Source organism: Capra hircus, chromosome 9, assembly GCF_001704415.2.
Source record: "Capra hircus breed San Clemente chromosome 9, ASM170441v1, whole genome shotgun sequence".
Taxonomy (NCBI): domain Eukaryota; kingdom Metazoa; phylum Chordata; class Mammalia; order Artiodactyla; family Bovidae; genus Capra; species Capra hircus.
Genome location: NC_030816.1, coordinates 90,564,414 through 90,635,296, shown reverse-complemented (window position 1 = coordinate 90,635,296; position 70,883 = coordinate 90,564,414). Strand labels below are relative to the sequence as shown.

Here is a 70,883-nt window from a genome sequence, read left to right as displayed (position 1 = left end):
CAGCCGATGTCCCCGCTCCTGCAGAGTTCATGCCTCCCTGGTCCTAGGGAACACAGGCCCCAGAGAACTCTGTCAGACCTGGCAAGATAAATGCAGGCCCGAAGACGTGCAGCTTCCTGGAACCTGCAGCTGCCCCCTGATTTGGCAGAGTCGCTGCAGGTGACTGAGACAGAGATGACCCTGGACCGTTCACATGGGCCCCAGACACCCCTGCTGTGTCCTCAGGAGGGAGGTGGGGGGGGTGGTGATTACAGCCCAGAAGCAGAAGCGGAGTGACCTCTGGGCCAGACACTGGGTGCTGGGAAGTGGGGTGGGAGGGGCTGAAGGGAGGGAGGGGCTTCTGCAGCCCTGGAGCGAGGATGTGGTTTTGGTCTAGCACTTCTGAGTTTAGACTGCCAACCTCCAGAGCAGGATGAGAAGGAAGACGTGCCTTCTGAAGCCGCCAAGTCCATGGTCGGGAAGCTCGTTCGGCGGCCAAGTGTCGGCGGAGAGCGAGCGTGATGCTTCTGAGCTCCTTGGGCCACTTTGGTGGCTGTCGTGCTGGGTTCTGAGGGGGAAATGCCCCTGAGCACACGGCTCCGGCTTCTGGGATGTCTCCTGAAAGAAGGGGATGGCTGCGCCTCCGTTCTCCTTCCTGACAGCTTCTCTGGCGCGATCCCTGGGCACCGTCAGTCGTCTCCTCAAGGAGAAACCAGCAGCTTCTGCCTAAAGCGAGTGCCGCTGGGCCTGCCCGTCAGATACTCCGGTCACAGGCGGAACGAGAAGTGATGCAGACAAGCCATCTGCTGATCCATCTTCCCCAAAGGGCCCCTGGGTTGACGAGGCCCCTGTTTCTTGCCCACTAAAACTGTTAGCATCGTAGTACCATAAACTGATAAATAGGAAGAAAGTCTAATGAGATTAATTTCAATAAGGTCTGGCTAACAGCTTTCTCATTGTTTACCTTTGAAGAGGAAGCTTGTTTTGAATCAGAGGTCCCTCCCAGGCTGTGCATGGCACATTTGGGATAAACTCAGAGGAAAGAGCCAGGATGCCTCCCCTGTGACACTCCATCCTTGAAGTTTCTGCAGGGGCTGGACGTTTGGAGCCATGGACCAACAGCTCTTTTCTCTTTTTGTTTCCTTTGGATGTTCTCGGTCGCTGTTTGTTTTCATGTTCACTCTCATTTTCTTTTCTCTAACATCGGCAACAGGAGATTTTTTTTTTTTTAGGTCTGTGTCCACACATCTCAGCATGGCTCTCAGCATGATATTTTATGGAAACAAACGCAATGATTTGACTGTGCTTTACTTGAGCCTCTGAAAAGCATAACAGCAGCAAGATTCATAAAGTCTAAGATCACCAAGCGGGATTTTTCTTCTGTTTATAGAGCAGAGCTTTCAGTCGCTTTTATGAGTTGGTTTCCAAACACTCTCTCTTTGTGAAGCAGTGGGGATGGGCTTACAAATGTGGGCGCCTGGCCGGTGACCCAACACACGTCCTTCTTGCTTGGAGTGAAGGAAGATGAAAGCTGGCCCTTGGATGCTGCTGCGATGGAAAGTTTTTGAGAAATGCATCAGTAATAAAAGCAGCGTTTAATTATGTGTAGCTGATCATCGTATGTTGAATAGAGCTCTTGAGATGCTTGTGGAAGAAGATTCTGTGGCCTGGTTTTTTACCTTCCTGTCTTTAACTAGGCCAGGAAAAGACATGTCTTTCCCTTTTCTCAGCATCTTGGCAATGTCAGTTTCCATTCCAGCCAAAATTTGAAAGTGCAGAGAGCGGTGATTGAGAATAGCTATTTGAAAAAGGCTAGCATGTTTAATGCCGCACAGGGGTTGGCTTGCACACGGAAATGAATATTCAGCTCCAACCTTTGTATCAGGGTGGTTTCAACGGGCTTCATCGGCTGCCTTGCAGGAGGGTGACTGTACCGTCGTCCCATCAAAGTGTCCTGTGGTCCCATAGGGGACGTTTCCACGTTAATGGGACCCTACGAGCTGACCCAACTCAACCTTCAAAAGTATACTGAAGAGGGTCAACGTTTCCTAACCAAACTTGATATCTGCGCTTTCAATAGATTGAAGTTATTTAGGATTTTGAAATGAATACTATTCCTCTGAGATTCTATGTCTTTGAAAGAAATTTTGAACGTGTCTTTAGGGATGGCACAAGGTTATCGCTGGCGGTGTGTGCTCTAAACTGTTCATGAGAACACAGTGGAAGTCAGAGGTGCTTAGGAGGCTGGGCTGGATATTTTAACGAGAGGGTTAGGTTTTCACAAGTAGAATGTCGAACAAGGGCCTTCTCATTGTAAACCTCAAAAGGCTAAATTAGAAATACTCGTGTGGGGGTACGTGGGCGATGACGAAGCTGGCGTCCGTCGGGAGCTGCTGCTTTCTCTGTAGCCCTGGGGTTGGCGAGGATGCCAGTCACCGCTGGGGGGTCTGTGGTGGCTCACCATTGGTCATCCTGTCCTGGAGCTGCAAGCCCGCCCTTGCCCCCTCAGCCTGTGGGATTGCTTTGCGGGGATGAGCCATTTGGTGAGAGCCATTTGGAGGTTTCTGGGGCAGCGCCTGAGAGAGCTCATTGCTGCTGGGAATGTAACCGGCACATTCGTGCAAATCTGATTGGTGTCGTCAGCGACAGAGGCTCTATTCTCCTTTAGGAATCTGGAGGGACGGAGGAATCCCACAGCGACTTCAAGAATCATTTATGTGACTGAGCGATTCATTATTGTATTCAGTCACTGACGGCAAATGACGGCAGAGGCTGCTCTCAGAGGCTATTTTACATTGAAGTCTTTGACAGTGGGCCCAAGAGCATGATGGGAAATTCTCTGGCCTTGCATCACACCCTTAAGACTTCTACAGTGTGGCTCTGTGTCATTTCAAAAGACACTTAGTTTCCAATAATAAACAGAGTTTCTGACTTGATATACATTGAGAGCTTGTATTTACTTTGCAAAGGTTCTGAGACTTCCACTTTCATTTTAAATCAAGAAAATCCATCCAGGGATGTCAATTCTAATAAACTGGGGTAAACAGTTTGTCCTCCTGAGTGGGAACATGTGACTTCAAAACACAGAGAATGCTCAGTGTTCTCGTGTGTGAGTGCGTGAGGGAATGAGCTATTCTCACTTAGATGGGATGCGGAAGTGAGATTGTGACGTGATCCTGGCGCTGATCTTGGTGAGTGGGCATCCCCTCCTCAGTGCTGGAGGCTAACGCTTCTGCTCTGAGGTTGACGAGGGGGCCCTAAACCCACAGAAATCGCAGGAGGGAAGACAAGTGTCACCTGACTCCACCAGCGGACTGGACGTCAGCCAGGGCAGGGCTTTCTGGTTGGCTCGGGGCTGCCGTGAGTCCCCTTGTCCAAAGCCTAAAGGGGCATCTCTCTGTGGGTGTGGACCCCACATCCGCTTCCCACCTGCGGGATCTCACCACCTCCACTGGCCCACCTCTCAGGATGCCAGAGTGTGACCAGCCTGCCTGAAAGTTGTGGTGGAGGAGCGAGGTGGGAAGGGGGTCGGAGGTGAGGTGGACGTCAGCGAGCGTCCCACGGACGGAGGAGGAAGCCACACCCGGACATGGGATGCTCCATGTCTCAGCTCTCGGGGTCTTGCCTGGAGGTCATGATGGATTCAGAGTCCTGACTCTGACCCACCTGCCTTTCGAGAGGGGTAAGGACAGAGTCAAGGAGAAGAGTGTTCCCTCTCCACAGAGGGGTTGACAGGTGACTGGACTTCTAACCATGTTCACACTCTGCTTCTCTGTCCCCTGGCTCAGAGCCCCTCTGTCCTAGAACTTGGGGTCACACACAATGGGAAGTGGGGTAGCTGTCTTGTGTCTTGCCTGGGTCCATCCTTCAAGGATCAGTGGCAGGATAAGGGTAAGGTTGACGCAGAGCCAGCATTTGCTGTTAACTTTTGCTATTGGTTATTCCGTATTATTGAAATACCATTCTGCACAGGGGATCCAAATAATACACTTATTTTGGGCTGCACATGATATGCTTCTGACATCCTATTGAGAAGGGAGTGCCTGATGCTCCATCCTCGGTGGGCTGGACACAGCTGCACCCCACTTTCATCCTGGGTGTGACCAAGTTCTCCTTTCCCATATTTAGGGGCCCGTGGAGGATTCTAACACTCTAACTAAAAGAAACAAGAAAAGAAAACAAGCTCTCTCTTCTGATCACTGAATTCTTAACTTAACCAGTTTTCTGAACTACCCAGTCCCCATCCTTGTGTCTGTATCATGGACCTGGTTTTCCACGAGGTCATTTGACAGGAATTGATGAAGATCTTCTCATGGGTACAGATGGTGAAGAGAACAAGTCACAGGACTCAGCATGGCATTAACAAGAGAAACTCTGGTGGCTGATGAAGTCGTGGGAGATGCCGGTCCAGGAGGCCAGCCTCGTTTCCGTGAGCCAACAACTGTGTGCGCTTGTTCGGAGACTGTGTTCAAACTGCGTGCGACTGCACCACGTGCCGCCCAATCTACTTTAATATTGACTAAATATTATCATTAACTGAAAAACTGAGTATTAAACATTAACTGCCACTAATTGAAAAGTCTTATATACCAAGTGTCTTCAGTTTAATATGAATTATTTTATATAATCCTCAACTCCATTGGCTTGAGTTATTATTTTGTATGTATTAATTTATTTAAATGCAGCTGAGGTGGTGTAACTTGCCTGAGGTCACCCTGCTGGCACAGAGGTCTAGGTGAACCTGCCTTCAGGGCTGCAGAATCTTAAACTTCCCAATGACGCCACTCTTGTGTGTTAATTAAGAAATAAGGAAAGACGTTTTGTCATTTGCAGCAGCATGGGTGGGCTTGGAGGGTGTCATGCTAAGAGAAGAGAGTCAGAAAAGGACAAACACCGCATGACACCACTTACGTGTGGAATCTAACCAATAAGGCAACTGGTGAGCACAGCAGAGAAGGGGCGGACGTGAAGATACAGGAAAACCAGTGGTGCCAGTGGGGAGAGGGGAGGGCGGGAGCGGTAGAAGGGCAGGAGATTAAGACGCAGGCCATGCCGCGGCCAAAATCAGTAAGCTGCATGCATCTATCATGCAGCAAGGGGACATAGGCAGCATGTTGGACTAACTACAGATGGACGGTGGTTTTTTAAAATTGTGAATTACTGTACTGTACACCTGAACATTATATAATATTGTAAATCAGCTATGCCTCATTTGAAAAAAAAATTTTTTTTAAAGAAAAGGAAATACACAAAATAGAAATAAACTGTTGGGTACTTTTCTTGTTTATCAGGCACGAAAAATTTAGCAGGAAGCTGTATACCTACCATCAGGCTGCTGATTAGGAAAAGAAATGTCTCAAAACTCAGAGACTGGCACCGGGCCCCTCACCCACAACATGCATTTTGAGAGACCATTGGCACAAGGCGAGTCATCCCAGGCCCTAAAACGACTGACGCGAGTCTTGAAGAAGGCATGAGCGCAAAGGGCAACCAGCGCTGAGATGCCTCATGGGAAACGATTATGCTAAATGACGCCGTGGCTGGTGATCCAGTGCTGAGATGCCTCATGGGAAACGATTATGCGAAATGACGCCGTGGCTGGTGATCTGAATGTCTGGTGTGCACCTATTTCTGGAGGTCTGCCCCATTAGAATCGGTGAATCAGGGGGTGCAGTCACTGCGTTCTGATTTAGCGTGAAGTTCAAGGTCCCACATGGTGCTGAGCTGAGCTCTGTGTTTAGTCATGTCTGACCCTTTGTGACCCCATGAACTGTAGCCCACCAGGCTCCTCTGTCGTTGGGATTTTATAGGCATAAAACTAGAGTGGATTGCCGCTTCCTCCTCCAGGGGATCTTCCTGATTCAGAGATCGAACCCTTGTCTCTTGTGTCTCCTGCATTGGCAGGAGGGTTCTGTACCAGCTGTGCAACCTGGGAAGCCCCCTTGAGGGCACGTAGGAAGTTGCAAAAATAATCAGCTTAGAAAAAAGTCAGACCATATATTTTTATTGCCTCTTGAGTGAATGGAAGCCAGTGTGAGGGTAACAGGCAGGGCCCCCACACGGGGGAAGTAGGCTGCAAGGGTCAGATGGTTTTTCTCTCTCTCTTAAGCGGCAGGAGGAAGCAAGCCACGAGTGTCAGATTTCCCCTTCTCTATACAAAGTTAAAAGGAGGTTTCTTTTAAAATTCTGTGTTGCCGTGATGACACCTGGTTCCACCTGAACTTAACTTTCTCAGACCTTGAACTAACCAATGCATTTTTCTTATGGAAATGTTTTTCTTAAGCTATGTTAACGAGCTATGTATTTACCTTAGACTCTTTCTTCAAGTTGGTTCTGCCTAAGACTCAGAAACGATAATAGCTCAACAAACCAGTATGTTTTACCCATGGAAATATTTTTCTTAAGCTAGGTTAGTGAGACAATGTCTTTGCTTAGAAATCTGCCTTTCTTCAAGATTCATGTCAATTGTTTTATGGCCTGGGATGACTCACCTTGTGCCAACATTGAGGGTCCTGGCGCCAGTGTCTGAGTTCTGAGACATTTCCTTTCTCTAAGTAGCAGCCTGCTAGTAGCTATATACCTTCCTGCTAAAAAATAGCAGGGACACCCTTTCTGACCCCTTCTGATCTCTATGGCAGAAGCTTTTTCTATCTCTTTTATACTTTGATAAAACTTTATTACACAAAAGCTCTGAGCAATCAAGATGTATCACTGGCCCTGGATTGAACTCCTCCCCTCCAGAGGCCAAGAAACCCGGCATTGTTCACAGCTCAGCAATAACCTTTCACCAGGATGGTCTCACACTGAACTGGCTGGAGAACTAAGGGGTCAAGGTGCTGAGACCCTGGAAGGTGCCATTCACAGAAGAGTGCAGAGGTGAAAAGTCACAGAGGCAGTGTCACCTGGGGCTTTATAGATCAAAGCACTGGCTAAGGTGTACACACATAGTTAAATGTTGAGTAATGTGCTCCCCTTTTGCCATCTGCTAAGAACTTGAAGGACGGGACACACTCACCTTGCAGGATTGATGAGGCTGGCTACCCAGTGCCGGGGTTCCCACCCTGAGATGCAGAGTCGGTCTTTCCAAGCTCAGGCCTGTGGATGGACTGGATTCGGAGCCTCCCTACTGGAACCTTCAGAGCAGTGGGTGCAGCCCCTGGAAGCAGCAGGGTGAAGGAGGCCTGGAGGTCACGGCCTGCCTGTGGTCAGTTCGGCAAAGGGCGCCCGCCAGCACCTCTCAGGGGGTCTCCGAGGGCTGCTCTCTACTTCTGCCCGGACCAAGGGCGATGCCCTGACCCCAGAGAAGGGCAGTCCTGTGTCACTTGCCCCCGGCCTCTGCGTCCCAGCCTCCCGGCCACCTCTGCCCCACCTCTAGGAGGCTTCCACAGCCTCCCACCTGGATGGAGGCTGGGGACGTGGCCTCTGGGTTTCTCCCGACTTGTCAGTGCTCACACAGCAGCCTGTCTACATAAGAACTTCTCGGGGAGTCAGTCTGGTTAAAAACCACTGATGACTCTCACCCTTTGCTGGAAGAAGAATGAACTGGCCCACATTCTGCAAAGGAGAACTTGGCCAACTCTGCAAAGTCACAAATTCACCTACCCACTGAGCCAGTGTCCTGTGGCCGTCCTGTCACTCGTGTGCAAAGGCCACCACTGGGGACAACCAGTGGGGACGTACATAACCACAGGCCTGGAAATGCCCGACAGGCCCGCGGAGGGGCAGTGGCTAAAGGAGGAGTCCCCCAGGGGGTGGGGGTGTGGTCACTGCAGGGACCGCTTCCAGGCAGCCACTTCCAGGCAGGTTCAGGAAGGCCTCAGGGATACGCCCCCGCAGGCCCCGCCCAGAGCCCCTCGGTCCCCTGCTCTCCATTACCCACGCCCGTGGCCTCCCCCACCTGCCAACACCTGCTACTCCTGCTGGGGGTCCTCCCGGCCACTGGGCAGGACCAGCTGCAGGCAAAGGGCCAGGGTGCCAGGCAGGACATCCCCCAGGCTGGCCCTGGGTGGCCGATGGAGAGGTGGGCTGAGTGGGCAGCTCCTTGCCCAAGTTAAGACAGATTCCGAGGGACCACTTGCATCCCGGGGCTCCTGCAGAACCAGGCTTGGGCAGGCCCAGCTGCGGAGGCTGCATGCCCCGTGGTCAGGCAGGGCCCTCAGTCAGAGGCCTCATAGCTGGTAGAAAGCTCAGCCGTTCCTCTCGTGCTGATTTCCCCTTTTTATTTTGCATCGGGCTGTGCACTTTGTGCAGCCAAGCCTGACTCTGAGGGGCTCTGCGTGACGATGCACTCGGCTGGCCTGGGTTCTTTCCTGACCAGCCCCTCCCAGAGGCCTGCAGGGCCCACCCACATGTCATGATTCGAGCAACCTGACCAGCCCCATGTGCGCATTTGTGCTTGTGTGCTGTGCAAGTGTGTGACCGTGTGTGTGTGCGCTGTGTCACTCTGGGAGACATGCAGGACACGGGGAGCAGGGCCCTGTCCTGGAAGATGAGCCGGTGACAGGTGGGGGGCTTAGGAGGCAGACGGGGCGTGAAGAGAGAGGCTTCCTCTTCACAAAAGTGCGGTTTGGGATTTGCTTTTAATTTTGCACCACATGTATTTGTTATGCTTTTGAAACAAGTTGAAGACAATCATAGCTGACAAGCAGAACGCAGAACCCCGATGTTGACATAACTGTGGCTGAGCTCCTCGGAGCTCGAGGCCTTTGATGTCTGGAAGGGCTGAATCCTGCAGTCTGCTCACTCCCTCCTGTTCACCTGTCCTCTGCTGAGATGTGCCCTGTGTGTCCTGGTCTTTCTCTTTGCTCTTGCAATTTCTCTCTTGGATGGCTCTCTTCTCGTCAGTCACCTGGAGTCCTGAGCATCTTTTAAGGACTGTTCTGGTTGTGATGTCTTTGAAGCCATCCTGACCTAACCCTGCAAAAATTAGTTATTCTCCCTTGTCTAATTCCTTGTTTAAAAAATGTGTTACTTTTGTCATATAATTATTTTAAGTTGATATGTTGTCTTTTTATCGTTATTCAGTTCAAGAGACTTTTATTTTTTTGGCCATTGGCAGGCAGAATCTTATTAACAGTTCCTCGACCAGGGATTGAACCTGAACCCCCGCAATGGAAACATGGAGTCTTAACCACTGGGCTGCCAGGGACGTCCCACCCTTGTCTCGCCCTTCACCGCTTTCCCTCATAACTCTAGTACAAGAGGTTTTCAGTAATATACTTTAAAATGTAAATTTAAAAACAGTTGAAATTCTCAGTTTCTAACAGCATCTCCTGACCATGCTCTCCTTAGTCACTCAGTTGGGTCCGACTCTTTGCGACCCCAGGGACTGTAGCCCAACAGGCTGCTCTGTTCATGGGATTCTGCAGCAAGAACATGGAAGTGGGTTGCCATGCCCTCCTCCAGGGGCTCTCATGACCACAGTAGGTATTTATAGCCAGTAAATGAATGCAATCTTAGGTTTTTACCTTCAAGGACTTGAATATATGGACCAGAAGTGGGGAACCTCCAGACCCAAGTGATAGACGGAGATGCTGCTGCTCCTTGGAACCTGCGCTGGGAGGTTACACCAGCGCGCAGGGCACCGCGTGCAGGGCGCCGCGTGGAGGCCCAGCGTGGAGGGCGCCGCGAGGAGGGCGCCGCGTGGAGGCGCCGCGTGCAGGGCGCCGCGTGCAGGGCGCCGCGTGCAGGGCACCGAGTGGAGGCCCCGCATGGAGGCGCTGCGTGCAGGGCGCCACGTGGAGGCCCCGCGTGGAGGCGCCGCGTGGAGGTGCTGCGTGCAGGGCTGGTCTGGCTGTGCTGTTCCCAGTGTCAAGGTCATGGAGAAGGCTGTGAACATGTCGCCAAAGAGGCCGACGATCTGAAACGCCACTGACGGCTTCTCCTGCTTATTTTGTGCATCACCATTTTGTATGTTTGTATTTTCTTTTACAAAAAAAGCAGACTGTCTCTGCAAAGACCTGTGTTCAGAGATCAACTTTGGTCTTGAGAAAATTAGATCAGAATAAACAAATGTTAATCTGAACAACTTTCAGTCAGTGTTAACTATTAAAATCAGTTTTGAAATATGGTCAGAATTACATAGAAAAATATGAACAGCAAAATGACCAAAAAGAGATATTCTTAAATCTCTGGAATAAGGAGACAACAAGGATTATCTCTGAGTGGTGGGGAGGCGGTGACTTATCCATTTTAAATTATTTCTCCTATTTCCCCATTTTTCTATGGTGTCCATTATGCAATGGAAAAATTCTAAAACCAGATAATTGAGACATTGTTCTGGGGATTGCCTGTGGAAGCCCTAATCTTTTTAAAAAGGATGATTTTTAGCAGCTTTTGAATATCCAGGTGTCTTGCAATATTTAGCCAATTGTGCTAGTCATTTTTCTAAGGTTTTCATACCCGACAGATCTGATTGCTTTGTGTCATCTAACAATTCAGACCAATCTCCTTCATGCCTTTGCCCAGGGTCTGTGTGGGCTGACTAAGCAGTGGAGACAGAGGCCCTCTGGTCTATGGAGCCCCCACAGTGGAGTGGCTACTGTCCACCACTCTTCCCGTCCAGACTGGAAATGTGAACCTGGTTCTGCTCTGTGTGTCTGTAACGAAGTCTAGGAAGAGGGAGGGGTGCGTTTCCCACCCTGCTGGTACTGGCTTGGCTGTGGGACTTGCTTTGGCCCCAGAATAAGGGTGGAAGTGACCATGGCTAGTTCAGATGAGTTCAAGGGGATGGTGTGTCCCTGGCAGGTGTGGGTTCCAGGAGGTGCAAGAGAGAGGAGCAGATCCACACCCCAGCTCCTTCCTGGTTCCAAACCCAGCTGGGCCCACCTGAGACCCTGAGGAGGATCCGTGCTGCGGTTGGTAAGCCAGTAGGATTTTGAGGTTGACCAGCAGCCCCTTCCTCACATGCCCCACACCGCTAAAAATCATAGTTATTTAACCAGACCTATGTGTGTGTGTTAGTAGCTGAGTCGTGTCTGACACCTTGCGACCCCATGGATTGCAAAACATCAGGCTTCCCTGTCCTTCACCATCTCCTGGAGTTTGTTCAAACTCATGTCCATTGAGAGGGCTGGTTGCCATCCAACCACCTCATCCTCTGCCGTCCCCTTCTCCTCCTGCTCTCAATCTTTCCCAGCATCAGGGTCTTTTCCAATGAGTTGCCTCTTCACATCAGGTGGCCAAAGAATTGGAACTTCAACTTTAGTATCAATCCTTCCAATGAATGGGCTTCCCTGGTGGCTGAGATGGTAAAGAATCCACCTGCAATGTGGGAGACCTGTGTTCAATCCCTAAGTTGGGAAGATCCCCTGGAGAAGGGAATGACTACCCACTTCAGTAATTCCATGGACTGTGTAGTCCATGGGGTTGCAAAGAGTCAGATATGACTGAGTGACTCTCACTTTGTCCAGTGAATATTCAGGGTTGACTTCCTTCAGGATGGACAGGTTTGATCTTCTTGCAGTCCAAGGGACTGTCATGAGTTTTCTCCATTACCACAATTGGAAAGCATCAGTTCTTTGGCACTCAGCCTTTGTAGAGTTATGAATAACAATCCTATCTTGTAATGATTTTTTGGAGTAAAATTAAACAGGATATTAGAAGACAGCAATGCAGCTTCTTTGACAGGCCTTAAAGAACTCGCATTTCCCAGAGAAGCCGTGACTGTTCCACCGCGTGGTTTCCCTGGAGAGTCCTCTGAGGCAGGAAGTGTGGGGACGCACGCAGACCTCGCCCGCTAAAAGGCAGTGTTGATTCAAACACTGAAAGCGATATTGCACTTATACAAACGCAGTTAACATTCAAGCTCTTTTAATTGAGAAACAGGCACCACAGTGTACTTGAGTCTGGTGAATTCTGGCTAATGTTCATCACCTCCCACAGTGTTGGTGATATAAGGCCAGTATCAGCCAGACTGCCCACTGGTCGAATCTGTTGGTCGACACAGAGATGAGGCAGACCATGCTGGTACTCAGGGGAAAGTATCTGCTTCTGACCTGAAAACACTGAGAAGAAAGCGAGGCGTCAGTCTGGTAAGAGTGGAGGAAACACTGCCATGGTCTCCTTCTGCCGCCACGTGCTGTGTGTTATTGTAAACTTCTGGGTAAATGCACAGAGTTGAGAAATCTGGAACTAAAAGAGAAAGGGGAGCTCGCCTGCACTGGTGTCATTTCAGTGACGAGGACGTGAGCGCCGGGGTGCGAGTCACTTACGGGGCTATCCAGAGGCACTCGGGGTACCCCTCACCCCACTGTTTTCCCCCCCATGTCTGGCCCCACATCCATACATCTGCGCGGGTGTGATCACAGGCTAGCCTCAGCCGACGACGAGAGCCTGCATGACCAGATCTCAGAGAGAATCCTGGAAGGTAATGCGCTCGCAGCAGTGAGTCGGGAGGGTGTAATAACAGGTAAAGGGAAGATCAGAGGAAACCTTTATTCAACCAATGAGCCACGTTCACCCGACTGGTTGGAAAATGCACGTTGGGGAAACCACAAGCACACTCTAGATCGAGGTGTTGGATCACACTGGGTGCTGATGTAGACGTCTGCAGATCCCCTCTTCCCGCTCAGCGGCTCCCGTGACAACGCCGTGTGTGCCTTCCCTGCAGGACTTCACCTTTCAGACACAGGCGATCTTACAGAGACGGTAAAGTCCAAGACCATCACAGCAGTGATGCTTCCACTGGCCCCGACCAACAGCGAGAATCGCGCCCTCAGCACCGCGGTCGCCCCGTCGGGTGCTGGGGATCAGACTTCGCCCAGAATTTCGTGCTAGCTGTATTGTCTCATAATTCTCAGGATGAGCTGATGAGCCAGACACCGTGATTATGGCTGTTTATAGTGAGGGAGCAGAGCCTCTGCAAGGTTACAATCCCACCCAGCGACGTCGGTCTGAAAGCAGAGCACTCCCACTCATCCTCACTGGGCTAAGCCTCACCAGGCGGCAGTGGGGCAGGCAGGGCGTGTGGATTGAAGACGGCATGTCCTCACTGTGTTCATAATCCCCGTCAGTTTGTTAAATGTTTGCAGGCTTCACTCCACGCAGGCTGGATTGCCATGGTCAGGGAGATATCTGTGCTCTGTTTAAAGCTGAGAATGTATTTGTGGATTAAAAACTCTCTTACAAATCAGGCACACAGACTTGCTCTTTGGCAATGTACTTAGTGTATTAATGGGGTTCCCTGGTGGTTCAGCTGATAGAGAACCCACCTGCAATGCGGGAGACCTGGGTTCAATCCCTGGGTTGGGAAGATCCCCTGGAGAAGGGAAAGGCTGCCCCCTCGAGTATTTGGGCCTGGAGAATTCCACAGACTCTGTAGCCCATGGGGTCGCAAAGAGTCGGATGCGACTGAGCGACTTTGTTTCATTTTCACAGTGTATTAACATTTTACTGTTGGAAACTAAGTGTCTTGAACAGGTATCTCATCCCACTCAAATGTTTAGGAGCTTATTCATAACCAGGCTAACAGAGATGTCTAAATGTGCAGTATACTAATTTAGGGCATTAGATACTACTTAGGGACTTCCAGCGCATTATGCTGAGAGAAATAAGTCAGACAGAGAAAAACAAATCCCGCAGGATCTCATTTACATATGGAATCTCAAAAGAAAAAGAAAGAAAGAAAATGACATCAGATTACCTGTGGTCACAGAAGAGTCTCAGGGAGTGAGGGGTGGGGGGACCAGACGACGGTGGGCCAGAGGGACAGGTTCCATTTATACGAATAAGTACAGCATGGTGAGGAGAAGGCGATGGCCCCCCACTCCAGGACTCTTGCCTGGAAAATCCCATGGACGGAGGAGCCTGGAAGGCTGCAGTCCATGGGGTCGCTGAGGGTCGGACACAACTGAGTGACTTCACTTTCACTTTCCTGCATTGGAGAAGGAAATGGCACCCCACTCCAGTGTTCCTGCCTGGAGACTCCCAGGGGCGGGGGAGCCTGGTGGGCTGCCGCCTATGGGGTCTCGCAGAGTCGGACACGACTGACGCGACTCAGCAGCACAGCACGGTGACCGCAGCAACCCCACTGTCTTATGTACGTGAAAGTTCCTAAAGAAAGTGTGTCCTAAAATTTCTTATTACCGGGGAAGAAACATTTTGTTTTTAAATTTCCTTGAGATGATGGATACTGACTGAGCTTGCTGTGGTAATCATTTCCCAAAACATGTAAGTCAAGTCATTATGCTGGATGCTTGGGACTTATTCAGAGATGTATATCAACTATATCTCTACAAAATGGAAGATAAAAAGTAACTTGAAGCTTGAAGTATGCATGAGTATCTAATGAGGGTCGATTGTAATAAAAAGAAATAATAACAAAAACTATAACATTTAAAACACACCTACCGAGGAGGAACTGCATTAAAAATGAGCAGAAACACTGGGGATACCTCCTCTGACAAAATTTTAATATTGCACATTTGTGTATACTTTCCACTGTTGTTTCATAGAAAAGAATTCCTTTAAAACTGTGGAAAATGTGGTTTCTTTTACAAATGTTACTTGGCATTTTCAATCATTAACCTGCCATCAACTCAACAAATCACTTTTACTCAATGAATGTGCCACCAATGGTAACAAAAATAAATTTAAATACCAAAATTAAAAGCACTCTATCGGGAATCCTGCACATAGAAGTAGTTTTTTAAAAAATGGATCTTCTTACTTATTTCGGTTATGTAAGACAATAACAGAAGCTGTATTGCTATTGAGAATATTAACTTTTTATCATTACTTTCATAAGAAAGTAGTTTAGGTAGACAAATACTGAGATTCTTTTGAGGTCTTTCTATATAGAAAAATACATTTATATACTTAACATATAAGCAAGTTCTATGGTTTCTAAAAAAATTAAAAAGAATTCTATTTCTTCCTAAAGAGCTTAATGGGCTTCCCTTGGTGGCTTAGATGGTAAAGAGTCCCAGAGACTTTGGCTTAGGCCTTATCTTGGATGAATATTTTTTAAAAATTTAGTTTATTGAAATATACTTGACGTACAACGCTTTGTTATTTTCTGCAATACAGCAAAGCGATTCACTAACACATGCGTGTGCATCCTTTCTCACGCTCTTCTCCATTCTGTTTATCACAGGACGTTGAGCCTAGCTCCCTGTGCCATACGGTAAGGCCTTGCTGCTCCTCCATCATATCCATCACAGTTTCCACCGCCAGCCCCGCCCTCCCCTCGCCCCCCTGGGCGACCGCAGTCTAATCTCTAGCTCTGTTGAGTCCCTTTCTGTTTAAGAAGCAGAAAAGATCATTTGTGTCATGGTTTACATTTTGCATACAAGTGATATCATATGGTCTCTTCCATTAATATTTTACCAAATTCAATTTGGTAGAAGATGAGGAATTTAGTGAATTCAGTTCAGTCACTCAGTCGTGTCCGACGCTTTGCAACCCCATGGACTGCAGCATGCCAGGCCTCCCTGTCCATCACCAACTCCTGGAGTTTATTCAAACTCCTGTTCATCGAGTCGGTGATGCCATCCAACCATCTCATTCTCTGTCGTCCCATTCTCCTCCTGCCCTCAGTCTTTCCCAGCATCAGGGCCTTTTCCTGTGAGTCAGTTCTTCGCAACAGGTGACCAAAGTATTGAAGTTTTAGCTTCAACATCAGTCCTTCCAATGAATATTCAGGACTGATTTCCTTTAGGATGGACTGGTTGGATCTCCTTGCAGTCCAAGGAACACTCAACAGTCTCCTCCAACACCACAGTTCAAATGCATTAATTCTTCAGTGCTCAGCTTTCTTTATAGTCTCACATCCATACATGACCACTGGAAAAACCATAGCCTTGACTAGATGGACCTTTGTTGGCAAAGTAATGTCTCTGCTTTTGAATATGCTATTTTGGTTGGTCATAATTTTCCTTCCAAGGAGTAAGCGTCTTTTAATTTCATGGCTACAATCACCATCTGCAGTGATTTTGGAGGCCCCCAAAATAAAGTCTGACACTGTTTCCACTGTTTCCGCATCTATTTCCCATGAAGTGATGGGACCAGATGCCATGATCTTTGTTTTCTGAATGTTGAGCTTTAAGCCAACTTTTTCACTCTCCTCTTTCACTTTCATCAAGAGGCTTTTTAGCTCCTCTGCACTTTCTGCCATAAGGGTGGGGTCATCTGCATATCTGAGGTTACTGATATTTCTCCCAGCAATATTGATTCCAGCTTGTGTTTCTTCCAGTCCAGTGTTTCTCATGATGTACTCTGCACATAAGTTAAATAAGCAGGGTGACAATATACAACTTTGATGAACTCCTTTTCCTATTTGGAACCAGGCTGTTGCTCCATGTCCAGCTCTAACTGTTGCTTCTTGACCTGCATATAGGTTTCTCAAGAGGCAGGGCAGGTGGTCTGGTATTCCCATCTCTTTCAGAATTTTCCACACTTTATTGTGATCCACACAGTCAAAGGCTTTGGCATAGTCAATAAAGCAGAAATAGATGTTTCTCTGGAACTCTCTTGCTTTTTCCATGATCCAGCGGATGTTGGCAATTTGATCTCTGGTTCCTCTGCTTTTTCTAAACCCAGCTTGAACATCTGGAAGTTCACGGTTCACGTATTGCTGAAGCCTGGCTTGGAGAATTTTGAGCATTACTTTTCTAGCGTGTGAGAAGAGTGCAATTGTGCAGTAGTTGGAGCATTCTTTGTCATTGCCTTTCTTTGGGATTGGAATGAAAACTGACCTTTCCCAGTCCTGTGGCCACTGCTGAGTTTTCCAAATTTGCTGGCACATTGAGTGCAGCACTTTCACAGCATCATCTTTCGGGATTTCAAACAGCTCAACTGGGGTTCCATCAGCTCCACTAGCCTTGTTCGTAGTGATGCTTCCCAAGGCCCACCTGACTTCACATTTCAGGAAGTCTGGCCCTAGGTGAGTGATCACACCATCATGATTATCTGGGTTATGAAGATCTTTTCTGTACAGTTCTTCTGTGTATTCTTGCCACCTCTTCTTAATATCTTCTTCTGTTAGGTCCATACCATTTCGGTCCTTTATCGAGCCCATCTTTGCATGAAATGTTCCCTTAGTATCTCTAATTTTCTTGAAGAGATCTCTAGTCTTTCCCATTCTGTTGTTTGCCTCTATTTCTTTGCACTGATCGCTGAGGAAGGCTTTCTTCTCTCTCCCTGCTCTTCTCTGGACTCTGCATTCAGATGTTTATACCAGGCTTCCCTGTCCTTCACCATCTCCGGAACTTGCTCAGACTCATGTCCATTGAGTCGGTGATGCCATCCAGCCATCTCCTCTGGCGTCCCCTTCTCCTCCTGCCTCCGACCTCTCCTAGCATCAGGGTCTTTTCTAATCAGTCGGCTCTTCACATCAGTGGCCAAAGTGTTGGTGAGGATGTGGATGCGCAAGCCTTGTGCACTGTTGGTGGAAACATACAACGGTACAGCTACTACACAACCAGAGTGATGGTCCCTGGAAATTAAGAACAAAAGTACCGTATGATCCAGGAATATGGCTCAGTGGTAAAGAACTTGCCTGCCAATGCAGGAGACAGAGGTTCAGTCCCTGGGTCAGGGAGACCCCCTGGAGAAGGAAATGGCAACCCACTCCAGTCCTCTTGCCTGGGAAATCCCATGGACAGACAAGCTGGTGGGCTGCAGTCCATGGGGCCGCAGAGAGCCGGACACACGACTCAGTGACCGAGTGGGCATGCCGGCGTCCCACTCAGCATGGCTACGTCCTAGACAGAGCGATTTAGGCAAAAAGGAGAAACACAAGCCATCCGAATCAGAGAGGGAGGAGCCAAAGTGTCTCTGGAGATGGCACGATCCTACACGTGAAGAACCCTAAAGACTCCACATGTACACACAAAACGGTCGGAATTAATAAACAAATTTGGCATATTTCAGGCTGTAAAATCAACACACGTCAATCAACACACAAGTTAGTTGTGCTTTTATACACTAAATAAATTATTTGAAAAAGAAATTAAGAAAACAGTCTTAGTTGTAATAGACTCAAAAGTAAAAAGAATGAAAGTGAAACTGTATAGACAGGATTATGAGCATGTTTTGAAGATTCTGAGCGCTATCTTTAGATAAAAGCAGTAAATATCAGGAGGAATGCAAAGAAAACACTGAACTTTGAGTTAAATTGTGTCATCTTTATATGATGCTCTTATACCACAGAGCTGCTTTCCGTGTTGGAGAGCCCAAAATGTTGTTTTGTTTTTCTCATTTTTCCTTAGACTTCAGATCACCAGCTTCACTTCGAGTCAACAATTCCATTTAAAAGACGTGCATTTCTGACCTCAGGATCCTTCTCCCTATGCTAAGTGTTTTCTCAGATTTATAGAACCGTAAATTAATTAAGAACCTCTGCTGTGGACTTTGTTACTGCTCTTCTGAATGGAGAAAATAAGATACTTTATACAGATTTACAAGCAAAGAAAATTTCTATGTCTTTTTCTGTTTTCAATAGCTTCAAAAGTTGAACGTATGAAATTTACAAGATAAGACACAGTTTCAGGATGAAACATTTGAATGAAAAGGATTCCTTCTTACACTCCCTTAATAATACCAGGTCACTTGCTTCATTCTACTCACTGAAGGGTCAAGATGGTCCCTGAGGAGTCCATTCCAGACGTGTGCGTTTGTACCCAGCTCGTTACTAACCTGGACCTGTTGTGAAATTCCAAGGACTCCTTTGGCTTTCTCTCCTTTTGGTTTTTAATTTTTGTTCGTATTAGTTGTGACAGCTATTTTTTTGTGCCATCTGTCCATGGGGGAGCCCAGTCATTTGGCCCAACGTTGTTCTGTGAAGATGCTTTTGGCTGAGGGTAACATTCGAATCTGGAGGCTGAGTAAAGCAGGTTGCCCCCTCTAATGTGGTGGGCCCCACCCAATCAGCTGAAGGCCTGAATAGACCAAAAATGCTGACCCTCCCCTGGATATGAGGGAACTGTTCTTGCCTGACTGTCTTTGAACTGGGACACTGGCGTCCTGACCCCCCCTTTGGACTTGAGTGAAGCATCAGTTCTTCCAGGGCCCCCAGAAGGGAAATACACCCTCCCTTCTCCTGGCACCAGGCCTTTGGACAAGGACTGGACCTGAACGATCAGCTTTGTGGGGCCTCCAGTTGATGGCTGCAGAGCTTGCCAGCCTCCCTGATTGTGTGAGCCGGCTCCTTATAACCAATCTTTATACGTGTACAGCCTATTGGTTCTGTTTCTCCAGAGAGCTCTGACTAATACATGAGGTTTGCCAAAGACTTTTTGAAGTGACTCAAAGCTGAGTAGGAGATGAAGGCCCTGAGCCCTTCGTTCGAGGTCACACAGCTTAGGACGTCTTGTAAAATTTGTCCCTGTCATTCACTTGCAAGGGCATTGAAAAGAAAGAAGGCGCTGCTGACCTCTTTTCTGTGACTGCGCTTTGCAAAAGGCTGCCCTTGCCCAGTTCTGGGTGTCATGTTCGCATCTGCCACGCCAGCTGGGGTCTTTTATAACCACTGGATTCTTCCGCCCTTCCGGTCTGAATTCCACAGCGACAATGCAGACACGCACCGAGCGAGCGGCAGGCACAAGGCTGCGGGCCTGAAAATCTTCCTTTTTTGTCTCTCCGCTCCGATTCCTGCTCCTTAATTACAAAAGCATTGTGCAGACGTCAGTCAGATGAATCTGTTTGCGAAAACCCATGGCCACGTGTGCGCTCTCCCAGGATACCGCGCAGAGGGACTCAGCACGAAGTCTTTTCACCCAGAAAACATCTTGAGCAAAACGTCCCAGAGGTGAAGCAAATTCAGGGAAAACCCCGCAGAAACACCATGCCGACAGAATGCTCTCCGCTCACCACGGGTGTGGATGGCCCAGGGCGACTGCCACGGTTGCGTCCATCTGGGGCCCTACGGGCCGGGATACCCTGGTTTCCTGTGTATCGTGGATCAGAGCTCCGATGTGTTTAGGGCTTAAGAGAAACAAAAGCCCTAGCTGTCTGCGTGGAGTTGCTCGACTTCAGTGTGTGTGTGAGATCCTTATTGGGACAATCGAGGTGGATGCTTCCTCCTCGAGGCTCTACTGTGGGTGGAGGCTGGTCTTCGGCATTGAGATCCGGGGACCTGATGGGTGGGTTGGGCCCAGCTGGTGTTGGAGGTTCTGTGTGGAACAGAGCCAGCTGCAGCCACCTTCCAGGGGCCCCTCAGTAGATACCTGGTGTCCCGTGTGGAACCGGAGACGATGCTCCCTCCGGGCCCTGGAGTGGACCAGTTCCCACTGCCCTGGGGAAGAGGAGCCCCCTTACTGACGCCCAGTGTGCTTCCTGGCCCCGTTGTAGAGATGCCCCCAGACTGCCTTCTGTTCCTTACCCCTCCCTCTCTGCCTTCTGTTCCTTACCCCTCCTTCCCTGCTTTATCACAGTCCAAATATGCACCCGCCTGTCAGGGCGGCCGAACGTCCCGGGATCTTGCTGGAACTTTGGTTCCTCATTGAACACCTTCTGGTCCTGACCATGGACTGATCTGGAGCCTGGGCTGGGAACATGTTGCTGATGGAGGGTTTCTGAGGCAAAAGCAGCCTTCACATCACTTTAGATTCTTCCCATTGCCCAGCAGCACAGGCTGAGACTTGGTTTTCAGGCTGCGGTCGAGTCTCCGCAGGGCTGAGCAAGGAATTCTGTGGGAAGAGTTCCTTTGAAGGCCTCTGTCCCTTCAGGTCTCAGCTTCACACCTAGAATATTCCCAGAGACTGGTCTGGTCCAGGCACATGGCATTTATTGACGTTAACTGTCGACTTGGCAAACGAACAAGACGCTCATCAGTGAACTTCTGCGGGGTAATCGGAAGTCCCCTGAGGGATAAGGGGAGGAGCAGCGGAGTGTGGATGGAGCCGCCAGGGGAGCTCCCATCCCTCCTGCAGCCACGGCCCCCTTCGGCCAACCCCCTGGGGCCCTTCCCCCAGGCTGGGGTCACAGCCCTGCTGGCCGGAGGCCAACCCCCTGCTAACTCCCGGAGATCACAGGCCAGGGGGAGAGACACATGCTCCAGGAATCCGAAGATAAGCTTGAGTGAATGGGGTCCTGAGAGATGTGGGACTCGGGTCAGGCCAGGCAGCTGGCGGGAGGTCTCGGTCAGCCGGGCAGGAGGAGAACTGGGAGCTGAGGTCCGAGCTCCTCCAGTGGAAAGAACCAGCCATCGGGCAGCCAACAGGAAGGGGTTTTGCAGAAAGGGCAGCAAGTTCAAGGTCCCTAAAAAGAGCACTTGGGGCACAGGGGGAGGGGGGCCCAGAGGGTGTGGGAGGGGGAGGGGCAGCAAGGACTTGGGGAGGAGGTGGGGGGGTGTCTGCTGTGTCCCTGTGGTCACTCTAGGGGCTGGCAACGGCGGGTGCGGCATGGAGGTCAGGGTGCGGCTGACCCTGTGGGCCGCTAACTAGGGCTTCCCAGGGGGTGCTCGTGGTAAAGAACCTGCCGGCCAGTGCAGGAGATGGAAGAGATGTGGGTTCAATTCCTGGGTCAGGAAGACCCCCTGGAGGAGGGCATGGCAACCCACTCCAGGATTCTTGCCTGGAGAATGCCCTGGACAGAGGAGTCTGGTGGGCTGCAGTCCCTGGGGTCACAAAGAGTCAGACACGACTGAAGCGGCTCAGCACACAGGCGGCTGACAGCCATCTCGCGTTTGGGGGCACCCAGCACTCCCTGAGCCGTCCCGGGCTCACAGGCTCCCTGGAGAAGGGGCTCCCCGCCTCTCACTTCACTGTCACGCAGGCCATGCGGAAGGCTGGCTCCTGGGGGCCGGCGAGGCCTTGGGGGCTGGGAGCCCACGTCCCAGGCTCCAGCAGAGGCCGGAGGAGGGGGCGGGACAGACCAGGAGAGCCGGGCCTCGGCGGGCGCAGAGGCTGGGCAGGAGTTCACACGGTCAGGGTGACTCACGGCCTCGGCCTGAGAGGACAGGCTGTCCTGCACGGCGCGGGTGAGAAAGGTGGAGAGCCGGCGCCTCCGCCATGGACGTGGGTTTACCTCCGATGTGAGCTTGAATGGAAGTCAGAGGGCGGGAGGCTGAAGCCAGATGGGGCGGGGCCTGGCTGGGGAGAGGCGGAACCCCGAAGGGAATGAGTGAGGCCAGGAGGCCAGCCTGGAGGAGGCCCCACACCAGGAGCTGATGTCAGCTGTGGGGGTGCAGGACACGGCGGAGGGGAGCGGCCGGCACCCCCAGCCGAGGCGCTCCCACTGCTGGCGCCAGGTCCCTGCGACCCCGTGGTCTCCATGGGAACAGGAGTCTGCAGCCCGGGGGCCTCGGCCGTTCCCAAGAGCAGGGAAAGCGCAGAGACGCGAGTTCCTAGGCACACCCCCGCCCAGCTGAGCAGGGGCCTCTGGGGTCACTGGGGTCGCTGGGCCCTCCGGCCTGGACCCGCAGAGCCGTGTCTCGCTCCCAAGCACCCCCTGAGTGTGGGGGATCTAGAGAGGGCCCTCGTTTCACCCGCTGATGTCGGCAGGGCACAGAGCCCCTGGGCGTTCTGACCCAGCGGGCTCTGTGACTGCGTCCGTTTCGCACGGGAGGGAGCTGGGGCCCGGGAGGGTCCCGGCTGGAGCCGGACTTCCCCTTCCGGACGGCCCCATCACTCCCCCTAGCATCTGCAGGCCTCGCTCCGGGCGCACGCCGCCCCCAGCCCGGCCCCCAGCGTTGCTGTGCGGCTACTCCGTCCCCGCCAGAACTGGAAATAACCCGCGACCTCATCCTGCCTGGCCTCCGTCCACAGGAGCTGTTTAAAGGAGTCTTCTCCTCCCGCGACCAGCCCGGGCGCCCTTGAGTCGGAGTCGCATCTGCAGTTTCCCCTCCGCTGTCGGTCAGGGCAGAGCGAGTTCCCGGAACCCTCCGCCCACAGCGGGTGAGAAAGCCCGGCGGCGGGCGGAGGCTGAGAGCAAACAGATGTGGCCGCTTCCCATCCAGCGCTCCCAGCGCCTGCCCGGGCGGCCCTGCGCCCCGACGGCGCAGCCGCCCTCACCTCCACTCCCCAAGGACACAGCGCTGCGCGGGGCGGTGCTGAGCAGATGGGGACGGTCCCGGGCGCCCTCACCTCCCCCTTGGGAGGTGGGGTGGGGGCTCTGTGAAGACAGGGATGGTCCGTGGGCTGCCCTCACCTCCCCTTGGGATGGGGGGTGGTGCTGTGAAGACGGGGCGGGTCCCTGGACGCCCTCACTTCCCTCTGGAGGGGGTGCTCTGTGAACACGGGGAGGGTCCCCCCGGGCGCCCTCACCTCCACCCCCCAGGGACACAGAGCGTGGTTGGGGGTGCTGTGTGAAGATGGGGCGGGTTCCGGGCGCCCTCACTTCCTCCTGGGATGGGGGGGGGGTGGGTTCTGTGAACAGGGGAGGGTCCCGGGCGTCCTCACCTCGCCCCACCAGGGACACAGAGCCGGGGTGGAGGGGAGTGCGGGGTTGGGGGGTGGCGAGACTCCCCAGGGCCCGCACGGGGCTGACCCTCCTCAATCCCATCCAAACCTCGCTGGCTCAGGATTTTCGTGTTGGCTCCTCCTAAGCCGTGGGTCCACCCTTTAGCTCAGAAGGTTCTCATGAGCGTCCAGAGCCCGGGCTCAGAGCAGACCCTGTTCCCAGGCCGTGGGCCCGTGGGTGCCGGAAACTCCTCGCCTTTCTGGTGAATCCCCTGCTGTGTCTCCCTGCGTGCGTGCCGGCGGGTCAACGCTCAGGTGTTTACTATGAATGGAAGTGACTGCCCAACAGGCAGCTGCCAGGAGTGATCTGGAATCTCAACCCCATTTCCCTGGCGCGTAAACCCTAAGTTAGCTCCAGAGACAGGAAGACACCCTTTCCCCAGGCTTCTCAGCACCTGGAGCCACTGGCCTTGGCCCCTCGACTGTTTGCTCCTTCCATTCTGCCTGTCCTTCCCCTCCTGCTCAGGGGCCAGATCTATCTACAGTCCGCCGTCTGGAACTGGACACCTGCCTGAGGGGCGGGCTGGAGCCTGCACTGCCCTGGGCACTTCTGGGAGCCCAGCCCAGCCCAGCTGCCAGGATGCTCTAAACCAGCTGACTTTGACTCTGCTAAGGAACCTGCCTGGACCCCTCTGTCCTCTGTCCCAGAGCCCCTGATTCCCAGCCAGGCACAGCCGCCTCCGGGCTGATGCTGTCCCCAGCCAGGCATGGTCACTGGCCAGTCACTGGCAGGTCCTGCCGCCGCCGACACAGCTGGCCTCACTGCGCTCTCCCTGGGCTCCCGAACGGCTGTGAACACGGAAGTTTCTGGAGCCTGGTGGGCCATGCATTGGTCTCCTGGGGTTGCTGTAAGGAAGGGCCACACACGGGGCCTGAGACAGCCCAGGTGAATTCTCTTCTCGCACCGTCTTGCCCCTCTGGAGGCTCTAGGGGCGGCTCCTCCTGCAGCTGTGTGACCTTGGGGGCCCCTAGGCTGCTGGCTGCACCCCTCCCCTTGCCACCTCTAACCTCCCAGGGTGTCCTGTGCCCTGGTGGTCCTCTTACTAGGAGGACACGGGTCCCTGGACTTAGGTCGCCCTCCCCCAGTACAGCCTCACCTGCAGAGACCGGTCTCGGAACAGGGCCGAGCTCACCAGTTCCAGGTGGCCGGGCGCTGGGGATGTGACGCCCCCCCCAGCGGGCAGGCTCCGGGCTACGCTGGCCTTTGCTTCTTCCTTCCAGCAGGCTCACCCTATTCCTCATCCCTGAAGCTGACACCTGCTCCAGGCTCTGCCCTGTGTGACCTGGCCTTGCTTTGCGGTTCCGGGTCACATGTCCCTCTGTCCTGGGGTGGGTGGCCCCCTGGACATCCTGTGCCCACCCCTGCCTCTGGTCCCCTTTTCCCTGCAGGAGAGCTGCCCAGCCCAGCCCCAGCAGGGCCTCAAGCATTCCTGCCATCTGTCACCTCCTGTCACCTCCCTGCCCCAGAAGGGCTGACCGCTCCTTCAATTCTGCTCACCTGGGCCTTTCCTGGGACACCCCCGACCTCAGATGCCCGCCCCAGAGGCCAAGATCCAGTCACGCATGTCCTGTCTCCTCAAGAAGCCTCCCCCGTGGAAGGAACATCTCCCTGGGGCCCCAGCAGGGCGGCCCTCTGACCGGTCCTGGGTGTGGTCTGTTCTCGTCGGCCCGGTGCTCCTGAGACGCTCGGCACAGCAGCACTTTCCGTCCCGACGCTGGTGGGTGGGAGGCTGCCAGTGGCTGAGCAGCGGAGTTGTTGTGGAGTTGCTCAGTTGTGTCCAACTCTGTGCAACCGCAGGGACTGGAGCCCACCCGGCTCCACTGTCCGTGGGATTCCCCAGGCAAGAATGCTGGCGTGGGCTGCCATTTCCTCCTCCAGGGCACCTTTCTCACCCAAGGATGGAAGCTGCGTCTCCTGAGTCTCCTGCATGGTGGGTGGATTCTTTACGGCTGAGCCACCAGGGAAGCCTGACTAGATGGTACCTTCTGCCAGCAAGTGGGGTGTGAGGGCCAGAGGCCAACTTCTGGCCAAGGAAAAGCCAAACTGTGAGCAAAGTCAGGTCAACTGGCAACTCAACTGCTAGTCACTAAGAAGTCTTGAAGGAAACTGGGTTGGACGTTCTTCTCTGGAGTTTGCAATAACGTCAGCTTAGTCACATCATGCTCGGAATTTTAAACCTAAAGCACGTGACCGTGCCACCCGTCAGCTGGCCCCGAGTAAGACATTGTGCCTTGAGCAGGATGGTCAAAACCCGCCTGCAGTGCAGGAGACCCGGGTTCGATCCCTGGGTTGGGAAGATCCTCTGGAGAATCCCATGGACAGAGGAGCCTGGTGGGCTACAGTCCACTCCCAAAGAGTCCACTTGCAAAGAGTCGGACATGCCTCTCTCTCTCTCTCTCTCTCTCACACACACACACACACACACACACACACACACACACGTTCTTTGAGTCAAGTTTCTTCTTTCTCTGCACATCAGAAATTCACATTGTCTACCTGGTAATAAGTGAACAGTTGCCTTAGACAAATGCTTTCAGAAACTACCAGCAGTGAGCAAGGTAACAAATGCTGCCTGCTCAGTCACAAGCCCCCCCGCCCCTCTCCGCCCTCCATACCCTGTGGATGCCGAGCTGGACCTCGGCAGGGCTAGACTGCGTGCGCCTGTGGCCCCTCAGTGACCCCCACCCAGCAAGGATCCAGGTGGAGAAGCAGGTTCCTCGGCAACGTTACCGCTCAGATTCCAAGGTGGCTCACAGCAAACCCCTTCTAACGCCTTTCAGTTGAGACTTCACTTGCCCACGGCTCTGCCCTGCCCACCATGGCCCGGCGCCTTGGGTGCCATCTGCCAGCCTGTGCAGGGGACCATTCCTCTGTGCAAGGCCCAGCCTGGCATTTGGGGATGCCTCATCCCCCCGCACCGTCCACTCTCTCCTCTGCCTATGGTCCAGCCTGCCTGGGGGACGTGTGCACTCTGGTGAGGGGCAGGGGGCCCACTGCTGCCTGCTATTCTTACTTCCAGAGGCTTCCCCCTGTGTAATCCACCCTCGGGGCTGTCGCTAAGTGAGGCTGTGGAAGCTAATTACAGGTTGTTCTTCCTACCGGGAAAGTCTGCGGGAGGTTCTCGGTCCCACGCGGAGTGTCCCCAGGGAGCGGCCACCCTGTGGGGTCCAGGCTGGGCATGAAGCGGGATTTGGATGTAAATAAATTCACCGGATCCTGTTTCTCAGTCATCCAGCTGATACACTGACGCCCCTTTAGATTAAACATCACACTTTCTGCACGTGATACATGAGTTCATCCGTACAGCTTCGTCGATACATATACTGACCCTTTCCACCCACCGGTTCTTTTGCTTTCTGATGATGGCCTTTTCCTCGGTTGAGAGAGACCGTGCTCACTTTGCGTAACGCGAACCAGATTGGAAGCCTGGCACTCGCACTCTCTCTCTCCAGCAAGAAGGAGCGCTCCAGCCAGTCTGGCTGGTTTTATTTATAGCATTGTATTTCCTGAGAGAAGGCAGGAAAAGTCCGTCTTCCCCGGCTCCTGCGGCCCCTCCCCCGTGATCCCCCAGCTGCGGCCAGAGCAGGGGCGGGCCGCACGGGCGGGGGCGGAGGGGGCCGGACCGGACCGGCGCCAGGTGCCCCAGCAAATGCGGGATCAGAGGAGGAATTATGTCATCCCGCCGCGGAACGAGTCCAGCGCTTCCGCGTGCATCTGACTGCCGGCCGCACGGACTCCGCGCATATAAGGCGCGGCCGCGGCCCGCCGCGGATCCAAGCCCAGCTCCTCTGCAGAGCGGGGTTGGGTCTCCTCCTGCGGCCCTTCATCCCTCGCCGACCCCCTCCCGGCTCTGAGCCAGTCATTCCTGCAGGGTTTCCACGCCAGGTAAGAGCGGCTTCTCCACTGACCAAATCGTTGCACTGTAGTTTAACTTTTCAGAAAAGTCTTTTTTTTTTTTTTAATTTTATTATCAGAGGGGAGAAGGAGAAAGTGCAAACTAGTTTTGAAGTAGGGAGGGAGCTTGCCTGTTGGTACCTAAGCAGAAACAGGTCTTCACTCGGCCTCCTGCTGCTCAGTGGCAGAACGGGGGCTGGTGAGCTCCCTTTGGCATCTTTTCTGCACGAAGGATGCTGTGATCCTGCCCGGATTGCCCATCGCCTGAGGACCCCTGGGGCTTTCGTGAAGGTACCTGCCTGGAATCCTGGGCAGAGGCTTCCGTTTCAGCCACTGAATAGGATGCTTCCATAAAGTCTGTTACTGGGGGGCGGTCGTGAGGAAGAAACTAGAAGTTGTTCCTGAGGATGTGAAAAGATGAAGATAAGTTATAAAGACGCATGCTAAACAGTTTTCATAGCTGAAAAGTGTTTCTGAAAGTTTTAAATGAATGGTGTTTAGTAAGTGAAGGGCAGTGAAGACTGCCCTGACTGCCCAGGGACTCCAGCTGCTCTTACAAGTTTGGGGGATAATTTGCAGATGAAAAGGCAGCGGGAATTGGCAAATTAGCCTGACTTCTGTGAAGTCGGGGCGGGGGTGGGGGGGCGGGGGAGGCGGGCGGGCGGCGGGGGGGCGGTCAGGCTTCTTCGCAGGGGGAGGCTGAGGACAGTGAGGGGCTCTGTTGAATCACCTCGTTCTTGACCATTGGAAGGTCGTCTTTCTCAGTAAAGTTTGCGCTGATTGCTGATATAAGAATTGTAAAAGTCTTTGCAGATCTTCGTGAAAGTTCTAATGTAATTAGGTGTAACGACATCCCGACTATAACCATAGCCCTGTGTGAAGCGAGGTGTGCCGCGTGGGCGCGTGTGTCCCTGCAGCGTGTCCTACGATAGCCTATGTGTTGCCTTTTAACAACACCGGGCGAGAGAGGCTGGAGCCCCCGCTGCGCCCCTGGTGGTTTCTTTCCTGCCGGGCGACCCCCGAGGCGGGATGGGCCCCGGCCCGTGGGGCAGACGTCTGCCTCAGCGCCAGAGGGTTTGCTTTTGTTCCTGACAGAGCTCCGTGTGCGTCCTCGGGGCTGACGGGGAGCTGAGCCCCCGGGACGTGGGACGCTGTAGTTCGGACGGAGCTTGCTGCGGGAGCGGTGGTCCCGCGGTCCGCCTGTGCGGGACGGAGGGCCCGCCCGCCCCCGCTTGCGCTGAGATCGCGTGCGCGGGACTCACGGAGTGGCAGTGCTGAGTCCCCGAGGAGGGCTCACCGCGGGACGCAGTCCTCGGAAGAGTCCTGCTAACGGCAGCCTTTCCGTCTCTCCTACTGGGCTGCTTCAGAAGTCTTTACAAACACTGACTTGCTCGGCGGCTCATTTCCCACACTCAGCCTGTGAGTGGCTGGTTTAAACGCCCGGTCCTCATTCCACAGGAGGGGCGCCTGAGACCGGAGGACTCAGGGACGCTTCCCCAGCCAGCACGGTGATGCCGGCCCCGCAGCTCTGCGGGAGCCTTGCCCGCGGGGCCCGCCCAACGCCTGGGGGGTGCGGGCTGAGCACAGCCAAGCCCTGCGCTTGTTGTGAAGGCAGGTGTCTGCAGCCTGCGGGACGGGAGAGTCCTGCTTGGAGCCCGCTCCGCAGGCAACGGTCCCCCTCTCGGGGAAAGCCGCTCCTTCTGGAGAGGCTCCTCCAGGGATTTCTTTCTCACTAAGAAGCTCAGGACCCCTGAAGCCCTAAACAAGGAGGGTAGGGGTCTCAGATGGGCTGCACCTCTGCGGAACGCAGTGTTGCTGGAAGGGCCCTGAAGCCCCTGCTCAGGGGAGGCGAGGAGGCTGAGGCCCAGACGCGGGGACGCTGAGCAGGGGTTAACCCTGGAGCGGGCTCCCGGCCAGGCTCTGACTTCTGGGCCAGTGTCTGCTGAGCCTGCCAACTGAGAATCCTGAAGAATGGAAAAACAGGCCTCAAGAAAATAGAAAAGCAAAGCAAAAATGATTACTAAGTAGAAGGCTATTTTCTTAGCAGTTATGATCCAGCAAACTAGGGTTACTTCTAACTCATACATAGTTACCATTTATTCTCTTTAATTAAATCAGGTGCAACTTTTTTTGGCTATTTATGAAAAATATCTTTGTGGGCCATTTTCCCCAGGCTGATATTTTTCTAAATTCGAACTTCCTGGGTTTATGTTCTGGCTCTGGGCAAGCGCTTCACATGTTTGAGCCTCCACTTACCCATCTGCAAAATGGCCATGATAATGATTGTATCTGTCTCCTAGGTCATTATGAGGATTAAATACTATGAATGCTTAGGACATCATTAGTACAGTGCTTGTTGACAAATGCTAGTCCAATGAACACCAACTTTAGTTAGAAAAACTCATTTGAAAAGCATATTTTCTATCTAGCTTTGCCCACAAATCCATTTGTTTTTTATTTTTATACACAAACTGTTTTAAAATGATCATATGAGTAAAACTTCCAATCCAAATTAGAAGCTGTGGTTATGTTTTCTTAAGTAACAGGGTCTGATTTATCTGCAGGGGTTTGGCTGGGAAGACACAGAATGCTGCGGCCACTGCTGCTGCTGGCCCTGTGGGCCTGGTCCAGCGCTCAAGGTGAGTGTGGACCCCCGGGTGACCTGGTCCAGCGCTCAGGGTGAGTGTGGACCCCCGGGTGACCTGGTCCAGCGCTCAGGGTGAGTGTGGACGCCCCCAGGTGTTCTGGTCCAGCGCTCAGGGTGACTGTGGACACCCAGGTGACCTGGTCCAGCGCTCAGGGTGAGTGTGGACGCCCCCAAGTGTTCTGGTCCAGCACTCAGGGTGAGTGTGGACACCCAGGTGACCTGGTCCAGCGCTCAGGGTGAGTGAGGACGCCCCTAGGTGACCTGGTCCAGCGCTCAGGGTGAGTGTGGATGCCCCTGGGTGACCTGGGCCCCCAGGACGAGGTTCACCTGCTGCATAAGGGTGGATAAAGCGGAGGCCTGGCTGGAGCACCTCACCCCTTAGGACCTTACCTTAGTTTAAAATAAATCTTCACTCACTTTGAGTCCATACAATAGGAAATTTATTTTTGGAAAATTGAGGTATTAGAGAGAAATACCCTCCCACCTATAGATGCAGCCTTTTGCTGGGCACGTTTTGTCTTCTTTCTTTCTTTCTTTTTAAAATTGGATTAAAAAACAAAACAAAACTGTTTATTTGGTTGTGCCACAAGGCATGTGGGATGTCAGTTCCCCAACCAGGGATCAAACCTGTGGCTCGTTTTAGAAATGCAGACCCTTAAACACCGGCCCTCCAGGGAGTTGCTGCCTTTTTTCTGTGACATTTACAACATCCTGAAGTATTTGGTGTTTTACAGCTTCTATCCTTCCCACATTTTTGCACTTAAAAACATATCTAAATATTTTTTCATGTGTTTATTTTCTTACAACACGATTTTTAATGACTGTAATATTCCATTAGAAGGTACCCCTCTGTATTTTCAGGCCATTCCCGTCTACATTACACATTTTCATGACTATGAATGACACCACAGGGAGTACTGTTGTGAATACATATATCCTTGCATCTGTGATTACATATTTAGGATAACTTACCAGAGTAAAATTGCAGAGTCAAAGTCTTTAATGATTTTAAGCATTTTTGACACATGGCCAAATAGCTGGATTGCAGGTAGTAAGATGAACGCTTCTGTCAACAACACTGTGTAATCTAATGGTTCAATTTGCCAAGTATTAGATAAAAGTTATGCTTTGTTTAGACTTTCTGTTCAGAAAATTATTTTGAATGATTTAAAGTGTTACGATGTTGGTGAGGGCAGACCACCTCTTTCCAGTATTTGGACGGTGCATTAAAACCATGCGTTTGTGGCCTTGAGGCTCATGGTCTCTCAGACGCTCTCCTGCAGTGTGAGCCCTGAGAGGCAGGATGTATTTCTGAGAAATACAGGGTCCCCACGGGAGGAGTTCAGCTCATATTATGTCTCGAGGAAAGCGACATGGAAGGCAGCCGCTCTGCAGTGGCGCACCCGCCGGCGGCTTTCCTGGGCACTGGAGTGGGAGACGGAGGGTCTCCCCTGAGCCCAGCTCAGGCGGGGAGCAGAGACGGCAGCAGGGTCCTTGTCAGGGAGGTGGAGAGTGGGAACCGGCCCCCGCTTCCTTTCTCCGTGACGGCTCGTCCGCGGGTCCGCACAGAGAGCCGGGGCTGCGGCCGGCCGCGGCCGGCGGGGCGGGTCAGGCAGCGACCAGGACAGGAAGGAGGGACGGGCTCTCCGGCCTCGCAGGGGCGGCGTGCCAGCCCGCGTGGCGCCCGAGAGGAGGGCCCTGTGCCCCCGCGCCCCTGACCTCCGTGCCCTGCTCCCCGAGCAGCGGGAGACCAGGACGAGGACACGGCCTTCGACCTCTTCAGCCTCAGCAACATCAACCGCAAGACCATCGGGGCCAAGCAGTTCCGGGGCCCAGACCCCCGCACGCCCGCCTACCGCTTCGTCCGCTTTGACTACATCCCGCCGGTGAGCGCGGAGCACCTGGGCCGGATCGCCGAGGCCATGCGGCGCAAGGAGGGCTTCTTCCTGACGGCCAGCCTGAAGCAGGACCGCCGGTCCCGGGGCACCCTGCTGGCGCTGGAGGGCCCGGGCGCCGCGCACAGGCAGTTCGAGATCGTGTCCAACGGCCCCGCAGACACCCTGGACCTCACCTACTGGGTGGACGGCACGCAGCATGTCATCTCCCTGGAGGACGTGGGCCTGGCTGACTCCCAGTGGAAGAATGTCACCGTGCAGGTGACCGGAGAGACCTACAGCCTGTACGTGGGCTGCGACCTGATGGACAGCTTCGCGCTGGACGAGCCCTTCTACGAGCATCTGCAGACCGAGAGGAGCCGGATGTACGTGGCCAAGGGCGCGGCGCGCGAGAGCCACTTCCGGGTAGGTCCCGCGAACACTCCCGCCCGACCTGGCCCGGGAGGGGCGGGATCCTGAGGGGCGCACACGGGCAGGCGTGCGCGCAAGGAGCACCCACGCACACCGGCCGGCACGTGCACACACTGCACACATGTGCACACGTGCACACGCCACACACGCACACACACGCTATGCACATGCACACGGACACACACTGCACACACACACATACTATACACGTGCACACGTGCACACTGCACGCATGGACACAGGCACTCTCCCGGGCACACATACACACTCTGACCCAGGAACCAACAGAGCAGCGGACACAGGTACCTTTCTCAGCTGCACAAATAGTCACTGATCTCCTGACTGAACACTGATTTGATCATCAAGACATCGAATCCGTTCAGCTGTCTCCCAGGGTCCCCAGATTCCAGTTCAGTCCTGACATGACAGGCTGGCAGGAGAGAAAATTAACCATGTTTCCTAAGGAGAGGGCTGTTGGTTTATGAGGGAGTGGTTCCATGTTCATCTCAGGTAAAATATGTTTGCAAGAGGATTTTTTCTAAATGCGAGTGTTTAGAAACTGCAGCAGGGGGTTAGCGACTGTTCTCCTCCAGGTGTGTGTGCGTTTTGGAAATAAATGTATGTTCAGACTCAGCTATTTCAATCAGAGCACTAGAGATGCCCCGTGTGGTCTCTGGCAGTCGTCAGGAAGCCCTCAGCCCAGTGGGATGAGACCCTCACTGTCTTGGGGTGGACCGCCTGCTCTCGTAGATGAGGTCTGTTTCGTGGACAGTCAGAGCAGTGCATGTTGCTGCAACCCACGGCCACGTGTGGGAGTGCTGGTCACCCTCAAGGTCCCCAGCCGAGAGTGTGGCCTCCATGGTCTGTTCCCTAAGCCTGTCTCCACCATCCCTCTCAAGCCCCTTCTCTCAAATGCTCTCCCTTCTTGAGTCAAACCCACATCTGCGTCTGGCCTCAGACGAAGCTTTGAAGTAACATACACAGATAATCCATTAACGAGATTTCAGACCTGCTGAGAATAAGAGCACAGAAGGAAACATTCTCGCTGCTGTAAATTGCATCTTGTATCTCTGAGATACCGCCTAGCGAGCCCTCAGATGTCTGCTGCTCGCCCACGTGGGTTTCTCTCCTTGTCGCACCTCAGGGTCTGCTGCAGAATGTCTACCTAGTTTTTGAAAACTCTGTGGAGGATCTTCTGAGCAAGAAAGGCTGCCAGCAGAGCCGGGGAGGTAGGTACCTGGGTCCTGCTGTGGAGGGCCCTCCTCCTGTGGGGAGGGCCGTGCAAGGTAAGGGACTGTGTTGGAATATGGTGCCATCCTGGCCTTGCCCAGGTGGCTGGTCAACTCAGATGTGTTGACAGCTGAAAACAGTACGTTGCTTGAAGGATTAACTGTGCATGCATTTCAGTTATTCAATATAATCCATTTTACATGCCAAAAACATCCCTGGCATTTTAATATACTGATGTATGAAGATCTTCATAAGATGACTCCACAACTCTTTGTCAAGCTTGGTTTATGGGAAGCTTTATACTAGTCGCAGCTGGTGATACCACCTTATTATGAAAATGGGCCACTTGAACCTTTGATGCAATCCCACATTGTCTGTTAATTACGTTTCGAATTTATATCCAACCATAATTTGTCAACCTGTCTTGAGTATTTGATATTTGAGGGTCACCATGCTGGGCTTTTTGAATGCAACGTATCAATTCATCTTCAAAACCCCCTGAGTTGGGCTCATCCGCTTTCCTCAGTTTACAAATAAAGAGGGTGGAGACCGACAGGGCCTGTTAACTGCCCCCCACCTGGGCTGAGCCCCACAGAGGAGGCTCTCATCTGCCCATGACCCCATCTTCTGATTCACTTTGTTAAAAGGCTCCTTTACATTAACTGTACACAAATATAAATTGTCACTTTATGGATCCACGTGGAAGGATATGGCTTTGATGTCTGTAACATAGCTTTGTGACCCAGCCCTTGACCCCAGAGTGGGAACTCAGGGCTGAGGATTCAGAGCCCAAGACCTGATCACTGGCATTGCGGCGTGTGTGCAGCTTTGACGTGTGAGTCTTTCTGTCCACGGCCGTCTGCCTTTCAATCGGGGCATCTTTCAGCTGCTGGTCAGTTGAGCGCAAGGACGGAAAGGGTTTCGGTCGTGATGCTTGGCAGCTTGTGCACCCGGCAGGGGTTATGATGATCCCACACTTGCTCTCAGCCCCCAAACTCCCTGAGCGCTGTGGCCACGACCTCCCACTGGTACTGCCCGCTCCGGCTGAAATGCGGATCAAGGTCCCTCTGGATTAGGTCACAGTCTTTCTGAGGGGTGGTCATAAAAAAGCAAAAGTTCTGAAAAAGCTAAGACAGAGTGAACTGACATCCTAGAGGACACGGGAAGAGACGGTGGTCCCAGGACGCAGACGGAGGGAGCCTTGCCTCTGATCCGAGCCGGGCATCCTTGGGGGCAGTCGCCTGGTGTGCCAGCCATGTCTGGGTGACAGAGGGAGGGAAAGGGAGCATTGACTTTCAGCAAGGGGGCAGGGGGTGGGAGTAGGCATGGCCCTCCCCAGTCCCAGCCCCTCGTGCTGTCAGCCGGGGCGTCCTCTCCCGAGCAAGGACTCTGCTCGTCTTCCGTGAGCTGGTCCTGGGGCCTTTGGGCACGTTTGTTGGCCTATTTTTATTCTTCTATGTACAACTAGTGATTAATATGCTTATGGTTATATGTGGCTTTCTGGAGAAGGCAATGGCACCCCACTCTGGTACTCTCGCCTGGAAAATCCCATGGATGGAGGAGCCTGGTGGGCTGCAGTCCATGGGGTCACGAAGAGTCGGACATGACTGAGCGACTTCACTTTCACTTTTCACTCTCATGCATTGGAGAAGGAAGTGGCAGCCCACTGCAGTGCTCTTGCCTGGAGAATCCCAGGGGCGGGGGAGCCTGGTGGGCTGCCGTCTGTGGGGTCGCACAGGGTCGGACACGCCTGACGCGACTCAGCAGCAGCAGCAGCAGCAGCAGGGTGACAGCACACACGTATGTGGCTTTGGGTCCGGTGAGTCTGAGGGAGGCTCTCAAGATCCGTGTGAGTGGCAGCGAGGATTTACAGCCACGTAACAAACACCCAATCACAGAGTGTCTGACAGAACCGTGACACTGACCAGTCGTGACTCAGTCATGGGACGTCTCAGGCGAGGCGCGAGCACCACTGCGGGGACGCGGCCTGGCCTTGGCGGCCGGGTCCCAGGCGGCTGGCTCCACGGCGAGGCTGCGCCTGGTTCAGGACTTCCCCAAGTCACTTTTGTCATTAGCGGTATAGCTGTGTGTCCCGTGTTGGGGACTTCCGAGGCCTGTACATCTCTGAGCAGTGGGTTCCGAGTCCCTAGTCCGGGTTCTGCGCTTCAGGGGGCTTCCGAGGCCAAGAAAAAAAACTTCACCTTAATGCAGAACAAGTAGCCAAAAGAAATGGTGTTTAGGATGAAAAAGAATGGATTAATTGAGGAGTTGAGAGGGGTTGTCAGAATGTATAGAAATTATAGGATCAGAAACAGATTTGGGGTTTGCGACAAAAATAAGGAATTTATTTTAGAGAATAAGTTATATAAATATTTCTATAAAAAGAAGAAAACAGGAGGCTGGTGCCCTAACCAGGCTGGACATGAGGCAGGTGTGTGTCTCTGACGCTTTTGCATCTTCACCTGAGCTGAGCTTCCGCTCTGTGGACGGCAGCGTCTGAGGCCTGGCCCCCGTGGCGCTGCGAGCGGCGGAGCCCTGTGGTGGGAGCAGGGCTGCAGTGGGGGCACTGCCCGTTCTCTGGCTCCTGGGAGCCACGTAGCGCGAGCGCTCTGAGCAGCACCCCGTCGTGCCAGCCAGGCTGTGACTGTCCCACATCCTTCCTGCAGCTGAAGCCAACGCCATCAGTGAGAACACGGAGACGCTGCACCTGAGCCCCATGGTCACCATGGAGCACGTGGGCCCGAGTGCAGAGAAGGGCCCCGAGGTGTGCGAGCACTCCTGTGAGGAGCTGGGCAGCATGATCCGAGAGCTCTCGGGGCTGCACGTCATCGTGAACCAGCTCCACGAGAGCCTGCGCAAAGTGGTGGGTGCCTAGCCAGCGACGCCCCCTCTGACCAGGACTAACCACCAGCAATCACGGGTAACTTCCACTAACCACAGCTAACCTCCACTAACCATAACTAGCCATGACTGATCTCTGGTAACCATGAGTGACCACCACTAACCATGTGTAACCATCGCTAACGTTTACTAACCACCACCAACCAAGACTAACCATGACTAATCTCTGCTAACAATGAGTGACCACCACTAACCATCAGTAACCACCACAAACCACAACTAACCACCACTAACCACGAGTAATTGCCACTATGACTAACCACCACCAAGACTAACCATGAGTAACCACCATTAACCACAAATAACCTCCACTAACCATGACTAACCACACTAGCCACTAATAACACCACAAACCACAACTAACCCCACTAACCATGAGTAACTGCCCCTATGACCAACCACCACTAACCAAGACTAACGATGACAAATCTCTGCTAACCATGAGTAACCACCAATCACAAATAATCACTAACCAAGACAACCTCCACTAACAACTAACCACTACTACCCTAACCACAACTAGCCACCACTCACCATGAGTAACCACTAACCACAACTAACCCTGAGTAACCTCTGCTAACCACCACTAATCCAATGAACCTTTACAAACTTCCACTAACTACAACAAATCACTAACCATGAGTAACTACCACTAACCACAGCTAACCTTCACAAACCATGACTAACCACCTCTAACCATGTGTAACCATCACTAACGTTTACTAACCACCACCAACCAAGACTAACCATGACTAACCACAACTAGCCACCACTCACCATGAGTAACCACTAACCACAACTATGACTCAATGGGGGAGACCCGGGTTCAATCCCTGGGTCAGAAAGATCTCCTGGAGAAGGAAATGGCAACCCACTCCAGTATTCTGCCTGGAAAATCTCATGGAAGAGCCTGGTAGGCTACAGTCCACGGGGTCGCAAAGAGTTGGACATGACTGAGTAATTTCACAACCATGACAACCTCCCCTAACCACGAGTAACCACCACTAACCACAACTAGCCACCATTCACCATGAGTAACCACTAACCACAACTATGACTAGCCTCTACTAGCCTTCACTGATCCAACTAACCTTTACTAACTTCCACTAACTATACTAACTTCCATTAACTACAACTAATCTCCACTAACAATGAGTAACCAGCACTAACCACAACTAACCTCCACAAACCATGACTAACCACCACTAACCATGTGTAACCATGAGTAACCATCACTAACGTTTACTAACCACCACTAGCCTTGGCTAACCAGAAGTAACCAGCCAGCTCCCTGGACAGAGCCCCAGGTATCTGGCTAGTGAGTAGAGGACCCTGGTAGAATACGTGCTCACGGGCTACACGGCCTCCTCTGCGAAGCCTTGAACTCAAGGAGGTTCATCTCCCAGGAAACAGGAAGCCCGGATTCAGAGGGCAATCTATTTGAAGACGGAGTTTGGTGTGGGCGGTGGCTGAGGGTGAAGGCTGCACAGCCCCGCCCGTCCACACTGACGTCCTTTCCTCCACCTTCCAGTCAAACGACAACCAGTTTCTCTGGGAGCTCATCGGCGGGCCCCCCAAGACCAGGAACATGTCCGCCTGCTGGCAGGATGGCCGGTTCTTTGCCGAGAATGAGACCTGGGTGGTGGACAGCTGCACCAAGTGCACCTGCAAGGTGAGCCGGCCGCGCGGCCCCCTGGGGCAGCCCCGGCCTGGACGCTCTGACCCCCGACTCCATGGGGCCCCTGCTAGCCCCGCTGCCTGCGGGGGCTGTGCGGATGGAGGCCTCCCTGGAGGAGGAGTCAGCCCGCGGTTCTGCGGTTCTGCACCAAGAGCCAGGGTCGCCCAGTGGTGGGGGCAGGGGGCGGGGCCGGCAGGTGCCCCTCCTGTGTCCGATGCCGCTCGGTCCTGCGAGGGCCTCGGGTTCAGCACAGACCCCCGGGGGGGAGCCAGTGCCCACAGCACGGCAGGCCGATTGGTTTCCTTGTTCACCCACTCGGTCTCCCCGGGCAGCCTGGGCACTGGACGTCGCCCGTCCCACCTGTCCCGCTGCTGGGCGTGGAGGGCCCTGCGCTTGGTGCTCCGTGTGGGGGGCCCAGGGCGGCACGGTCCAGGGAGCCGCTTCGGCTGAGGGGCGAAATGTCCCCGCGTCTGTGTAACAAGCCCTCCAGATCCTTCCGCTGCGGCCCTCGCCTCGCGTTTCTGTTTCTGAACTCATGTGACGCAAACACCGCTTTTCCTCGCAGAAATTTAAGACTGTTTGCCACCAAATCAGCTGCCCACCCGCGACGTGTGCAGACCCCTGGTTCGTGGAGGGCGAGTGCTGCCCGTCCTGCGTCCACGGTGAGTGCCCGGCGGGCGGGCGGGTGGCAGCCTCGGGGCTCCAGGCTCAGCCGTGTCCATGAGCGTCCTGTGCCTGCTGGTCCCGCGGGAAGCCTGGGGCTTGGGCTGCGGTCCTCGGGGCCAGGGCTCCCGGAGCCTCACGTCAGCGGGGCCTCCAGGTCCTCTGGAAGCCCCCAGATGCTCACGGCCCCCCGACAGCCCGGTGCCCCACCATCAGCTGGCCCCCCTGCCTTTGGCCCCCAGCCCCGCCCCCAGCTCCTTCACAGCGGTTCCCTGCCCCCTCCCCTATCAACAGCGGTGCTGACCCGACTGGTTGCTTTCTCTGAGACGTGCTCTGCATGTCCTGGTCTGGGGATCTGCGGGTTGCTGGCCTGGGCGGGGGCTGGGAGCCCGTGGTGACGGCTGGGCTCTGCGTCTCCATGAAAATGTAGTGTTTCTGGGCTTCAGGGTGATGATGCCCGTGACCCAGGGTGAGTTTTACGATGAAAGTGCAGCCCAACGTGTACAAAGCGCATGGCAGGCACTGGGTGTTTCTTGGCAGGAAATTTCCTTTTTATTAGACTTGTTCCCTTTTAGAGTATTTGGAACTAATTTTAGCGTCCTGTCATTTCAACCCCAAACTGAAGTTTCATTACTGTATGTAAACCAGCAAACAGCGGTTAGAGTGGAAATAGCTCACGTCCTGGAGGCCCCAGTGACAGCTCTGCGGCAGAGTAGGTGTCTCCTCGGAGAAGCCGTCAGGGTCTCCCACGGACCCCTTCCTGCCAGGGGTCACTGGGCGTCCGGGCAAGCTCCTTGTGCACCCCCTTCCTTTTCTTGCGGTCCGCTCCCACGCTCTGACCCCGGGGCAGACGTGTCTGCTCACCTCCTTCGTCCACCCAGGGAGTCTACTCAGACTCCAGGTCTGGCCTCCCTTGAGGCGGGCCCCTGGGGTTTGACGGGCAGCGGTTTCCCCGTGCAGACGGCGAGGAAGGCTGGTCCCCGTGGGCGGAGTGGACGGAGTGCTCGGCCACCTGTGGGTCGGGCACCCAGCAGCGGGGACGCTCCTGTGACGTCACCAGCAACACCTGCCTGGGGCCGTCCATCCAGACGCGGGCCTGCAGCCTGGGCAAGTGCGACCACCGCAGTGAGTGTCAGGCCCGCCCGGGGGTCCCGGGGGCCCTCCCCCCGGTCCTGGCCTCCTGCCGCTGGGGCTCTTCCCTGCCTGGTCGGTGGGAAACTCCTGGGAGGGTTTGGCCTGCTCTCTGCTGAGCCCTCTGAGCCCCAATGTGCTTGCCCCCTCTGCGCTAGTCCGGCAGGACGGCGGCTGGAGCCACTGGTCACCGTGGTCCTCCTGCTCGGTGACCTGCGGCGTCGGCAACGTCACCCGCATCCGCCTCTGCAACTCACCGGTGCCGCAGATGGGGGGCCGGAGCTGCAAGGGGAGCGGCCGTGAGACCAAGGCCTGCCAGGGCCCGCCCTGCCCGGGTGAGTGGACACGGCGTGGCCCGGCCCTGGGCCAGCTTTCCACAGGACGCGGGCCTGAGCCAGCCGGGCGCCAGGAGCCTCTTGTCTGGCTGGTGTCTCCCTTCAGAGACCCAGCTGCGTCCCAGCACAGATCCCGTCCCCGCATGACCTCGCTGTCCTCCCGCCCCCAGTGGACGGCCGGTGGAGCCCCTGGTCCCCATGGTCGGCCTGCACCGTCACCTGTGCCGGAGGGATCCGTGAGCGGACACGCGTCTGCAACAGCCCCGAGCCCCAGCACGGGGGCAAGGACTGCGTAGGGGACATCAAGGAGCAGCAGATGTGTAACAGGAAGAGCTGCCCCGTAGGTGGGTGTGTGGGGTGGAAGCCGCTCAGCAGGTGGGTGTGCCCGGCAGGTGGGTGTGCCTGGCAGGTGGGTGTGCCCGGTGAGTGGGTGTGCAGGCACTCCACTCCATCCAGGACGCCCAGCAGGTGTGTATGCCTGCCAGGTGGGTGTGCCTGCCAGGTGGGTGTGCCCAATGGGTGGGTGTGCAGTGTGTGGAGCGCCCCCGGCACGTGGGTGTGTGGGGTGGGGAGCCACCTGGCACGTGGGTGTGCCCGGCAGGTGGGTGTGCAGGCACTCCACCCCATCCAGGACGCCCAGCAGATGGGTGTGCCTGTCAGGTGGGTGTGCCCATCAAGTGGGTGTGTGGCGTGGCTCCTTGGCCCTCTGCCTCTTGGCCATCAGGCACCTGCTGTGGGCCTGGATGCTTCTGCCGCAGGCATCTCTGAGGCCGCTGCTGGGTGCTGCTCCTGGGCGAGGTGTCGCCTGTGGGCAGCCTCGAGCTTCGCTGTCTCCTCCCTCCCTGCAGACGGCTGCCTGTCCAACCCCTGCTTCCCTGGAGCCGAGTGCAGCAGCTTCCCCGACGGCTCCTGGTCCTGCGGCTCCTGCCCGGTGGGCTTCCTGGGCAACGGCACCCACTGCGAGGACCTGGACGAGGTGGGTGCCCCTCCCCAGGCTGCGGGGCGGCCTGCAGAGGCCGGGGCCCAGGCTCACGTCCGCCCTGTTGGTCCCGCAGTGCGCCGTGGTCACGGATGTGTGCTTCGCAACCAGCAGGGCGCACCGCTGTGTCAACACCAACCCCGGCTACCACTGCCTGCCCTGCCCGCCACGCTACAAGGGGAACCAGCCCTTTGGCGTCGGCCTGGAGGCGGCCAGGACCGAGAAGCAGGTGAGCCGGCGCGAGGACCGCCGGAGCATGCGGTGTGTGGAGGGACCGCTTGCTCTGTGGGGAGCAGGGCCCCGTGGAGCTGAGTGTCTGCACAGCGTCCCGAGGCCTGGGTGAAGAGCTGCGGCCTCGCCGTGGCCCCTGGCGTCGCCGAGGCTGGGTCGGGCTGTGCCCCAGCTCTGGCCTCACCGAGAGCTCAGGCCCTTCTGGGGAGCGCAGCCCTGGGGGTCTGGACGGACCTGGGCTCCCAGCTCCCCCCGTCAGGGTCGGGGTCAGCGTGCGCCCTCGCCTCCCCAGGTGTGTGAACCCGAGAACCCCTGCAAGGACAAGACGCACAGCTGCCACCGGCACGCCGAGTGCATCTACCTGGGCCACTTCAGCGACCCCATGTACAAGTGTGAGTGCCAGACGGGCTACGCGGGCGACGGGCTCATCTGCGGGGAGGACTCAGACCTGGACGGCTGGCCCAACAAGAACCTGGTGTGCGCCACCAACGCCACCTACCACTGCATCAAGGTGCGGGCGCCCCACAGCCGTGTGCCTGCCCGGGACACCGGCGGGGACGGAGGAGGGGAGGGAAACACCAGGCCACCCACCGCATCTGCCCCCGGGCTTTCTGCAAATTCCAGTGGTCGTTCTGGAGAAGTAGCTCATTGTTGGAATTGGTAGAGGACATGTTTATTGACCGAAATCAGAGAGGCCTGAAGTTAGTGAATAGGGGCGATGGGTGGTGCTGGCGCTCGGCTCCTGGCACACCCCTGTAGCGGAACGACCCTGGGCAGCCCCTTGGCCGGTCAGAGGTCGTCACTGGTGCACGGAGCTTTGGGGGAGGAGCCGGGTGGGGCCCGGTCCCCTGTTTTCTTTCTCTCCGGTTCCCACGGTCGTGGGCTCTTCACAGGGATCCCGGGCTCCAGACACAGTCTTCCTTTCTCCCCTCATGGGCGGTGCCTCAGGCAGTCCCTGGGGGGCACGCAGAGCCCGGCCTGGCCGCGAGGTCTCCGCGGAGGGGCTTCCTCGAGCTCCACCAGCTGTGCCCTCCCCGCTTCCTCCTGAGGACAGGGGGCTCGGGGACGTTTTCATAACGTCTGCTTCCTCCTCTCGCAGGACAACTGCCCCCTCCTGCCCAACTCGGGGCAGGAAGACTTCGACAAGGACGGCATCGGGGATGCCTGCGACGACGATGACGACAACGACGGCGTCACGGACGAGAAGGTGGGCGGCTCCCGTGCCCAGGGCCTTTCCTCGCATTCCGGAGCGCCTGGGGCCGTTCCCCTCCCTGGAGCGCCCAGGGCCTTCCTCGCACCGGGAGCGCCCAGGGCGGGGCGCAGCTCTCAGGAGCGCCCGGGCCTGTTCCCACCCCTCCCCCCACCCCACCACCCCGAGGGCCCAAGGCCTTCCTTGCATAGTGCCCATGGCGGGGGGCGCAGCGCTCCGCTTGGAAAGGTCACTGTGCACCGCCGGGACTTCTCTCCCCAGCGAGGCTGAGAGTCACCAGGAGAACCCTGTGGCTTCCACCGCACGTTAGCCAGCCCGGCGTGCAGCCACGTGGGCTGCTCTAAGTAGAATGTTTTTGATAGTTCGTCCTTCTCGGGGGGCCGGGTGAGAGTGATGCAGGGCTGTCTCTTCAAGGAGAGATGCTGCCACTCACTGCCTTGATAGCAGAATCTTGTTCAGTTGCTCAGCCATGTCCGACTCTGCGACCCCATGGACTGCAGCACACCAGGCCTCCCTGTTCATCACCAATCCCCGTAGCTTGCTCAAACTCATGTCCCTTGAGTCGGTGATGCCATCTAACCATCTCATCCTCTGCCGTCCCCTTCTCCTCCCGCCTTCAATCTTTCCCAGCATCAGGGTCTTTTCCAGTGAGTCAGCTCTTCACATCAGGTGGCCAAAGGACTGGAGCTTCAGCTTTAACATCAGTCCTTCTAGTGACTATTCAGGGCTGATTTCCTTTAGCATGGACTGGTTGGATCTCCGTGCAGATATATGTGATCTAACGTATTCATACATGACTCAGCACTAGCAGACACAAGAGCAGCTAAGTTTTGTTTGCAGGCTCACTTCCACTGATGCATTAACTCTTTGGATCCTTCATTCCCTCAACATCGACGTGTCTATCGTCACCATCTATGTGTCTGTCCTCACCGTGGTGTATATACTATATCATCACCTTTACCACAGACAATCTCAAAATTTTTCATAGGGATAGACTGTGTAAATAATTATGAAATGACTTGATGTCAAGAAATTGTAGGTAGAGCTTCCTGGCTGTATTTCTACCCTGGTTATCTTGATCTGCTTTAAATACACGACTTGTAAGTGCCGAGTCCTGTTATGAGTAACCCAGCAAGCGTCTCTACGCTGTTTCTGGAATTCTTCCCTCGATTTTTTTCTAGGACAACTGCCAGCTTCTCTTCAACCCCCGTCAGTTCGACTACGACAAAGACGAGGTCGGGGACCGATGTGACAACTGCCCCTACGTGCACAACCCGGCGCAGATCGACACGGACAACAACGGGGAGGGCGATGCCTGCTCCGTGGACATCGATGGGGATGGTGAGTGGGGCCCGCCCGCGGCTGCGGAAGCCACGGACTCTGTGCCGGCTGGGCGAGCTCCGCCCCTTGTTTACTAACGCGTGAGACCATCCCCACCCAGCCCCTCTTCCTGGGGCCTCGGACCCCGCTGTGGGAAACAGCACACCTGCTGCTTCCTTTCCCCACCGTGTCCTGCCAGCCCTGGTGTCTCCTCTCACGCCCACCGTTCACAGCCCCAGGAGCCCAGCGCCCTGCCCTGAACAAACTGAGCTTCTGAGAAGGGTCTCCCGGACCTCCCGTTTCCCCAGCGGCCTGCTTCCAGGCGTCACTGAGTTGTCCACTGCAAAGACCCTGCCAGGGCTTCACCCCGGACACTGGAAACTTCTGATGGCACCAGGCCTTTCAAGCGGTGCCCACGGGCCTGACCCTGCACCCACCCCCAGCACAGCCTCGCCCTGGGCGTCTGCAGCCGGGCCAGTAGCCCGCCAGACTCACACCCACTTCCCCGCCTGCCTGCCCCCAGCTGTGCTGTCTCCAGGCTGCTTTCGTGGTGCCACTTGGCATCTCACTGACCAGCTTCTACCAGCGCAGGATGGCATCTGCCCACACTGCTCTCGAGGGCTTTTCCTGGAGATGAGGCATCTCCTCCCGTCCTCCATCTGTGACATCCGAACCCTGTATGGGTCAGCGCCCTTCTCCTCACTCTCCCCACCTCCTGGGAACCCCCAACCCCCAGGACCCCCACCTGCCAGTACCCCTGCCTGCCAGGACTCCGTACCTCCCAGGACCCCTCATCTGCCAGGATCCCCTACCTCCTAGGACACCCCCCACCTGCCTGAACCCTCCACCTCCCAGAACCCCCCACCTGCCAGGACCCCCACTTCCCAGGACCCCCACTTCCCAGGACCCCCACCTCCCAGGACCCCCCACCTGCCAGGACCCTCCCCACTGACCAGGACCCTTCCCACCCCCTAGGGCCGCCACCTCCTAGGACCCCCACCTCCCAGGACCCCCACTTCCCAGGACCCCTACCACCTCTCAGGACCCCCCCACCCATTGCATCCCTCCACCTGCCAGGACCCTCCACCTCCCAGGACCTCCCACCTCTCAGGACCTTCTAGGAAGCCCCACTTTCCAGGACCCCTCATCACCTCTCAGGACCCCCCACCCACTGCATCCCCCAACCTGCCAGGACCCCCTCACCTCCTGGGACCCCCACCTGTCAGGCTGACTCATGGTTTTCATAGCTCTGATGACACTCATGATCTATTTTCAGGTTTCTGGGTATAAGGTACTGCACCTAAGCCCCCATCAGTGTCTGTCATGGTTGGTTTCCTAGTAACGCAGGAAATGGATGAGTTTGTGGAGCCCAGGTGGCTGGCCAGTCCCCAGCAGCTCGATGTAGATTTTCTGAGAAGGTGTTAGGGCCAACAGTCAGCATGAAGATGAAGATATTTACTCTGCAGTGACTCGCGTGCTGACCCTCGGTGTGCCTCACCATCCAGAGACCTCCAAGCATCAGTTCTGCTTTAAACTAAGGGTTCAGTTCAGTTCAGTTCTGTTGCTCAGTCGTGTCCGACGACTCTTTGCGACCCCATGAATCGCAGCACGCCAGGCCTCCCTGTTCATCACCATCTCCCGGAGTTCACTCAGACTCCCGTCCATCGAGTCCGTGATGCCATCCAGCCATCTCATCCTCGGTCGTCCCCTTCTCCTCCTGCCCCCAATCCCTCCCAGCATCAGACTCTTTTCCAATGAGTCAGCTCTTTGCATCAGGTGGCCAAAGTACTGGAGCTTCGGCTTTAGCATCATTCCTTCCAAAGAAATCCCAGGGCTAACCTCCTTCAGAATGGACTGGTTGGATCTCCTTGCAGTCCAAGGGACTCTCAAGAGTCTTCTCCAACACCACAGTTCCAAAGCATCAATTCTTCAGTGCTCAGCCTTCTTTACAGTCCAACTCACACATCCATACATGACCACTGGAAAAACCATAGCCTTGACTAGACGGACCTTAGTCGGCAAAGTAATGTCTCTGCTTTTGAATGTGCTATCTAGGTTGGTCATAACTTTCCTTCCAAGGAGTAAGCGTCTTTTAATTTCATGGCTGCAGTCACCATCTGCAGTGATTTTGGAGCCCAAAAAATAAAGTCTGACATTGTTTCCACTGTTTCCTCATCTATTTCCGATGAACTGTTGGGACCGGATGCCATGATCTTTGTTTTCTGAATGTTGAGCTTTAAGCCAACTTTTTCACTCTCCTCTTTCACTTTCATCGAGAGGCTTTTACGTTCCTCTTCACTTTCTGCCATAAGGGTGGTGTCATCTGCATATCTGAGGTTATTGATATTTCTCCCGGCAATCTTGATTCCAGCTTGTGTTTCTTTCCTTTTAATGGGGAATCTGCCGTGAATCTAATAATCTTCACATTTTATGACTTCTTAGATTTCTTTTTTATTAAACGGAAGTTTGGCTGTGCGTTGTCTAATGCAGTAAGCAAAGCAGTGACCTTCTCTAAACCCCGTGTGCTCTGATCTCCCTGCATCCCACAGATGTCTTCAACGAGCGAGACAACTGTCCCTACGTCTACAACACCGACCAGCGGGACACCGACGGGGACGGTGTGGGCGACCACTGCGACAACTGCCCCCTGGTGCACAACCCCGACCAGGTAAGGGATGGGGGACCGGCCAGGCGTCGCAAGGAGCGGAGGTCGAGGGCTCATCACAGACTGTGTGGCCTGGCGGCGTTCCGCGCGCTCTGCCAGGACGCAGCAGCGCAGGCTGCTCAGCCGTTTTAACTGAACTCGAGCCTGGGCGTGACCGTATCGCGGTGGCCCCCAGCCAGACAGTGGGTGCCTCTGCCCTGCTCTGTGTGGGAGCAAGTCTCCCGATCAGCTTGGTGTTTCCCTGATGCAGACAGTGGAGTTGGCTGCTTTTCCAGGTTGGCCTCTGGAAGCCACAGTGGGAATAGGACGTGCTGATGTAGTTCACAGAACGTGCTGGAGAAAGGACGTTGTCAGAAAGGACTTGATTGCATGGCAGCTAATGCTTTCCAGTCCCCCTTAAGGAAAGCGAGCCCCTGTAGGGGGTGGGTTAGGTGCAGAGATGCCTGGACCCCAGTCCCCGTTCTGATGTTGGCGGGTCGTCTCAGGAGGCCATCTCCTCTCTGTGGTCGTGGCTCGCGTGGGGTGAGGTGGGCCAGGCTGCATGCGCTCGGCAACTTCAGCCTGGCATCTGTTTTGCTGGGCAGAGGCTCAGTGCCGCTGTCCCTGAACTCTGCCTCCCAGACCGACGTGGACAATGATCTCGTGGGAGACCAGTGTGACGACAACGAGGACATCGACGAAGATGGCCACCAGAACAACCAGGACAACTGCCCCTACATCCCCAACGCCAACCAGGCCGACCACGACCGCGACGGCCGGGGTGACGCCTGTGACTCAGACGACGACAACGATGGGGTCCCCGACGACAGGGACAACTGCCGGCTGGTCGCCAACCCCGACCAGGAGGACTCGGACGGTAGGTGCCCCGCAGGAGCAGTGGGGCCGCAGGGAACTGCGGTGTTGGATAGAAAGAGCTCTTCAGCCCTGGTGGTCCCTGGGGAGAGGATCTGGAGGGCGTGGAGCCCAGGGTGGCTCAGAGTCTCAGGTGACGCAGCAGGGGCGCAGCAGAGGACCCGGTGTCCTCTGGCGTCTGCTGGAGGCTGACCCAAGCGCTGGTGGAGGACGCGCAGCTGCCCTGGGCGAGACGGGAGGTGGGGGCGGGGGGTGGAGCCCACTGACCCAGAGGCACACGGAGACTCGCTGGCTGAAGGGCAGCTCTAAGGACACCCGGCCGCCAGCAGCTCAGAGCTCGCTCTTGACAGGAGGACTGATGGCTTCTGTCCCCATAGCTGGGCCTGAGGGAGGGCTTGGCTGGTGCCGGGGGTGGCTGAGGTGGAGGCGAGACTGGTGCTCAGGGACGTCTTCGGGGCTGTGGACACTCCTGCCAGCTAGAGCGTGGGCCTGTCACCCAGAGAGCAGAATGTGTGCCTCTGAGGGGAGCTGAGGGACCCCGTGCCTCTGGGGGGAGCTGAGGGGCTGTTTCCTCTGTGGGGAGCTGAGGGACCCTGAGCCTCTGGGGGGAGCTCAGGGACCCCATGCTTCTGGGGGGAGCTGAGGGACCCCGAGCCTCTGAGGGGGAGCTGAGGGACCCCGTGCCTCTGGGGGGAGCTCAGGGACCCCGTGCCTCTGGGGGGAGCTCAGGGACCCCGTGCCTCTGAGGGGAGCTGAGGGGCTGTTTCCTCTGAGGGGAGCTGAGGGACCCCATGCCTCTGAGGGGAGCTCAGGGACCCCGAGCCTCTGATGGGAACTCAGGGACCCCGTGCCTCTGAGGGGAGCTGAGGGACCCCGTGCCTCTGGGGGGAGCTCAGGGGCTGTTTCCTCTGAGGGGAGCTGAGGGACCCCATGCCTCTGGGGGGAGCTGAGGGGCTGTTTCCTCTGAGGGTGACTGAGGGGCCGTGCACCTCTGAGCAGAACTGAGGGGCTGTGTGAGGGATGTGATGGAAACGCGGCTGAACTCGGCGTCTTTTCTCCCTCTAAAGCGGCAGGCGCTCCGACAGGGTGATGTAGGGAGTGGTCGCCTGGCTTGTCACCGTTAGCATGGATGCATACCCATGAGGTCTCAGCGGGCATCTCTCCATAAGCCAGGCTGGTCCGCGGCCCCCAGCCCCACCCCTGGGAAAACTGACAGGATGCCCCCCAAAAGTGGAAGTCCATTTCTCCCCAGGGAGACCATTTTTCATCAGAGAGTTCTGCCCTCAATGCCAAGTAGATTGCAGGCAGGGGCAACTGAGGTAGTAGCAAAGGTTCTGAAGACAATCAGAAGGAAAAGTTGAAAATTCAGCTTGATTTCCCCTGGCAAGTTTCAGGTTTTGTACCCCAATTTCAAGTTCAGAATGAGAAGAAATGGCTGTCACGGGAGCTCACATATGGCAAGCTTCACTGCAGTGTTATCAGAGTGACGTTTTGAGAAGAGAGTCCAGACTCCTCCTCAGAGTGTTGGGGCAAAATGTCAGCAATTACAGGCGCTGGTCCAGAACGCGCTGCAGAGCCCTTGGCCTCAGAGTTTCAGAGACTTGTGTACTAAGTCTTCTCAGACACAGAGAGGCAGACGGCGAGCCCTTACTTTCTTTTCTCTCTGCTTTTCCTTGGCGACAGGCGATGGGCGTGGGGACGCTTGTAAAGATGACTTCGACAACGACAGTGTCCCTGACATTGACGACGTGTGTCCTGAGAACAACGCCATCAGCGAGACAGACTTCCGGAACTTCCAGATGGTTCACCTGGACCCCAAGGGCACCACTCAGATTGACCCCAACTGGGTCATTCGCCATCAAGGCAAAGAGCTGGTGCAGACAGCCAACTCCGACCCTGGCATCGCTGTTGGTGAGCCTCAGCGTGCGTGCTGCGGAGCACGCAAGCTTGCCCTTTGAGACCGAGGGGACGGAGCAGTGGGTCTCTCTGGTACCTCCCACCCTCCCTTGGTTTGCAAACCGTCTTCCTAAGTATCTGTGATGGAAGAGCTTGGGGAAGGGCGTCTTTGCCTCTCCAGTCTCTGAGATCTCATATTCAGCGGGCCATTTTATTTTATGGATTCTGTGTTTATTACCTAAGGCAGTGAAGTCATCCCATAACTTTAGAAAGATTAAGTTCCCTCAGTGCCCTAATCGCCCAGGAATAGGGCTCCAGTTGGATGGAAGGGAAGAGCCCTCTCCGCCTGTGTCCATCAGTCCCCGTGCCTCCAGGACTGTCCTAGAAGGCTGTTTCTAACGACGATGTTCCCTGTGGCCTCCAGGTTTCGACGAGTTCGGGTCTGTCGACTTCAGCGGCACGTTCTACGTCAACACAGACCGCGACGATGACTATGCTGGCTTCGTCTTTGGCTACCAGTCCAGCAGCCGCTTCTACGTGGTGATGTGGAAGCAGGTGACGCAGACCTACTGGGAAGACCAGCCCACCCGGGCCTACGGCTACTCGGGGGTGTCCCTCAAGGTGGTGAACTCCACGACAGGGACAGGCGAGCACCTGAGGAACGCCCTGTGGCACACAGGCAACACGGAGGGACAGGTGAGCACACGGCTCCTCCCGGCGGGCGGCTGCCACGGGCCATCGGGAGAACAGTCCCAGCCCTCACAAAATACCCCCAGCTCTGTTCACCTTCATCTTACCTCAGCCAGTCAGTGTGAGTTGCTCAGTCGTGTCTGACCCTTTGCAACCGCAGGGACTGCAGCCCATCAGGCTCCTCTGTCCATGGGATTCTCCAGGCAAGAACACTAGAGTGGGTGTCATTCGTTTCTCCAGAGGATCTTTCTGAGCCAAGGCTCGAACCAGAGTCTCCTGCATTGCAGGCAGACTCTTTACCATCTGAGCCCCCTGGGAAGCTCGGATAACTTCAGTCTTTTGCTGATTAAAGACGCCGTGCCTGGTGCTTCTACAAGCACGGCTGGTGAACCTCCTGCATGTGAAGCATGGGTCTGTGCCCCATAGAAACGGAGAGAAAAGGGCTCCAAAGGTCTTGGTCCTGCGTTGGGAAAGCAGAGACCCAGGGCTCAGCCCAGTGGCTCCTCACACTGAACAGCACAGCCCCCGTCAGTGGGCTTTGCTCACGCTAAGGTTCATGCTGTGGGATGCGTCAGAGGGAGACCTGGCCACCCGTGCACGGGGGCTTCTCATCACAGGGGTGTTCTGTCTCCCTTTTGGTGCTGTAAAGCCGCACTTTAGGCTCAGGGAGCCAGTTGTTCTCAGAGTGATGCTCTCCCTCAGGTTCGCACTCTATGGCACGACCCCAAAAATATTGGCTGGAAGGACTACACTGCCTACCGGTGGCATCTGACCCACAGGCCTAAGACGGGCTACATAAGGTAGGGGGAGGGGAGCTCGCTGCCCGCTGCGTTTCTGCCCAGAAATTGTCCATTTCAGAAATGCCTTTCCACTGCACAGCGTCCCCAGATGGATCAGCTGAAGTGGACTCTGCCCTGCGTACTGCTCCCTGGATTTTCCCACTTTAAATCCTTCTCTTTTCTGTCCAGCATCTTCTTCTGCACATCACTTTAAAAAAAAAATAAGAAAGAAAGAAAGAAAAAAGCCAAAACAAAGCTATTGACGAGGAGATCACACTTGTTGTAGTAAGCCAGAAGGTGGTAATCGTCTCCCTTACAGGAGGGAAAGTTCAGCTGAAGTGCGCGTCTTTGTGGATTAGCACGTGATTCCTTTGCACAGGTTCCTGCTTATTTCTGATTTGTGAACAGCTGAGTCCAAGACTCATCTCGAACAAAACTTTGACAAAGCAGTCCAACAGAATTCCGTCTTCTCGACATGGCAGCATTTTTAATCAGTTTTGATTAAAGCACAATGACTTAAATTGAAACTTTTTGCAGAGTTTAGACTTAGCACACGGGCCAGTCTGATGCTCCACCAGGAGAGTATGTGTGTCCTCTGTGACAACAGACAGATCTGAGAAGGGGCGGTGCAGGTTGGCTGCAGGGACTGCTTCCGGGGAGAGTCCCTGTTTCTCCACTCGTGAGCCCCTCCCCTATCAGGGAGCTTCAGAGCCTCTGTGCACGTGGGGTGGAGCCTGTGCTTACATGTCAGGCAGCGCACGGTTCTTGAAGAAGCAGCTGAGCACAAGGCTTCAGTGCAGTGTGAAGGCCAGGAGTGAGGGTTAGGGTCAGGGTCAGGGTTAGTGTTAAGGTCAAGTTAGGGTCAGGGTCATGGTTAGGGTTAGAGCTAAGGTCAGGGTAGGGTCGGAGTTGAGGTCAGGGTTGGGCTGAGGGAAGGGCCTCCTGACTCCACTACAGTATTCCTGGCTCTTAGAGGCAGAGGCAGCTTGGGAGCTTGGCGGGTGACTGTCAGTGAGTCATGGGGAGGATGGTTGGTCTGGGTGTTGCTGTTGCTCTTGGCGAGCCTTGTGAGGAGAAAGCTGACCTCCTGCCCTCTGGTGAATGTGTCTCACAGTTTTGACCTTCTCTTTCCGTCTCCTTGTTTTGTTTTCAGAGTCTTAGTACATGAAGGAAAACAAGTCATGGCGGACTCAGGACCCATCTATGACCAAACCTACGCGGGTGGGCGGCTGGGTCTGTTTGTCTTCTCTCAAGAGATGGTCTACTTCTCGGACCTCAAATATGAATGCAGAGGTGAGTGTGAGAACAAGGGTCACTGGGGCCCTGTGTGCCACAGCGAACGGGGAGGGAATGCGCATCTTGCTCTTCATTTGACGAAAGCTGCACATCAGGGAAATGACCTGGTGGCCGCCCGGCAGATGTTCGGTGTGGTCAGCTTGAGCTGACTTTGTCAGTCTGTTTGTTTTGAAGTCCGTGTGCATGGCTTCAGTAGGACGAACGCTTTTGTTATTCACAGGCTTTACTTACCCCCTGTACTCTACCCCATAGCTTCCTGCATCATCTACACCTTCTGGGCCCCTTTGGCACTTTAGATTGCAGCCCCTGATAGAGAGAAAGGAAGGAAGGAAGAGGCAGAGACGGAGAGAGGGAGGGAGGGACAACAGAAGGAAGGAAGGAGGGGGGTGGTGGAGGGAGGGGTCTCTCTGGCTGTCTCTCTAGGACAGACAAAGTATGATAGAGCTGGAAGGGAACTTGATTTCAATGTGGTCTAAACCTGTGCTTTCATGTAGATATGAATGTATCTTCTATAGTTGAGGTAAGGCTCAGAGATGCTTCTCAAAAGTCACACAGCAAGAGTGTTGATATGTCTTCTTGATTCTGGTGGAGTGTTCCCTTCCTTACGTTAGGTTTCATTTGAGACATTTCACATTTCCTTCCATATGTCCATCCATCCACCCATCCACCCATCATTGCATCTATGGTTCTATCCATCCATCCATCCATCCATCACCATCCACCAATACACCCATCCATCTATCCATCATCCATCCATCCATCATCCATCCATGTCCATTCATCCACCCATCCACCCATCCATCCATCATCCATCCATCCATCCATCCATCTATCCATCCATCCATCCACCCATCATTGCATCTATGGTTCTATCCATCCATCCATCCATCCATCCATCGCCATCCACCCATACACCCATCCATCTATCCATCATCCATCCATTCATCCATCCATTTATCCATCCATCCATTCATCCATCCATCCATTCATCCATCATCCATCCATCCATCCATCCATCCATCATCCATCTATCCATCTATCTATCATCCATCCATCCATCCACCCATCCACCCATCCATCTATCCATCATCCATCCATCCATCCATCCATCCATCATCCATCCATCCATCCACCCATCTACCCATCCATCCATCCATCCATCCATCATCCATCTATCCATCTATCTATCATCCATCCATCCATCCATCCACCCATCCACCCATCCACCCATCCACCCATCCATCTATCCATCATCCATCCATCCATCCATCCATCCATCATCCATCCATCCATCCACCCATCTACCCATCCATCCATCCATCCATCCATCCATCCATCCATCTATCCATCATCCATCCATCCATCCACCCATCCATCCATCCATTGCCATCCACCCATACACCCATCCATCCATCCACCTATCCATCATCCATCCATCCACCCATCACCATCCATCCATCCATTCATTCATTCATCTATCCATCCATCCATCCATCACCATCCACCCATCCATCCATCCATCTATCCATCATCCATCCATCCATCTATCCATCATCCATCCATCATCCATCCATCCATCCATCCATCCATCCATCTATCCATCCATCCATCCATCATCCATCCATCCATCCACCCATCTACCCATCCATCCATCCATCCATCCATCTATCCATCATCCATCCATCCATCCACCCATCCATCCATCCATTGCCATCCACCCATACACCCATCCATCCATCCACCTATCCATCATCCATCCATCCACCCATCACCATCCATCCATCCATTCATTCATTCATCTATCCATCCATCCATCCATCACCATCCACCCATCCATCCATCCATCTATCCATCATCCATCCATCCATCTATCCATCATCCATCCATCATTCATCCATCCATCCATCCATCTATCCATCATCCATCCATCCATCTATCCATCATCCATCTATCATCCATCCATCATTCATCCATCCATCCATCACCATCCATCCATCCATCCATCTATCCATCATCCATCCATCATTCATCCATCCATCCATCACCATCCATCCATCCATCCATCTATCCATCATCCATCCATCATTCATCCATCCATCCATCCACCCATCATTGCATCTATGCTTCTGCCCATCCACCCATCCCCACCCATCCCCATCCATCCATCCATCCCCATCCATCTTTCCATCCATTCATTCAACCATTCATGCACCCATGCATATTGTGGATGTCTTCTTTAAAAAATAGAAATAATGATATTTTAGGTTATAGTTAAACAAATAAAGCAAAGCAAAGCTCACGGTCCAGTCTCCAAATTCTGTCACTGTGTTTTGCAGATGTCTAAGCAAGAGTTGCTGTGTTTCCAGCAAAGCACTGTAGATGCTGTTACCCAGACACCTCAGTCCATCCCAGTCCTTCCAGCTACTCTCTCTAGCAGACCTCCTGTCCTTGACCCTGACCTGAGTGGTTCTTCACCTGCTGTCCTCCACCCAAGCCCAAGTGCCTTCAGAGGATAAATAATAATGGAACAGAAAGATGAACATCCAACCCACTACAGGAAAAGCAGTTTGATGATCCATGAGACTTTATGTGGAGTGAAAATTGAGCATAATATTGCATTTTTTTTCTTGTGTGTTTAAAAAGAATGACGTTTACATATGAAATGTAAGTACTTTTTGTATTTATGTGTATATGGAGTTGAAGGGAATATTGTGTATAAGCCATTATGATAAATTAAGCAGGAAAAATATTGCCACACTACTTTCAGCGCTTTAAGTTGGGTGTGAGAGCACCCAAATATTGTTAGGTAAATTATAAAGAAGGGTTGACTCAAGTTTGAAGTAATTCCATTATCAGAAAGAGGTCAAGAGACAGCAGTCACATATGTGGGATGTCAGGTAATGAACTGGAACATCAGAAATACCCATGGGAATAAGTGAATACCCCTCCCCGACTCTCTTGTCCCACAGTGGGAGCCCTCAGAGATGTAGTCTCATCAAAGAAGGACAATCCTTGTGCGACGGCTCTGCTGTGGGTCTGGATGTGGGCCTGGCAGAGCCCTGCTGGCCTGTGGTCTAGCAGAGGGGGCGCCATTGCTGCAGTGGCCCTTCCAGCCGTGGTGGACCTGGGGGGGATCATGACCGGGTGTCCCCTGGTTCTGAGGTCTGGTCCCCAGAATCCTTGCTGGGGCTCCTTCCCATCTCTGCTGCTGTAGAAGAGACAGTGGAGAAGCGGTCGGCAAATGCGTTTGTACATCTAATCCCTCGTCGAGGCTTTGACACTGTGGGCACATTGCTTTTACCCAACTTGGTAACACATTCCGTTAAGGTTCCAGTTATAAATGCTGTGTTAATATTTATTGAGTGAGTATAGAATGCAGTTCTGTTCACCAGTAACTTATTTAAATATGCCAAGTAGTGCGTACACAGTATAATCTCTAGAAGTAAACGTAACTAGCATATAATATAAAGATACAGTTATAGCAAAACATCTCTTGTCAAAATACAAGGCTTTATAATGTCACATGGCCGTGATCAAGCATGCTGCAAAATGCGGTAGGATAAACAATAATGAGGAGTTTATAATGGAACCTTAATATATACTGTTGCCAGTGACTTTAATTCCACATATATATATTTTTTCACTATTTTCTATCTGCTGTACGTAGGACTTTAAAGACTTTGAATGCCAAGGATAAACTGACGCACCCTTAGTCATACAGCAGTATTCACAGGCTTGATTTGTTTTTCGCTTTAAGTTGCATGATGTTTCTGCAGGAAATATTAGTTAATCTCACTCCACGTAGGGACTCGGGAAGAAGACTTGTCTTGGCAGCCTGATGTGGCAGACAGCCTTCCTTCTGGCTGACAGTGAGCTAACGCCTCCGTCTCGGAGAGAGAGGACCGGCGACCTGTCCCCCTTGCTCGTGCGGTCTGATAAACTTACATTTGTTGCTTCTTTGAGGCCAATTGCCTTCTCGCTGTGCTGCACTTTTTACATTTTTCAGTGGCGCTGTCTTCCCAAGACAACGGAGTGTTGGGAGATCCCATTAAATGTCCCCGTGGTGAAGAGCGTGCAGGTCTCTGTGTCGGTGTGTTCGGTGGTACGGGATGATGATGTGAATATTTAGAATGTACCATATTTTTTTTTGTAAATTATTTATGTTTTTTTTTTAAACAAACTTTTGGTACAGATGGATGAAACTTCTTTTGTTTTGCCAAAGACTGTAAATATTAACTTATTTGTTCACATGGTCAGATTTTCACCACTGAACCCTGCATTTAGCTAGAGCCTCATTTTTATACGTCAAAGGTTCATAACAGGAAATAAATTGTAAAAAGGTTTTCTATAAATCAATCTCTCTCCCTTTTTTAAAGAGCTAGCAAGGCTCCTGCTGGGGTTCAGTGGACGGACCCCAGCAGGACGAGCAGAGCTCTGTGTCAGGCCTTCTGAGGCTGAGATGCAGTCGGGGGTCTTCACAGAGCAGGAGGCTATTGAAGGCAGGTCTCACCATGGTCGGTGGAGCCACCCGGGTCACGCAGGACGTAACCCTAGGGAGTCCATCCTGTGTTGCCTCTCGCTATCCCACTGGGGACCAAGCAGTGTGAGTGTAGGCCCTACTGGGATGACTCAGGGGAGAGGGGCAACCCACGGGGCCCCTCATCGTTAGAACGGTGCTTCCCTGGACCAGTCTGGTTGCAAACCGGAGCGAGAAGCTGCAGGAGGCTCACCGGGTCGTGTGCGATCATGGCGTTGTCTGGATAGGCCGGTCGCTGGGTGATGGGAGGAGGCCACGGACGGCCTAGGTGTCTCTGGCTGCCCCACTGACTCCGGCACTTCTGAGCAGTACTGTGGCCTCAGTTATGGGGGAACCGTGAGGGCTGCAGGGGGAGACGGACAGACGGACAGCACGTTTGGAAGCCTCGGGTGCAGGAAAGGCCTCCGGAGGGGACGGGTGGAGGAGAAGATCTAGCTTGATTTGGGTGGCAAACAGGTGAGTGTGCGCACGTGGAGGAGGAGGACGAGGCCAGACCCGGGGAAGGGCCTCGAGAGGCTCAGGGGAGCTGAGACACGAGGCGCTGAGGAGGGCGGGACGCGGGTTCCCAGACGACCGGGGCGGGGGGACGCCGACGCGGGGGGGGACGCCGACGCGGGGGACGCCGACGCGGGGGGGACGCCGACGCGGGGGGGACGCCGACGCGGGGGGACGCCGACGCGGGTTCCGAGACGAGCGGGGGACGCCGACGCGGGGGGGGGGGACGCCGACGCGGGGGGGACGCCGACGCGGGTTCCGAGACGAGCGGGGGACGCCGACGCGGGGGACGCCGACGCGGGGGGGACGCCGACGCGGGGGGGACGCCGACGCGGGGGGGACGCCGACGCGGGGGGGACGCCGACGCGGGGGGACGCCGACGCGGGGGGGACGCCGACGCGGGGGGGACGCCGACGCGGGTTCCGAGACGAGCGGGGGACGCCGACGCGGGGGGGGGGACGCGACGGGGGGGACGCCGACGCGGGGGGACGCCGGACGCGGGGGACGCCGACGCGGGGGGGACGCCGACGCGGGGGGGACGCCGACGCGGGGGGGGGACGCCGACGCGGGGGACGCCGACGCGGGGGGACGCCGACGCGGGGGACGCCGACGCGGGGGACGCCGACGCGGGGGACGCCGACGCGGGGGACGCCGACGCGGGGGACGCCGACGCGGGGGACGCCGACGCGGGGGACGCCGACGTTCGTGCAGCCTGTGGAACGGAAAGCGGACGGGGGTCGTGCCGAGGGTGCTGAGAGGTCGGGCGATGAAGCCAGACGCAGTTCCTCACGTTCCGATTTGGGCGAGTGTTTATCGAAAGGCCAGTTTCTGACACCCGCCCCTGTCAGCGCGCGGTGGTCCCAGGACCGGTTTCGTGTCTCTGCCCTGTGGGGGAGGCGGTGGCGCCATGGGGGACGGGTCTGTGGAGTCGCTCCCTTTTACGTGAGGCTCTAACACTCGGGGTGATGCCGTGCTCCGTCACTGTCGCTGAAGAAAAGAGCCTCCCCACCCCCAAAAGCCTGCCTTCGGGCAGTGCTCGGTGGGCGGCGGCGGAGGAACGGGAGGTGATTCTAACACGGGGGTGGGTCCAGCCTGAGGGGAGGGAGTGTGGGGTCCGAGGCCGGGCCCCCACGGCACCTCCATCAGGCCCCGAGGTGGCCGACGGGAGGGGGGTCTGAGGGGTCGCTCTTGGCTGAGGGTCCTTGCGGGGTCACAGCCCACCTGGTCGGGCGTGGAAGGCCCCGGGGTCCCTGTGGGTCTGAGCTGCTCGAGCGGCTCTTGCTCAGTTCGTCTGTTTCACAAAGTGATGTTTTGGCCACGGGAGCCGGCGATCGAGAGCTCAGGGACCCCTGGGGGGGCTGCTGCCTGACAGCTCTGCTACCCTGGTCATAGAATAAGGCTTCTGCTCCTCTAAAGATCCTCATCTGGACGCCAAGGACCACAGCCCTCGGGTCCCGGGGGAGGAAGGGGGGAAGCTGGGGACCGTCCATGCCTGGCCATGCCTGGGCCTCTGGTCCCAGGGGAGCGACTTGGCAGAGGGCAAGGGTCCAGAGATGACAGTGGCTCCTGGCCCAGACGACGGTGACCTTGGCTTTGGGGAAACCCGTGGAACTCTTACCAAAACGTTTGGGCCCTGAGCCGCTGCCAAGTGTCAACCCATTGCCATGTCTGATCCTGGCTGAGCTCAGCCCATGCTGTCCCCGCCGTCCAGAGTCCCCTGGCACAGCCACCCAAGGATGGACATGGAGGCAGCTCTGAGCCCTGTGGGGGCCACATGGGTCCCAGCAGCCAGAGCAGGTGACCCGCGATTATAGGCTCCAGGATGACTTTCAGGTCACATCTCTCAGCTGTAACAAGGCCTGGAAACTTGGATGGTTTTCAGCTGTTGCTTTTCCATAGAGTGACTTTTTGACCCCAGACACACCAAGTACATTATGAGAAGTGAGATTTTGACATTTCCAGCAAAAACACACCCCCTGCATCGTCAACAACAGCTCAGTCAGAAGCCATCCCATCGAACAAGCTTAGATCAAGTGCCCAAGTGTGGACAGGACCGGGTGGTCAGCTTGAAGAACAGCCACCCACAGAGCCTCAGACCCCGGCCATTGGCTCAGGCCCCAGACTCCAGGCTCTCAGGAAGTCAGCCTTTTCTTGGCCAGATGGGGTCTCTAATGGATGAACCTCGGGCCAGATGGGGTCTCTAATGGATGAACCTCGGGTCTGTAATGGATGAACCTCTGAGAGGACAGCTTGACTGCAAGACGGCCATGCACCTCCAGAGGGTGGATTCGGAAACAAGCAGAGTAGGAGGAGGAGAAAGTGTCCATAAAACCTGACCCTACCTCCTTTTATGTGCTGTGTGTTTACTTTCACATAATTTATTATTTATATAAATGTGTTTTGCTGTTCGGTGGATTTAGTTTCAGCTTCAGTATCAGTCCTTCCAATGAATATTCAGGACTGATTTCCTTTAGGATGGACTGGTTGGATCTCCTTGCAGGCCAAGGGATTCCAAGAGTCTTTTCCAACACCACAGTTGGAGAAGCTAAGCTTTCTTTATAAATCAGTTGTAGTTTAGTGTAAAGAAAAAAAATAGTTTTTCTTATGGTTTAAGAGATATATTACAATTGGTAAATAAGACATCTATGTATATACAAAATATATTCACCTAAACTTAGCATAGAGTATATGATATAATAAAATAATCATATATATTTAGCATCATATGCTCGTACATACACACATACACATGCCTCATGAATATATGATATAATAAGATACATAATCAAATATTTTGTGAAAGGCAAAGTAGAAAAGAAAAGATATACCCATTTTAATGCAGAGTTCCAAAAAATAGCAAGGAGAGATAAGAAAGCCTTCTTCAGCAATCACTGCAAAAAAATAGAGGAAAACAACAGAATGGGAAAATCTCTTCAAGAAAATTAGAGATACCAAGGGAATGTTTCATGCAAAGATGGGCACAAAAAAGGACAGAAATTGTATGGACCTAACAGAAGCAGAAGATATTCAGAAGAAGTGGCAAGAATACACAGAAGAACTATACAAAAAAGATCTTCATGACCCAGATAATCATGATGGTGTGATCACCAACCTAGAGCCAGACATCCTGGAATGTGAAGTCAAGTGGGCCTTAGAAAGCATCACTAAAGCAAAGCTAGTGGGGGTGATGGAATTCCAGTTGAGCTATTTCAAATCCTAAAAGATGATGGTGTAAAAGTGCTGCACTCAATATACCAGCAAATCTGGAAAACTCAGCAGTGGCCACAGGACTGGAAAAGGTCAGTTTTCATTCCAACCTCAAAGAAAGGCAATGCCAAAGAATGCTCAAACTACCACACAATTGCACTCATCTCACGCTAGTAAAGTAATGCTCAAAATTCTCCAAGCCAGGCTTCAATAGTATGTGAACCATGAACTTTCAGATGTTCAAGTTGAATTTAGAAAAGGCAGAGGAACCAGAGATCAAATTGCAAACATCTGCTGGACCATCAAAAAAGCAAGAGAGTTCCAGAAAAAATATCTGTTTCTGCTTAATTGTCTATGCCAAAGCCTTTGACTGTGTGGATCACAATAAACTGTGGAAAATTCTTCAAGAAGTGGGAATACCACCTGACCTGGCCCTTGAGAATCCTATATGCAGGTCAGGAAGCAACAGTTAGAACTGGACATGGAAAAACAGACTGGTTCCAAATAGGGAAAGGAATACATCAAGGCTGTATATTGTCACCCTGCTTATTTAACTTATATGCAGAGTAGATCATGAGAAATGCTGGGCTGGATGAAGCACAAACTGGAATCAAGATTGCTGGGAGAAATATCAGTAACCTCAGATACGCAGATGACACCACCCTTATGGCAGAAAATGAAGAAGAACTAAAAAGCCTCTTGATGAAAGTGAAAGGGGAGAGTGAAAAAGTTGGGTTAAAACTCAGCATTTAGAAAACTAAGATCATGGCATCTGGTCCCATCACTTCATGGGAAATAGATGGGGAAACAGTGGAAACAGTATCAGGCTTTATTTTGCGGGGGCTCCAAAATCACTGCAGATGGTGATTGCAGCCATGAAATTAAAAGACGCTTACTCCTTGGAAGAAAAGTTATGACCAACCTAGAGAGCATATTAAAAAGTAGAGACATTACTTTACCAACAAAGGTCTGTCTAGTCAAAGCTATGGTTTTTCCAGCAGTCATGTATGGATGTGAGAGTTGGACTCACATATAAAGAAACCTGAGAGCCGAAGAACTGTTGCTTTTGACCTGTGGTTTTGGAGAAGACTCTTGAGGGTCCCTTGGACTGCAAGAAGATCCAACCAGTCCATCCTAAAGGAGATCAGTCCTGAATATTCGTTGGAAAGACAGATGCTGAAGCTGAAGCTCCAATACTTTGGCCACCTGATGCAAAGAACTGACTCACTGGAAAAGACCCTGATGCTGGGAAAGATTGAAGGCAGGAGGAGAAGGGGACGACAGAGGATGAGAATGTTGGATGGCTTCGCTGACCCAATGGACATGAGTTTGAGTAAACTCTGGGAGTTGGTGATGGGGAGGAAGGCCTGGCGTGCTGTAGTCTGTGGGGTTGGGCACGACTGCGCAGCTGAACTGAACTGAATCACACAGATCTGGCATTATATGCTGGTGTGCACACACACACACGCCTCGTGAGTATATGATATAAGAAACCTGATCATGTGTATTCAGCATTATATGCTGCTGCGCACTAGCATACACATTCCTCATGAAGGCACAGTCTCTCCATCAGGACTCATTTCTTTAGAATCTTCCATCTTGTACACAAGACTCAATGGCACTTCAGCTGAAGATTTCAGTTGCTGGGAAGCATGAATTAGATTAGCATCAGGAGGGCTCTAGTAGATTTTGGAGTTTCTTGCTATGTTTGGGGAGGAGTAGATTTCCCAGGCAGCTCAGTGGTAAAGAATCACCTGCCAAACAGGAGATATGGGTTCAATCCCTGGGTTAGGAAGATCTCCTGGAGAAGGAAATGGCAACCCACTCCAGTATTCTTGCCTGGGAAATTCTATGGGAGAGAGGAACCTGGCAGGCTACAGTCCATGGGGTCGCAAAGAGTCAGACACAACTTAGTGACTAAACAACAACAATAAAGCTTCACCACGGGTCAGTTCCAGAATAGGCCTGGCCATCCCAGATCAATCAAAGCTCAGTCCTAAATAATTGGACAAAGAGACTGCCAACATGGCTCATCCTAGCAGTTTCTTAAAGTCATATAGCTGCTGATCCTCTTGGGCTGTTGCATGCTGTTTGATAGAGGATGTAATAGAAAACTCTAAAATCTGTTTCTGGAATGCCATGATATTTTATTCATAATTTCTTTTTCTAATTTCCAAGCTCTTTCTTTTCTAATGACACATTTGGGGGATTTAAAGAAACACGGCTGCACACCTTCAGCTTAAACTGTTGTATGTCAGTTATACCTCAGTAAAGGAAAAAGGCTAATTCAGAGAAGCTGAAGGGTACATGATCAACACACAAAATCGCTTTGTGTTTCTATGCACCAGCAAGATATACTATGAAAATAAAATTAAGAAAACAATTTCATCTGCAATAGAATTTGAAACAAAATGCCTAGAAGTAAATTCAGCCAAAAGGTAAAACACTTACATAATAAAAGTGAAAAGCATTATGAAAAAAATAAGAAAAGCCTCAATAAATGGCAAGACAGCTTGTATTTATAGATTGGAGGATTTAACATTGTTAGAACTATGATACTACACAATGCAAACTACAGATTCAGCTCAATCCCTATCAAAATTCCAATAACTTTTTGAAGAAATGGAAAAGATGATCCTCAACTTCATATGGGATTACAGGAGTTTTGAGTAATTGCCAACACAAGACTGAAAGATAAGGACAAAATTGGAGGCCTCACACTTCCTGATTCCCAATTCTGCAACAAAGGTACAGTGTGGTGATGACTTAAGAATGAACACACAGACCAACACACTGGAACTGAGTCCAGAAGCAAACCCAGACACTCGTGGTCGACTGGTTTTCAACAAGGGTCCCAGGATTGTCTAGTAAGGAAGGAACAGTATCTTCAACAAGTGCATGTTCATGTGCCAAAGAACAGCATTGACTCCTGCTTCACTCCATACAGAAAAATTAACTTGGGTCAGAAAAATTAACTTAGGTCAGTGACCTAAATATAAGAACTAAAACTGTAAAACTCAGACAAAACATGGATAAATCTTCATGACCTTGAACTTGGGAATGGCCTCTTAAGCATGACACCAAAAGCATGAGCATTAAGGGAAAAAAAAGGTAAATTGAACTCAAATCAAATTAAGCATTTCTATATCATAGAACATTACTGGGAAAGTAAAAAGACAAACTATAGAATGGGAGAAAATATTTAGAAACTATAGATCTCATGAGGATCTAGTGTCCAGAATAGATAAGAACTCTTATAACCCCAAAACAAAAGCAAAAAAAAAAAAAAAAAAAAAACAAAAATGGGCAATGGTTTTGAATAGGTATTTCTCTAAAGACATACAAATGGTCATCAAGTTTTTCTCATTAACCACTAGAGAAACCACGATGAGATTCACTTCATACCCACTAAACTAGTAATTTAAGAAAAAGAGAAGTGTTGGTGAAAATGGGGCCAATGATGGAACTGGAGCACTTTGCTGCAGGAGATAAAACATGGATCATCTGCTCTGGACGGCAGTTTGGCTGTTCCTGAAAAAGTGAGACAGAGAGACATCACATGACCCAACGATTCCACTCCTGGGTATAAACCGCAGAGGACTGAAAATAGGAACTCACACAAGCACGTGCCAAACACATTCTCAGCAACACTGTCCACAGCAGCCAGAACCTGGAAACGCCCGAGTGTGCATCACAGACAGATGGATTCCAGACCATGGAATGCTGTTCAGCCTTAAAACTGGTGCTCTGATACCTGCTACAGCATGCATGTGTGTGGGCTGAGTCCCTTCAGTCTGACTCTGCGATGCCATGGACTATAGCTCTCCAGGCTCCTCTGTTCGGGAGATTCTCCAGGCAGGAATACTGGAGTGGGTGGCATGTCCTTCTCTGGGGGATCTTCCCCATCCAGGGATCAGACCTGAGTCTCTTAAATCTCCTGCATTGGCAGGTGACTTCTTTACCACCAGTGCCACCTGGGATGGACCCAAAGAATTTTATGCTGAATGAAATAAGCCAGACGCAAAGGGTAGTACTATATGATTCCATATACTTGGAATATCCAGAATGGGTGAATCCATAGAGACATAAAGCAGATTGGTGATGACCGGAGTTCCTTCCATGGAGATAAAAATGTTCTGAGATGAAATATAGATGATCAGGTCACATCATTGTGAATGCACTAAATGCTGGCGCAGTGTACACCTGAATATGGTTAACTTCACGTGCCATGAATTTCACCTTAATGTAGGAAACGGAACTACATGATCATGACCAGCACATGCTCAGTTAATGAACTGGTCAGACTAAGAATGCTAATGCTTTGTTTTGTGTGAGTAAAGGCTTAAAAGAAGCGTACAGAAGAGAATGTCGTGAAGCCACCCTTGCCCTCTGCCGTCTGTCCTCTGCCCTCTCTGGGGTCTTGCTCTTTCTTTCTGGCCCCTTTTCCTCCAGGCCTAAGTCAAGTCACCAGCAGAGGGTGAGCCACCAGCTTTGCCTCCATCACCTATGGTTATTTGTCTTGGGAGGAAAATTATTGACTCAAATTTAAATTATCTCTGGATAAAACTCCTAAAAGAATTGGCAACAAGCTCGGAGTGTCTGGAGAAGACTCCCGAGTTCCGGGGTCCCTACAGCACATGAAGACACGTGGACGTGCTCAGGCGGGCCCTCCAGGAGCTGTGCTGAGCAGGGCCTTGGCATCAAGCTTTGCTAATGTGACCTCTTTACAACAGGAACAGCCCTTGAAACTTCAGCAGGAGTTAGGCCGGGCGAGGAAGCCTGGAGAAGGCGCAGCAAGGCTCCAGGTGCTTTCCCACGGCTGCGCTGTTCCTGCCTCTGAGTGGAAGGCGGGACCCTCGGAAAATTCAGTACTGATGGGCCGGCCTGGGCTGGGCAAGGCTGTCCTCACAGAGGGGAGCCTTCCCGAGCCTTAACCTCGAAGGAGGTGCTGACAAGTTTAGGAAACACCCAAATCCTAATCGAAATGTCCTGGGTGTAACCTTCCAAAGGAATGCAGTTTTAAAGCCTAAGCATGTCCCCTGCAGGTTGATTTGCCAGAAGCAGACCGTGCGATGGGAGAAGGGGCTGTCAGCCTCGGGGCTGAGACAGGAGGGCAGCGGAGAGGGAGACCCCGGCTGCCTGTGCAGGACAGGCGTCTTGTGACCTGTGTGGACAGCCAGACGGCTCTGTTCCTGGAGGCTGGACTGTCATGGTGCGATGCTATCAGCGTCAGAAGGTTTCAGCTTTTGTGATCATGAGTTTAGTTTCTGTGTCGGTTTCCCAGTAACCACAGAGACTTTGTAATTGAACTTCATCTCAGCTTGGTTGCCCCCAAAGGGGAGTACGGCCGTGGGTTTGGGGTCTGATCCCTTATCTTGGGACTCCAGGAGCTGGGAAGTGGCCGAGGGGATTAGTGTGTCCATCACTAAGAGGTCACGGCTCAGCATGTGATTCAAGCTCAAGGGTCTTTGGGCCCATTTGAGGAAGCAGAAGGCCCCTCTGAAAGAAAGGAGTCCAGAGCCCCAAACCCCCGATTGCCCCACAACGGGGCTGCTCACCCCGTGGGCTGAGAGAAGAAGAGGATGTAAGGAGGGATTTGGGAGGGGGTTGGAGCTTGAGTGTGGAAGGTCGGAGGGGGCTGGCTGGCCCACAGGCTGCAGCTCGGGCTGGGGGGTTGGGGGGTGGGCGGGGCTCAGGAACAAGGGGATCTAGCTTTGGGTTGAGTGCGTGGATGTGCGGATGCTCCTGCAAAGGGAGGCGGCCCCAGCCGCGAGGCTCCGCCCGCAGGACAACTCGAGGCTGTGTATTTACACCGTTCTTTCCAGAAGCAGCTGGTTCGCCACCAAAGAGCTCGGAGTGGACACAGAAGCCCAGGGATGTGGCCGGGGACTGCCGGTGTCCTCTGGAGTCCAAGCTGCATTTCCATCACTTTCCTCCAAAAGGCTGACTCTTAACCTCCCCAGCTGAGAAGAGTCTTCTGAAAGGCTCACTGACCATTTCGAGTTCAAAACAGTTATTTCATGTTACACACCGGGATTTCCTGGAGCACACAAAATCTGCTTCTGAAAAGTGTTCTCCGGTTCCTGGAAGAGACCTTGCATTACTGGTAGAGGAAGATTAACTGCCAGGCGAAGGGAATAGGAATTGATTTCAGGCACAGAACAGATGCCACAAACGTCCACGTGTCCACATCAAAGTGAAAGCGTTAGTCACTCAGTCGTGTCAGCCTGCCAGGCTCCTCTGTCCATGGAAATCCCCAGGCAATAACCCTGGAGTGGGTTGCCAAGCTCTCCTCCAGGGTCTTCCCAACTGAGGAACAGGTTCAATTCTGCCTCCAGAATTTGCAGGCAGATTCTTTACCATCTGAGCCACCAGGAAAGCATCCACATCACAGGCCTGTTTTTTTCCTCTCTTCTTCCCTCAGGCCACATTCCAGCCTGAATCTCTGATGGGACTGACTGCCTTTGTAGCATAAGGATACCAGGGGTTTTGTTTAAGAGCTCAAGACCTTTGGCAAAGCAGAGTGAAAGTGGGAACAGCTGAAATCAGCTCGGTGGTTCCCGCCAGCCCTGGCAGCCAGCTCCCTGCTCGGCAGCATCTTCCCAGCATCTCCTCGAGAGACCCGTCAGGCGGTCTCCCAGGGAGGAGGAGGTAGAAGCAGAGGTCAGCTGGCCCCAGACTCCCCCACAGTAGGGCTCTGAAACCGAGGTCAGCCCTCTTACTAGAGCTGGGCATGCGGGTTCCTTGGGAGAGGACCGGGACGGGGGCAGTCCACGATGGGATCTGGGGGAGGAGAGAAGCCGGGTGGTCAGTGTAGCCCACCTGCCCTCAAGGCGCGTCCGTGGATACAGAGGAAGATCGCCGTGTGAAGGAAGGGGTCTGCAGGGCGCTGCGGAGCTGGAGGCACAAAGAGCGGAGACGCTGTGCTCCAGTCCAGGATGGGAGCCGGCCTAAGCGTGGTTGTGATGGGAGACAGAGCTGCTCTTCTGAGCGGGGCGAGGAGCGAGCCTGGGGCCATGGACGCTTGATAAACTACAGTGGGGGCGGGGAGGGGGGGATGCAAGGACCTTCTGAGACTTGCGCATCACCAAGCGGGTGTCGTCTCCCAGATGGCAGTGTCTTCCTGATTGAATCTCTGCTTTAAGTAAGAGCGCTGGAGGACAGAGTCCACAGGACCTTGAGTTCAGTCAGGGCAGAGGAGGTTCCCGTGTGTCTTCAAGCGTGTGGAGAGTCGCACACCAGGGCTCACGTGGGTCCTCGGGCAGTGCGGGGGGTTGCATCATAGCTCCTGAGACTCTTGCTTCCCCAGTCCCTCTCCACTGCGTGCTCAGCAGTAAAATGAAGAAAGAGAAATTGCCATCAAAATATATTCTAGCTGGAAAAACAACATGTGAAACACGATTCAATTGTAAAAAGAAAAACTAGACATTTTGATAACATATTTTCTCAGTTTATTTTGACAACCAATGAGCTGGTCCGGGAGGGAGGAGCTACCCTTTTCTGCAGATGAAAAGGTGGCGAGCAGCCACATACTATCAGAAAGCAAGTCTGTGCGGGTTCTGGGGTTCCTGACTTTGAGCCTGAGACTCTTGGGCTATTATTTTATAATCTTTTACTTCAAAAATGACTTGCATGCATGAACGAAAGTCACCTTTTGTAAAAGGCAGACACTGTTTATAATAGGAAGCAGAGGTTTGGGGCACAAGTTTTAGGTGCGGCATCTCCGAGCTCTGTGGCTTTGGTTAAAGCCATGTTTCTTTCCGTTTCTCAGCTGTGAAGGGGGAAGACTGCTCAGGCTCGCAGAGACCCTCTGAACATCATAGGAGCCCCAAGCAGTGCTGGGGGTAAACTGACTCTTGTCTCCCTTCCCCAAGACCCTCTTCACATGCCCCGGACCCCACACGCGGGGAGCTTTGTCAGCAGGTATGAAGTGTTCATCTTCTCAGTGTTCTGTGAATTATCTTAGTTTTTAAATGGAAATAGTCTTCAACATTTTAAGCCTGGAGTTCTTGCTCAAGAAAAGCTCAAAACCTAGAAATAGCTACTACATTGCTTGCCAAAGCATGACTTAAAAAATATTTCTATGAAAAAAAAATCTGTGGTTCTCTTAATGGCTAGTGAGACTATATCCATCTTTTACTTTATTGTGAAATGGCAAGTTTCAACATTTACCTTCAATAAATAGCATGCATTTTGTCAGACACCAGATTCCAAGCTTCCCAGAAAAGTGCAATTATGCTGATTCAAGTAAGAGGAACCCAGATTCCTGGGCCCAATGGCCTCCGGCTGCCACAGTGCCCACAGAAGCCCAGTCACCAGCCGTGGTGACACCAGTGATGCGGTGAGAGCCGGCCCGGCAGGGTGGGCTGGGGAGACACGCGGGACTGTGGTCAACCCAGGTCACGAGGAGACTGGGCATGGCCGAGTTGCCCCCAGAAGGCGCGTGCCTACACTCCAGGGCCTGCGGGCCTGCACACAAGCTGCTCACTGCGTGTGGGAGCATGCGGGGCACCCAGCCTCAGGAAGGAGCGAGTCTGGGAGGAAGACCCGCCACTCACGGAAAGTCTTCTGATTGCAAACAACACGCTGGAGCACACACTTGGGAGCAGGGGCGAGAGGAAGGTGCGGGAAGAGGGAAAGGAGGTGTGTCGGGGTTGGTGACCGACAGCTGCAAGGGGAGGGCAGGGGCTGTTGCCTGTGAGGACCGACCTGGGAGTGTGTGAGCTCACCATCCCGAGTCCACTGGGGACCGAGGCTCCGGCCTCCTGGCCCACTGAGTCACGGCCGAAGGTCAGGGCCAGGGGGCCCCGGCCTGTCCTCCTGCACTTATGCTTGGGAAGCTTTTCTAAGAAGCTGCCACAGACTGGAGTGAGTCTGGGCATAGTGGATGCAAGGCCCAGGGTCTGTCCCTGCTCAGCCAGCCTGTGCCTTGGGCTCTTGAGCTGTAGAAAGAGTTGAGATTTTCTCCAGCAAATTCCTCGATGAAATCTGGTTGAGTTCACTTCAGTCGCTCAGTTGTGTCTGACTCTTTGCAACCCCATGGACTGCGGCATGCCAGGTTTCCCCGTGTGCATCACCAACTCCTGGAGCTTGCTGAAACGCATGTCCATCAAATACATGACGCCATCCAACCATCTCATCCTCTGTCGTCCCCTTCTCCTCCTGCCTTCAATCTTTCCCAGCATCAGGGTCTTTTCTAATCAGTCAGTTCTTCTCATCATGTGGCCAAACTATTGGAAGTTCAGCTTTAGCATCAGTCCTTCCAAAGAATATTCAGGACTGATTTCCTTTAGGATTGACCAGTTTGATCTCCTTGCAGTCCAAGGGACTCTCAGGAGTCTTCTCCAACACCACAGTTCAAAAGCATCAATTCTTCGGGGCTCAGCTTTCTTTATAGTCCCAACTCTCACATCCATACATGACTGCAAAAACCATAGCTTTGACTAGATAGACTTTTGATGGCAAAGTGATATCTCTGTTTTTTAATATACTGTCTAAGCCATGCCTGCTGGTAAACCCAAGATGGGTGGGTCATGGTGGAGAGGTCTGACAGAATGTGGTCCACTGGAGAAGGGAATGGCAAACCACTTCAGTATTCTTGCCTTGAGAACCCCATGAACAGTATGAAAAGGCAAAATGATAGGATACTGAAAGAGGAACTCCCCAGGTCAGTAGGTGCCCAATATGCTACTGGTGGTCAGTGGAGAAATAACTCTAGAAAGAATGAAGGGATGGAGCCAAAGCAAAAACAATACCCAGCTGTGGATGTGACTGATGATAGAAGCAAGGTCCAATGCTGTAAAGAGCAATATTGCATAGGAACCTGGAATGTCAGGTCCATGAATCAAGGCAAATTGCAAGTGGTCAAACAGGAGATGGCGAGAGTGAACGTTGACATTCTAGGAATCAGCAAACTAAAATGGACTGGAATGGGTGAATTTAACTCAGATGACCATTATATCTACTACTGCGGGCAGGAATCCCTCAGAAGAAATGGGGTAGCCATCATGGTCAACAAAAGAGTCTGAAATGCAGTATTTGGGTGCAATCTCAAAAATGACAGAATGATCTCTGTTTGTCTCCAAGGCAAACCATTCAATATCATGGTAATCCAAGTCTATGCCCCAACCAGTAATGCTGAAGAAGCTGAAGTTGAACGGTTCTATGAAGACCTACAAGACCTTTTAGAACTAACACCTAAAAAAGATGTCCTTTTCATTATAGAGGACTGGAATGTAAAAGTAGGAAGTCAAGAAACACCTGGCATAACAGGCACATTTGGCCTTGGAATGCAGAATGAACCAGGGCAAAGACTAATAGAGTTTTGCCAAGAAAATGCACTGGTCATAGCAAACACCCTCTTCCAACAACACAAGAGAAGACTCTACACATGGACATCACCAGATGGTCAACACCGAAATCAGATTGATTATATTCTTTGCAGCCAAAGATGGGGAAGTGCCGGGACCAGCGTGAGGAACTCCGCCCATGGCAAAGGTCATGAGGAAGGAGGCTTGGCATACGCAAAGGCGTGATCAAGCCTCAGGAAACCCCCTGTTCCT

General features: G+C 53.4%; 1 protein-coding gene across 1 annotated transcript; it reads left to right on the top strand.

Annotated features, from left to right (window-relative positions):
• On the top strand, positions 27,092-56,432 carry THBS2 (thrombospondin 2). The gene is made up of 22 exons (XM_018053486.1): positions 27,092-27,264; positions 29,838-29,912; positions 31,664-32,220; positions 33,371-33,455; positions 36,123-36,319; positions 37,889-38,029; positions 38,601-38,697; positions 39,659-39,823; positions 39,988-40,164; positions 40,335-40,508; positions 41,013-41,140; positions 41,220-41,372; positions 41,667-41,885; positions 42,474-42,581; positions 43,766-43,925; positions 46,454-46,572; positions 47,191-47,425; positions 49,105-49,332; positions 49,742-50,013; positions 50,710-50,807; positions 51,940-52,079; positions 54,419-56,432. The coding sequence occupies exons 2-22, from the start codon at positions 29,861-29,863 to the stop codon at positions 54,424-54,426; spliced, it is 3,513 nt and encodes a 1,170-aa protein (XP_017908975.1). The 5' UTR covers positions 27,092-27,264; positions 29,838-29,860; the 3' UTR covers positions 54,427-56,432.

What these genes read in the sequence shown, in the direction of transcription:
- THBS2 (XM_018053486.1), top strand. Translation starts at nt 29,861, where the DNA reads ATGCTGCGGCCACTGCTGCTGCTGGCCCTGTGGGCCTGGTCCAGCGCT. An exon ending in ACGGCGTCACGGACGAGAAG is followed by an intron (nt 42,582 to 43,765) that starts GTGGGCGGCTCC and finishes ATTTTTTTCTAG; the next exon opens with GACAACTGCCAGCTTCTCTT. An exon ending in CAGGCAACACGGAGGGACAG is followed by an intron (nt 50,014 to 50,709) that starts GTGAGCACACGG and finishes GCTCTCCCTCAG; the next exon opens with GTTCGCACTCTATGGCACGA.